At 41.8% G+C, this 72,089-nt stretch overlaps 1 protein-coding gene across 1 annotated transcript; it reads left to right on the forward strand.

The window, feature by feature from the left end:
• Nucleotides 1-14,645: 14,645 nt before the first annotated feature.
• On the forward strand, nt 14,646-43,635 carry TNFRSF11B (TNF receptor superfamily member 11b). The gene is made up of 5 exons (XM_047728610.1): nt 14,646-14,957; nt 34,346-34,715; nt 38,377-38,568; nt 40,411-40,635; nt 42,424-43,635. The coding sequence occupies exons 1-5, from the start codon at nt 14,928-14,930 to the stop codon at nt 42,810-42,812; spliced, it is 1,206 nt and encodes a 401-aa protein (XP_047584566.1). The 5' UTR covers nt 14,646-14,927; the 3' UTR covers nt 42,813-43,635.
• The last annotated feature ends 28,454 nt before the right edge of the window (nt 43,636-72,089 follow it).

The following is a 72,089-nucleotide window of genomic DNA, read 5'->3' on the forward strand; positions in this document are numbered from 1 at the left end:
AGTGAATAGGACATTAGAAAATGTCTAAAACCAAACTCCCCATTGAAATGGTGAGGTCTCCGAGCAAAAATAACCTTCTTCTGGCTTCGTAGGTCAAGAAACCATTAGAAAGAAATTATCTCAGCTGCCCGAGGACAGTCTCAAGTCCAGCCACTGAGGCGCCAAGACCAACACCACTTTGACGCAGACGGGTATTTAGCCAGAAAAGGTTGAGCTCCAGTGTCGGATTCTCTCTGCTTCTCCAGCCTGGAAGTGAGTGAAGGGAGTGGAAGACAGGAGGAGAGGAATGTGGGCTGGAGAATCAACAAAATGCAACAGGTCTTATAGTCTAGTCAGCAGGCAGAGTCCTTTAAAGCTATTAACCAGCTTTTGTACCATGCAGAGAGCCAGCCCTCGTATCAGATGAGCCACTTGTAGTCTTCCATCCTGGCACCTGTGCACAGGCCTCAAAAAAATAGGAAAGAAAGAATTCTATTATTAGTTGAGAATCACCTTTAGTCTACAGAAGTTTACTGTCAAATGATGAAATTGCGTTAAACAGAAACAGCTAGCAAAAGAATGTAATGTAGGGGTGCCTGGGTAGTTCAGTCGGTTAAGCATCTGCCTTTGGCTCAAGGTCATGGTTTCAGGGTCCTGGGATCAAGCTCGCAGACTGGGGAGCAGGCTCTCTGCTCAGTGGGGAGTCTGCTTCTCCTTCTCCCTCTTTGCCCACCACCACCACTCTCTCTCTCTAATAAACATATAAAATCTTAAAAAAGTAATGTAATGTATATCAATATGAAATCATTACATTGTATACCTGAAACAAATATAGTATCACATGTCAATTACTCTTCAGCAAAAAGTATTAAAATATGATGGGGTATGCCAGTTTTGAAGTAATCTGGAGTTCAAGCTCTTTTTTTTTTTTAATTTTTTTTTCAGCATAACAGTATTCATTATTTTTGCACCACACCCAGTGCTCCATGCAATCCGTGCCCTCTCCAATACCCACCACCTGGTTCCCCCAACCTCCCACCCCCCACCGATTCAAAACCCTCAGATTGTTTTTCATAGTCCATAGTCTCTCATGGTTCACCTCCCCTTCCAATTTCCCTCAACTGCCTTCTCCTCTCTAACTCCCCTTGTCCTCCATGCTATTTGTTATGCTCCACAAATCAGTGAAACCATATGATAATTGACTCTCTCTGCTTGACTTACTTCACTCAGCATAATCTCTTCCAGTCTTGTCCATGTTGCTACAAAAGTTGGGTATTCATCCTTTCTGATGGAGGCATAATACTCCATAGTGTCTATGGACCACATCTTCCTTATCCATTCGTCCGTTGAAGGGCATCTTGTTTCTTTCCACAGTTTGGCGACCGTGGCCATTGCTGCTCTTTTTTAAAATATTTTTATTTATTTGTTTATTTGAGAGCAAGAGGGTATGAGCAAGACAGCACAAGCAGGGGGAGCCACCGAGGGAGAAAGAGAAGCAGACTTTCCACTGAGCAGGAAGTCCAACGTGGAGCTCAACCTCAGGACCCTGAGATCATGACTTGAGCCGAGGGCAGCCGCTTAACCAACTGAGCCGCCCAGGCACCCCCAGAATTCAAGCTCTTGATTTAATTTTTAGCCAATTTCTTGTTAACTGCACCACCCTGGACTGGTCACCAGTCCTCTCAGTGCTACTTTCCTCATCATAAAAACAGTGTCCTAGTTTAGCCAATCTACCTGTCAATATTGACAAAATGACTAATACTATTATAATTAATAATTTAAATATTAATGATTAATCATTATTGACTAGATGATCTACTGATATTTTGTTGACTTAGAAACACTGTATACATGTTGGATTTGGTCTTATGGCTTAAATGATAAAATGCTGGGTATATTTCAAGGTACAGTGACAGTATTGATATCCTTTATGAATAAGAACACCATCCCTATTTTAACTTTTGGCACAGTTTGAAACAAAAGCAGATTCTGTTTCCAAAGGAGTAACTTTGCTGAGTGGTCCATGGGTCCTCATCGTCCCTTCACCTTCTGCCTAATCTTTATCTGGGTGCGGACAGGACAATCTCCGGATTGTCTGCATTATTTTCAATGTGTGCAGCATGGCTAGGCAGATATGAGGCAAATAATGGCTCCCTTACATATTGCACTGGCTTGTGTTAATTATTAAATGAAATAAAGGGTGTAAAGTACTTTGAAAAAAATAAAGTGGCTTACAAACGGGGTCTTCAGCGATATCTCAAAAAGCCTGAGCCTCCACTGCTCATAAAGCAAGAGTAGCACCGGGCATTCAAAATCACCCACATTTCTCCTTGAGCCCCTCCTTCCCTGCAGCATCAGCGCTCATGACAAGGTCTTCTCCCAGCTGTGCTGCTCCCCTTCCCCCTGCTAGGACCAGGCACCCTGAAGGGCTGGTCGTCCACCACCAACACGCAACAGCCCTGCCTGTCCCTGGGTCTTCAATAGCCTGGTGTTTCCTGCCTGGAATCCACTTCCTTCTCCTATCTGCCTCCAAAAGTCCTGCTAATCTTTCAAAGCCCCTCTCTTTCAGGAAGCCCTTCCAGGTGTTCTGGCAACACACATCCCCAATCCCATTTCAAATGCATCTTTCGTATCCCCTAACCCCTAAAGACTCATCCCATGTTTATATCGCTATGCCTTCTGACCTCCTGCACCACCTCCTTCTTGTAACTTTTTTTAAAAAGCACATGTAGGCACGTTCTGATTAAGAGACCAAGTTATCCACTCCCGGAAGACAAGGAAGACACAGGGACATCTGCCCCTAGTCGGGTTTCACGGTGCCCCGTGCATGGCTGAACACACCATAGGCACCTCTGGACACGGGTTTCAGAGGTTGCCGCAAGACTGTCTATTTTGGGAGCACCTGGGTGGCTCAGTGGGTTATGCCTCTGCCTTCGGCTCAGGTCTTGATCTCAAGGTCCTGGAATTGAGCTCCTCATTGGTCTCTCTGCTCAGCAGGGAGCCTGCTTCCCCATCCCCCTCTCTCTGCCTGCCTCTCTGCCTGCTTGTGATCTCTGTCTGTCAAATAAATAAATAAAATCTCTCTAAAAAAAAAAAAAGACTGTCTATTTTGAATATCTATGCTTTTAAACAGGGAACACCAATAGTCTTTGGAACTATAAAATCTCTTCATTCAACGGCCTCCACAGCCATGATACCCAGCCTAAGTGCAGTCATTCTAAAGCAATCCATACACGGATTTGATTGTAGGAAAAGTGCTGACGTTTGTGGAGAGCTCCCTGCTTGCCAGGCATTGTTCTAAATGCCTTGCACATATTTGTCCACTTAATAGTCAGAACCATTCTAAGAAGTAAATAATATTAGCCTCCCCGTCGTATAGGTGGAGAAACCGAGATGCAGAGAAATGTAAGTAAGCACATTGAGCAAGGCGGCAGGTTTTCAAATACAAGAAGTCCGGCTTCAGAGTCAGAGCAGTCCTCGGTTGTTTTGCTTTTCATCTAAAAGGGCCCCAGATGATTTGACCACATTTGTTACTAAAAACTGCCTTCATCCTACGCTAGCTGAACCTTATCTTACATGTTTTGTTTTGTTTTTTTAAAGGTGACCAAAACCCCCTCTTCCACACTTCTCACTGGGCCTGCCCCTTGGGACTTCTGCTTTTGTGCTCTTTTCTTCTCCCCTACATGACCAACCATGAAAGGAACAGCAGAGGTTCCTTCAAATGTAAACTGTGGTAAGTACCAGGCTGTTTGGGAATCAAGGAGCTACTGAGTCAGTCACTGTTTGCAGCTCCCTCTAACAAATATCTCTTTGAGATGCTAGGATGAGTCAGCTACACATCCCGCACCTGCCAAACACAATCAACTGCCCCGTGATCTGCGCTGTTCTGAGTGGACACGATTTCCAAAGGAGAGCCCATTTATAGTCTTCGGTCAGTAAAATTCTGTCCTAGGGAGGAGAAAACAACCATCATTTATTTAACATTGAAAGTTCAGGATCGGTATCTTAGACAAGAGCCCAGCAAACATAAATGCTGAAATTCGAAAAGTGTTAATACAACAGTATTGTGAGTAACCAAGGTACCAACATCTCTTTAAAACTGGGCAGCAAAGAGTTTCATCATATTCCAAATCAATCTCCCTCCTGGAGTCAGAGACCAGGAAGCTTCTAAAATTCAATGCAAAATTTATGTGAACCAATATATGGTTCTTCGGGCCAGAAAGCCCACAGCTTTCATGAACTTGAAAGCCCCCAGATGAGACTTGCTTATGACAAGAGAGCATCCCTGGATGGCACTGGCCGGAGTCAGAGCCACTAAGACATCATTCCTAGGTCTGGCTTTTGGTCCCACTGTGCAAAGTCCTCCCAGTTGGTCTGGTTTCGAAGTGTAAGGGTGCCTTGGGCTCTACTGGAATTCCTCCCGACAGGAGCAATATGCCTCTTGAGAGAAGAGATCAGAGCACAGAAAATGGCCTTCCTACTGGGACTCAGAAGGTGACCTTAACTGTTCTCTGTTCCACTACTCCCACCTGCCTAATTCCCACTGATGGCCATGTGGCACCTACAGAAATAGGAACCATCAAAGGCCATTTCACGTACCTGAGGGCAAATGGTAGTGACAGGATTTGGGCTGCTTTTCATTCACACATTGTTTATATTCCTCCAGAGCCAAAACCTACCCTTTCTCTCCTGTGTTCTGAGCTACTCCCTGCACAGGACTCTTCCCTCTGTCTACTCCCTTGTTCTGGGTTCTTGTTATTACGTCTGTAACTTATTTTAAACTATAGCTGCCCCGTATGGTGTTATACACGTTAGTCAGGTTAACCTAGTCTCTACAGGTAGACAGTTGACCTAACCAGGATTCCCACTTTCCAGGAGATAAGCTAGCATTTCACGAGAAGGTCCATATTGCAGGAATTCAGCCCTATCCGTCTCCTGGCACCGCCAGACTTTGTTACTTAGCATGATGGTGGTATAATTCGCTCTTATTTGGTGAAATTATGGGTATTCAAGGCACTGGTTGGCTAAAGAATACATTCTTAGCGGGAGCAATATATTCCACGGGGGGGTACAATTTGTCACAGGGGGTGAGGTGGAAAAAGTCTGAGGTATTGCAAGGTTTTTATGTTTCTCAGAAGCACAACACTCCCTGAAAAAATTATGCCTCAGTATCTAATTTCTGTCTCTAAATTGAATTAAATTAACTTAAAGTTTTCTCCTTTGAGGGCAATAATGAAAAAATAAGTGGGGAAATCCTGGGCTAAAGTATTTTAATGCCCTCTCTACCCTTGTAGGACTACAGAATACAGCCAGTTCTTTGTCCTTTCTTTTCAGAATTGGTGAGTACAATGATAGCTTATGTTGAGATCCTTTCCTTCTATACCTAATGTGTTGAGAGTTTTTTTTTAATCATGAAAAGAGGCTGAATTTTGTCAAATGCTGTTTCTGCATCTATAAAAGGATCATATGGTTTTTATTCTCCTCTCTGTTAATGTGGCTTATTGATTTGCATAAGTTGAGACATTCTGGTGTTCCAGCGATGAATCCCACTTGATCATGGTGTAGGATCATTTTAATATGCTGTTGAATTCAATTTGCTAATATTTTGTTGAGGATTTTCACATCAATTTTTATTAGGAATATTGGTCTATTCTTTTCTTTTCTTTTACCGTCCTTTTTGGCTTTAGTATCAGGGTAATGCTAGCCTCCCTAATGAGTTTGGAAGTGTTCCTTCCTCTTCAATTTTTTGGAAGTCCTTGACAAGGTTTGGTATTGATTCTTCTTTTAATGTTTGGTATAATTCACCCGCGAAGCCACTTGGTCCTGGGCTTGTATTTGTTGGGAGATTTTTTTTTTTTTATCACTGATTTGATCTCCTTATCAGCAATTGATCTATTTAGACTTTCAATTTCTTCCTGATTCAGTCTCAGCTGATTGTATGTTTCTAAGAATTTTTCCATTTCTTCTAGGTTGTCCAGTTTTTTGGCCTGTAGACTCTTAGGATCCTTTGTTTTCTTTCATGCCAGTTATCATACTCGATGGTTCGACTTTTCTTTAGGAGCAGGAACAAGGTAGAGATGCTCGGTCTCACCACTTCTGTTCAACATAGTAACAGAAGTTCTAACTGCAACAATTAAGAAAAAAGAAAAAATGGGAAGGAAGAAGTAAAATGAGCTGTTTATAGCTGATATGATCTTATATACAGAAAACCCTACAGAATCCACCAAAAATCTGTTAGAACTAACAAATTCAGTAAAAGTGCAGGGAGCAAAATAAATATGCAAAAATCAATTGTATTTCTATCACAAGAAACCATCTGAAAGAGAAATTATGATAGCAATCTCCTTTTCAATAGTATTCAAAATGAGAAGATATTTAGGAGTAAAATACTTTCAGGATCTGTGCCTTAGGTTTGATCCTTGAAATGTACTATATTCTTGGGACTGCCTCCTTCCACTGAATATTGTTACAAATGCTTCAGGTCAACCTATAACACAAACTGTGGTTAGAAGACTAAAAATTGGATGAGATCTGAGACTGCCTCAAAGTATAAATTCATATTGTGTGACCATTGGGTGTCTTCTTACTAATAAATATATCTGTACATATAGCAGATTTTGATTTAAGAAGAGAAGCTAATCTTCATCTACTTTTAACTATTGGCTATTACCAACATTTACCAAATACCTAATTAATTCTGTAGGACCGAATTTACTTCCAGCTTTAGAAAATCCTCAACTTTATTATAAGCAGCAGAACTGGTAGTTAAGGTCTGGAATTAGACTCTCTGGACTCAAATCCATTCATTAGCTACTGATCTTGTGAAAGTTACTTAACTTCTCAGAGCCTCAGTCCTCAATGGGAAGAATAGTTCTATATCATGGGCGTTAATAAATATAATACACTTAGCACCACATCTTCAAAATTGTAGGCATTCAAAAATGTTGTCATTATTATTATTCATTAGTTATATTACCATTACTCTGGGGAACAATTAAGCCTCCAGTATCTACAAAAATATTTAGAAACCTAAAAAAATGTAAAAGTTCATGTATGTACTCTTAGCACAAATGCTTCTTTTTTACCTATTTGCTCATTTTGTCATTTAGCTCTCTTGTATCCTTCTGACATGTTAGTCATACTCCAATCACGGGATTCAAGGAAAGATCCTTTATTAGTAATCTTGGAAATTTACATAGTACTTTCAGAGTTTTAGTACTTTCAGTACTTTCAGACTGAGCTCTTTCACATACATTATCTGATTCTCCTGGTACCCTTAGGAAGTAGGTACAACTTCATTAGGTAACTAGAATATTCATTTTACAGATAATGAAACCAGAGGCTCAGAGAAACTAAGGGACTTGACCAAAGCCACTTGGATATAAATAAGGACCTAAGGAGTTGTGTTTTCTCCTCGAAATGCTGAGAGCAACAGGCACTCTGTTATGGTCTGTTGAGATTTTATTCCTTTTTCCCAACTTCCCCACCCAGAGATATCAGGAACTTGCACAAGCTTGGACAGACATTTCAACGAGGGAACTGTGATGTGTGTTGTATGGCAGAAAGGGCTTGACATAGGTTTTCCTCTGCTCGGTGGGCAGGGGATACTATTTAATGTAATTGAGCTCTTTTATTAAAAGCCTTATCAAAAAATGTACATCTCAGGACCTAAGGGTTTGATGGTGATTATCCTGGTGACAACTACCTTTCTACTTTCTGTGGTCCTCCTTCCGTTCTAGCTGCATGACCACCAACAAACCACAGTCCTTTTGCATGTATATGAAATCACTTCACCCACATCTTTTATTTTTTTTGAAAGATATTTATTTATTTAAGAGAGAGAGAGCACAAGAAAGAAAGAGCATGAGTGGGATGAGGGGCAAAAGGAGAAGCAGACTCCTCGATGAGCAGGGGACCCTATACAGGGCTCAATCCTGGGACTCCGGAATCATGACCTGAGCAGAAGGCAGACGCTTAACCAACTGAGACACCCAGGCGCCCCTCACTTCACCCACATCTTACAGTAGGTCAGTGGCTTCCCTGCCCTTCAACTAAAGTGCTTGTCTTTACTCTGACCCTCTTGACACTGCGTGGTTTGGTCCTGTCCACCCCTCTGGCTGCCAGTGGTTTTTTTTGTTTTTGTTTTTGTTTTTTTTTTTAAAGATTTATTTATTTGACAGAGAGAGAAATCACAAGTAGGCAGAAGTAGGCAGAGAGGCAGGCAGAGAGGGAGAAGCAGGCTCCCTGCTGGGCAGAGAGCCCGATGTGGGGCTCGATCTCAGGACCCTGGGATCATGACCTGAGCGGAAGGCAGAGGCTTAACCCACTGAACCACCCAGGCGCCCTGCCAGTGGTTTAAATCTCCCTCTGATTGCCGTAACTTTGGCCCACCGACATCTCTCATCACTTACTCTCATTTGGAAGACTTTGACCCCACCACCTGGAACAGGCCTCATCATTCCATTGTCAGATCAGAAGTTGCTCCTTCAGAGAGCTCTTTCCTAAGCTCACCTAAAGGGGGATGCTTCTCAGCTACACACCACTATACTAACTAGTAGGGACTTCAACTCTCTTAACCAGTCTCTGCAGTTGACTTACCTGGTGTCTGAAGAGTTTATTTCCAGGTTTACTTCATTATTCTCTTGCCTTAACCTGACCAGAAGCTTCAAATGTGTAGGAACTACCTCGGTCTGTATCAGGGGTACCATGTCTCGCAGCCACTAGTTACTAAGTAAATATTTGTTGAATAAATGAATGATACGTTACTTTACTTATATTGAAATAAGTTTCTTTGCCGGTTTTGTTAATGGTGCTCCTTCAGCTGAATGTTAAATAACCATATTTCCCTCTTTAGATTGTCTTCACCTCGAGAGGCTCCACTGGGCTAAGCCTTTCAGAGGCAAACTCCTGTTTCAGGAAGCAATTCTCTCTTGCGGACTAGTTTCTCCGAAGACTATCTCATCAAAAGCTTTGTTTCTAAAGGTTTGTTTTAGTTAGAGGAGGGGAGTTTCCCAGATAGAAGCACCTAACTGACTATCAAGAGAATAATTCTGAGGGTTCTTATCTATCATATTTGTAGGAGCCAGGTGCAGACAAGTAATGGGGGGGGGGGTTGGAGGGGGGTAGAGGGAGAATCCTTGCATTGATACTAGAGGTGATCGAATTTCCTGATGGATGTTTGAAGAAGAATTCTGGGTGTGTATGCAGCTTTCCCTAACACTTTTCGGATATAAACATTTATTTGTTCAGAAGCCTCTGGGTGAGTGGTGGTTTGTACATCCCTTTTGAATTCAGGAACCAGATTTCTCGGGAATGAGTGGGCACTAGATGGATATCTGAGCTTCAGGAAACCCTCTTGAAGTGACAAGAGCGATTGGCAGACAAGGTCAAAGTGTTTATAAGCAGGGGGTTATGTCCCCTCCTCAGGCTGCTGAGAACAACAGACACACACTGTTATGGTCTGTTGAGAATTTTGTTTCTTTTTTCCCAACTTCCCCACCCAGAGGAATCAGGAATTTGTCACAAACTTTGACAAAGAGGAAATTGTAATGTGGGTTGCATGTGTAGAAAGGCTTGACATATGGTGCTCTTCCACTAACAGCCTTTATCAAAGAATGCACAAGATTTCCTCGCAGCGAGGAGTTTCCCAACCTCATATGGTCAGAGAAATCAGAATCCGTAAGTGGGCGATGCGTTCTAGAAAGTGATGCAAGCATAAATCAGAATGCCAGAACCATGGAGGTGATTTCATTAGATGTTAGAGAGGGAAAGGAAGTCAAAAAAAGGAGGAAAAAGAAACTGAAGGGAGAGAAAAGGACTGACCTTACAGTTTTATATCAGTCCCATTTATGGAGTATGTGGCAAAAGCCCGACTTCCCTGGGAATTTAAGCATGGGATCAGGAGTCTAGAAAGACAAGGGCAGATCTAAGTTTCGAGAGATCAGATCGAATAGCATCCCCCCTTCAGCTCCTCCCCAACAATTCATAGATTGAAGCCCTAATCACCAACGTGCCTAAATTTGGAGAAAGGGCTTCTAGGAGGCAATTAAGAATAAAAGAGGTCATTAGGGCGGAACCCTAGTGCAGTATGATGCCTGGCCTTTTAAGAAGAGGAAGATAGATCTCTCTCTCTCCAAAGAGGCGGAAAGAAAAGGTTATATGAGCACACAGGGAGAGGGTGGCCATGTAGGAGCTAGGAAGCCAGGACTCACCAGAAGCTGGCACCCTGATCTTGGACTTTCAGCCTCCAGAACTGTAAGAAAATAATGTCTGTTGTTTACGCCACCCAGTCTATGGTGTCCTGATGCAGCAGACTGAGCGACTAAGACATATTTCTCCCCTCCACTTCCTGATATGCTGATAGCAGCTGCGGAGCGCTGAATTGTAAATGACACAGTTCTCCTTCTACATCTCATTTTGAAAGACCAGGCTTCCCTCTTATATGTGCAGGGCTCCTTCCAGTGCCATGGACGGGATACAGGGAATAATATTACTGGTTTTACTAATCCTCCCACCCCTGCCAAAAGTGGTATGATTAAGAAGTGGTATAGTGGGGCACCTGGGTGGCTCAGTGGGTTAAAGCCTCTGCCTTCGGCTCGGGTCATGGTCCCAGGGTCCTGGGATCGAGCCCCACGTTGGGCTCTCTGCTCAGCAGGGAGCCTGCTTCCTCCTCTCTGCCTGCCTCTCTGCCTACTTGTGATCTCTGTCTGTAAAATGAATAAATACAATCTTTAAAAAAAAAAAGAAGTGGCATAGTGACGTCTTTGGGGGACAATTTGGCAGCCCCTCTCAAAAGCAGCTTTTGTCAAGGGGCGGGGACGTCTGAAGTGAGATGGAGATTGACCCTTCATTTTATATGTGTCCATACTATTGAATTTTTGCAATATGCAAGGGATTAAAAAGTTGAAACCTAGTTAAACCAATACAAATACTTTTGCATTTACGCTGCATTTTTTAGTTTCAGAGGGCTTTTCGGAGCACGTCTGTGTTTGGATCTATAACCCTAAGAAGTTGGCAGAGTGAAGTTCAAGGAATTCCTTCTGTTCCAACACTGTCAAACAGACCCTTACGTCACCGATGACCTACTCAGAAAGTGCTTCCGCTCTCCCACCTTGCCTTTCAGTACGGTCTTGTTGTAAAGCAAGGACAGCCCACTCCTGCCCATAGTCTATAACACCTTAAAAGTCAAATATTTGTTGTCTGTAATATTAATATTGTCAAAATCATATTTCTTAGAGAAGAAATTGGCAACCATGAATAAAAGAAAAGAAAATCAATAAGCTAGCTGCATTGTATTTCTCCTTCTGTTCTTTCTCCTGCGAAATCAGAAAAGGTTTCCTTTCGATAACAATGAAATAATAAGGAATACGATCTTGTTCTTCAAGTTAATAACCTTTCATTTACATAATCTCAGAGCTAGTATTTCCAGTTGTCAGGTGAGGGGACTTCAGGGCAAGATAATCTAAACTCTTGATCGGTCATTTCAGAGTCCCCGGGCCTGCCTGGTCTCCCAAATGACCTAAATCAATTCCTGTCCCGAGTTTCAGGCATTTCCATTACCATGATGATGAAAGCGGCCTTCTGAACCAGGGGCTTTGCTGCCGTGCTGAAGAGGGGAAGTGCTTTCTTGGTGGGAGCTCCCACCATTCAGGTCCTGTTTTTCTCAGCCTTAGGAGGGGCCGACCTGGAGGCAGGGACGATCAGAAACTCAGGGAGTGAAAACGTGTTCAACGCAGGGCCCACGTCGAAAGGGTTCCAGCAAGAGAAGATGAGACTCATCTGATGGGGTGTCTCTGAGAAAGTCAGTATCACACTTATCTGGTGACCAGGAACAGAAAGTTAAAGGTACAGAACACTCCATTTAATGTCACCAGTGGGCTCCGCCAACGAGACCTATAACAGGAAGATGAATGTATTCTGTGAAGTTGGTGTTCGGACGTCTCCCTTTGGGTTCAGTCCCAGATCCCCAGGTCCATTCCAATTCAAGCTTCAGAGGGTGCTGGGGCCGCTGCCCATCGTGGTGGGTCACATGGGGGGACACAGGGGCATCAGCCAGGTTGCCCCAGGAAAATAACAAATGAAGTGACCAGTAACTCACAGTGTTTATCCGTTTCCCATCTGTCCAGTGGTTAATAAATGACTCATACTCAGGCCCTGAAATACACAGTCAATAGACTGTCGATTTTTGTGATACTAGATAAATGGTGCCCCAGCTTTTGTCAAGATTACAGGTAATTACAACCCCCCTCCAACACATACACACACCAACCACCACTACCACTACTGTTATTATTATTTATAGTAACTCCCCATAGCTATAGAGAGCCTGACACTGAGCTAAAAGCTTCAAGAAATACTAGAGAAAGAGACCGGATTTCTGCCCTTGGGCGTTTATAATCTTGACTCACCTTGTGTTTATATAAACATCCCTATGAGAACCTGAGATAAGAATAATAATAATAGGGGCGCCTGGGTGGCTCAGTGGGTTGAGCCTATGCCTTGGGCTCAGGTCTTGATTTCAGGGTCCTGAGATTGAGCCCCACATGGGGCTCTCTGCTCGGCGGGGAGCCTGTTTCCCCTCTCTCTCTCTGCCTGCCTCTCTGCCTGCTTGTGATCTCTGTCTGTCAAATAAATAAATAAATAAAATCTTAAAAAAATTTTTTTTTCAGAAGAATAATAATAGCTAGCAGGTAAGGAGCACTTTCTCTGTGCTAGACACTATTTTGAGTGTTTTAGATGTTTTATTCAATTTAATCCTCATTAACAACCTTTATAATCTGCTGAGGAAGGTGTGACTTTTATCCTCATTATACAGATAAAGAAACAAAAGAGAAACATAAATGAGTCAGAGGAAACTTGCCTGAGGTCACAGAACTGGGATGTAGTAGACGCCGGCTTCAAAGCTGGGTGTCTGGCTGCAAAGACCAGTATCAAGGTAGTTCTAGAACAATCATAGTCAATATTCCCTAGTCAATTTAGTCAATAATTCCTAGAAGCCAGGCATTTTGCTAAGTGATCGTCCATGTGCTACTTTATGTAATGCTCACCACTAGTGATGAACTTCATTTATGTCCTCCTCGTGAAATGCTTTCATTTGTTCCCTCTTACATTTCTGTAATATCAGCATCATTTTTCTCTTCCCCTTGAGGGAACTGAGGTGTAGAGAGACATGGAATTTCCCCCGGGGTGAACAGGGCAGGACTCAGTGCCTGTTTTCTCCAAGCTCTGGCTCCTGCATATTGGCAATCTATGACGTTTCAAGAAAACTGCCTTCAAATAATATCCTAGACACACATCCCCCTAATAAAAACCATACTACTGTCATTCATAGAGTGCCTTACTACTAACATTTGAATTGACTCGTGTCCCATGGTAAGTCTGTGTTAGTAGCTCAGGCTGTAGATGTTAAAACTGAAATTCGGAAGTGGGAGGGCAGGTCTGGAGTCGCACCACTGGGTCCCCACTCGCTGGCCTTCATTCATTCGCAGTTCACTTAAGAGACCATCATGCTGTTAAGCTCCAGCCCCTGGGTGCGTGGGGGGGGGGGGGCAACGCTGAACAAGATGCTCTGTGTTTTGTGATTCACAGAGCAGAGGAGTTGACACTCTTCTCCTCCGAATATGTTCTACTCCTCCTCTGGATCCCCTGTGAGCTCCTGGTGGAAGCATGTCCATTTGAAGGGGCGGATCTCTGATCCCCGTGGATCTCTGATCCCTGTGGGCAATACCTGTGGTGGGGGGGGCGGGGGGGAGCGATCTCTTCTGCTTCCATTCTTGAACTCTGGCCACAACTGAACCCTGGGCCCTGATGGGGAAATGAGTGAGGTTTTCAGCATCTGGTGAAAACCCGAGAACTGATGGGTGATGGCAGGACCTCCCAGGACAGGACGAACCCTTCAGAAGTGACCGGGTCCAGCTTTCAGAAGAGCAGCTTGTGGGAGTGAAGACCCTTTGATGCAAGCCCCAAACTCCTGTCAACTGCTCAGAGGCAGAGGAACGACCTTGAAGAGGTAATTCCGGAAGTTCAGGGTGGAAGGCCCTCCCGTCCCCAGGGCCCTTTGATGATGAGGGTGTGGATGAGGAAAATAAGGGCCAAGACAGCCCCGCAGCCTGCACGCTTTTTTCCTGCCCCAGGCAGGAAGTTTTTCCCGGGCTGCTTCTCTCTGGCTCTCACCACCCCAGACAAGGAGAAGCGAGCGGGGGAAAGCCCTGGCTCTAGAACCAGACAGAAGTGAGAGAAGTTCCTTGGGCACCGGCTCTGTAACCTTGGAGATTCGGGATGGCGCCCAGCGGGGCGCTGCGACCGTGCGGTGCAGAAAGGCGCGGCCTTGTTACTGGAGCTCTCAGAAGCCGCCGCCAAGGGGTCAGCCGAGAGGGGGTATTAAGGGTGTGGGACGCACGCCCGGCTGCGCCCCGATCTTGGCTGCAGCGGCCGCGCAGGGCGGAGGAGGCCGGGACCGCAGCTCCCCAGCGTGCGCCCGGCCCCCCCCACCGCCGGTGGCGGCTGCCAGGAGGCCGCCCGCTGGCGGGAAGCGGCCAGGAAACCTCAGGACCGCGCAGAGACAGTAGCCTCCTTGTTCCGCAGCCCGGTGGCTTCTTCTTTTTTTCCTTCTTTCTTTTTTTTTTTTTTTTCTCCCCAGGGAGGGCCAGACATCCCCGCCCCACCCCCAGCCCCCACCTCTCCCGTTCTTTGCACCCCGGCTGTGAAAGCGTTAACCCCCGGGCTCTGCGCACCCCTCCCCCACCCCCCAGCCGCTCCCGCCCAAGTTCCTAAAAAAGAAAGGTGTAAAGTTTGGTCCAGATAGAGAATGAATGATCAAAGCCAAGCCGATACTTCCTGTCGCCCGGACGCTATATATAACGAGATGAGTGCACGGGCTGCGGAGACGCCGCGCAGCGCTCGCCCAGCCGCCGCCGCCGCCCAGCGCCTGAGGTTTCCCGGGGACCGCAATGAACCAGCTGCTGTGCTGCGCGCTCGTGGTAAGTGCCCGGCGGGACGCGGGCGCCTGGGAGCCTGCCCGCCGCGGCCCCGCGGGGCCCGAGCTCCGCGCGCTCCCTGGCCCGGGACAGAGCTGGGGGCAGCTTGGAACGGGAGACCTCCTTCCGGAGCCCATCGCGCCGCTCGTGGCGTGTCTCTTTGCGCTGGAAAGTTCCTGCTGGGTTTATGGAAAGGCGAGAGGAGCTCTAAACCCTCTTCGTTTGAATGATTTGTATCCATTTTATTTACTTTCCTCTTTGCAGATGATCTGACGCCCTCCAGGAGTTCATACCATCTTTGCTTAGTTGGATATTACTATGATTATTTAGAGTGGCCTCTTAGAAGCAGAGTTAAGTTGGGAGTTGTCAGTCCTCTTAGAACTATTATAACTAGAATAAAATTTGGTTGCGGTGAACATGAGAGGATACATCATTAAGCTCTTTCCCCACTTAAGCAAATGTTACGGGAAATTTTGCCTAACTGGCACCTGAGAAAAAGATCATACACACACAAGCGCACACACACACAGGTACACGGGTTTCATAACTGCACAATTTAGGATCCTAATGCAATTTTATTATTAAAATGGTTTCTTTCCAGTTCTCAACTTCAATATAATATGGAAGATATTGATGGACTAATGTTAGTTATATTCTAAAATAATTTCAATAATTGAAGTTCGACACTGAAGAGGGCTGCAAGTTATTTTTAATGTGCTGTTTAGAAAGAAAGGAGTCTTTGTAACTTAGGTTACCTCTTTTTTAGTTTAGATTTTGACCAATCAAGTTAATAAGATTTGTTTGTAGATTATTCTATGGCTAGTGACTTATTTCCTTTATGTCACCAGAGTATACAATACATTAAGATGGGAATCAGACATTCGTGAGACATTAAGCCCCATATGTGTTTCGAATACGTTGGAGTAAATGCTTGAGTTTCAACATCCAACCCACAAATAGTGAGTAGTAGGCTAGGAAATCTTCCAGGTAGTTCCCAGGATACACAAGCATAAATAAGTAAATAAATAGCAAAGTCACTAAAGAAAATGTAGGTTGGACAGGAGTGCACAAGTAGGTATAATAATCGTATCTACCTCTACCTAATGTAAGATAAAATATATAAAATAGTTCCACCAATATGGTTACCATGGAGAACTTTTTGAAAAGTAAACCTTTATTAAAACATAACACACACACAGAGTTGCCCAACTCGTAAGTGCCTAATTTAAGTTTCTCAAAGTAAACACTTGTGAGCTAGCAGCCAGATAAAGAAATATGACATTACCAGCACCCAGAATCTCCCTGGGCTCATCCTTCTCACTAATATGTCTATAACCAGAGTAATCAATATTCTGACTTCTAACATCAAAGATGAGCTTTGTTTGTTTTGGACTTTATATAAATGGATTTTTATCACTTTTCTATGTCTGGCTGCTTTCACTTAAGCTCCATTTATGAGATCATTTTTTTTAACCGTTGGATGTACAATTGTTCATTCATTTTCATTGTATGATATTCCATTGTATGGATGTACCACGATTAATTTAATCATTCTAGCGTTTAGTTAGTTTACACCCTTCTGCTATGAAAATGGGGACATTTTATTCTTCCTTGCCTTTGTATTCTGTTAAAGATTTAATTGATAATAAACATATTATCAATGACTTTTAAGCTTCAGAATTTCCACTAAATAATGTATGTATTTAATAATAAGTGCTCCTAAGCAATAAGTAAATGTATGTTTTGATATATAGTCTATCTAGGGAGCTTGATATGTGTAGAGATAAAACTAATTGTAGATGATGCACCAGTATCAAAAGAGAAGACTTTCTATGTGTTTTGAACCTAGGAAATACTTTCAACAGGAAAGATTTTCCTTTTCCTTTCTGTAGTTGCTCGGATTGATTTTATTTAAGAAATGACTGGAGATGGATACTTTGTACTTAGACACAAGGAGTCCAGATGCCCTTTTGTAAGCACCCTCGGTGCAGTTGTAAGGAGTAGAAGCATCATGGGAAATTGTCCTCCTTAACGGGCATGCCCCTAGGCATGAGTGACCAAGTGGAAAACAAGATGGACACCACTCCTGCCCCCGTGAGCCTCACAGCCTAATGGAGAAGGCAGATAATGGACAATTAACTCTGTCTAATGAGAGTAACAAAAGGGCAGGAGCTGGGTGATTTGGGCATATAAAAGATTCTGCCCTCGTGGTCCTTACAAAGGAAGCCACAGAGCAGTGGTTATTAGTGGGACCAAAATTCAAATCCACCAGCACCATCTCCTTGACCAATGACCTTGGCCAAGTTACATCTTTCTTGAGTTTTCATTTTCTCTTCTATAAAACAGAGATAACATTATGCACACCGGCCATATCACCACATACAATCCTGCTCCATATTAACAGCAGCTTCTAGCATTATGCGATCAGCTCACTGTAGGTAAATCTAGACCCAAGGGAATTTTGTAAAGGAAATGCTAATGCCCCTCAGAGGAGGGAGAGAAGGCTACACTACTTATTACCTTGAAGGAGGACTAGAATGTTTTCATTGTTGGGGATAAAATCCAGGTGTCCCGAACCTAAGGCACGGGAGAAAGTATAATGGTGTGGCAAAGTAGAATTCTAGATTTTTCTGAGAACACAGGATATACCAGGAGACAAGCCATGTGGGGGTGTGGCCAACAAGACTAAGGCCATAGTCACTGGCTCTTTGGAATGCTAACTAAAATGTCCAGGAGAGTCCTGCAGTGGCAGGTGAGGTCACTGTGTCCCCAGACACCTCCATTCATGGGTGCTCGGGGCCACCTGATACTCTGGGAACATCCTGCCTGGGCCTAGATTTTAACTGGTGGGTGAAACTTCCCATTGTGTTGTGCCCAAACCACCTGCTGGCCTTCTCAAAGCTGATCCGTGTCATAGTGACAAGACTTGGATGGAGTGTGGGAATAAAGGGATTGAGGGCAAGAAGGCGATTTTGACAGCTTGATCCCCCTGTCCATTATGATAATGCCTTTTCTGGTTTGTTCTGTTGTTTTGTTGTTTATTTCGGTTTCCTTCCTCTGGCTCAGTGACTGAGAGTTTTTGTCTCGCTTTTACTTGTTGGCTTCTTTACTTATTTTAAGAGAACGATCACTCTGGAGTTTGTAGGAGAATCTGACATATATTCAGTCCCAAACAGTCCTGATCCCTGCCCCTAGCAACCTTCAGCACAGTGCCCTAATTTGAATCTGATCTTTAATTTTACTTCTAGGCTTAAACCACAGTTGTCCAATTCCCCCTGGCTGGGGGAAAGAAAGCATCTGTGCTAGATGTTTTACCACTTAGTTCTAGAACGAGAGCTATGGCAGCGTCTGTCAGAGGGGCACTAAACACACACTTAATTCTTCTTGCCTTCCTTTCCACTAATGTGCCTGCTGGGTTTTGCCCCGAGGAACCCTCAGCCCTCCTACCGACATGTTCCCTACTCTGAAAGCTTTCGGTGAAAAGCATTATTCCTTTCAGCATCTCATTAACCAGTAGCATTTTCTTTAGCTGGAGTTTCTTCTTTGTAGCCCGCCCAAAAAAGAGGACTGGGAAATAGAGTGCAGAGAAAGAGTAATTTTATAAAAATTTATATTTGCATTATTCAAGGCTTTGACAAAGGATGCCTGGATGCCCCTTGTGTTGCTGCAATGGAGCCAAAATGTCAAAGTTACCAGTGTATTTGTAGGTCTTGCCCTGTAGGGCAGTAATTCTCAATCATATCCCTTCTTCCACGCACTCTGAAAATAAATCCTTTGTAACAACTCTCTTGCTCCCCTGAAACGAAATTTAGAGCACCTATATTTTACTTATGTACGTAATTTTTAAAGTCAATATACCAGCATAACTACACTATAAAGGACAAATAAAAGGAAAGTAGCTAAAAATAAAATACAACTTCGCTGGAGACATCATCAAGCCGTGAATATGTTAGCGTCTTTATGTGAAATTGCCGTGAACACACCGCTAGGAACAAAGGTCGGAGCCCATGCGATCTGCTGGGGTTCAAAACCATGATCAATGTTGGCTTTCATGTGGCGCTTTTCTGAAATGGTGAACAAACCCCTCCAGAGTTTTAAAACAAAGCAAAATACAACCTACTATCCAAGTCTATGTTGTAAAATTCCTAGAAAGTTCAATATATATAAAAATCACGCAAAAACCACTTTGTGTATATATAAAACGGAATCTGAATCTAGGCCAGGATAATGATAAATAGGGGTGTGTGTGTGTGTGTGTGTGTGTGTGTGTGTGTGGTGTGTGTGTGTGTGTGGTGTGTGTGTGTGAATAGAACATCTTGACGCGGGTGGGACATGAGATTCTTCTTGATGGCCCAGGATGTCTAGCAGTCACGGTGATAACAGAAATCCTCCACAGATTTTTCCAGAACTTGTAGGGGATAGCACCACCACTTTGTGGGAAACACAGTACAAGCTCTTTGCAAACACAGATTTCCATTTTCTTCACATTTGTGGCTCCCAGGTCTCCACGGTGCCTGACACTAAAGGTGTGTTTGCGAAGCCAGAGGAGCCATAGTGAGATCTGGTAGTGTGTTCCATCATCTACCAACAGTTTCCTTGCTGCTGGAGAGTTAACATTCTAATGTTGCCTTTGATCTTTTTCAAAATACAGATGTGATACCCTATCCACCTGACCAATATTTTAGATGCTCCTTTGCACATTTCTACAATGATGGTTCATATCCATACCTTCATGAAGACCCATTCTTAAGTGAGCAATAGAAATGAACTAGATTCATATAGTGACCCGTGGAGGGGCAGCCTAAGCTCAGTTGAACCCATTTCCTGACCTCCCCATCAGGTTGCTCTGGGCATCCAGTACACATGTTTGGTTTGATCAGTCTTATGTGTTTGTAAAATGTGCCATGGAGAAGTCAAGTAGACATTTGGATTCAAAATGGGGGAGTGTAGGAGAAGCCTGGGCTCAAGATAAAAAAAAAAGTCAGGTCATCAGGGTACAGTAGGTTTTTAAAGCCCTAGGGAAGGGTGATGGATTGCACAGAGCAAGAGAGGAGAGAGGCAAGCAACCCCAGGGCGCATTTGTGATAGTGAAAGTCCAGTAAACAAAATGCAAATATGAACAGTAATAGCAGGCGTGTTTAGAAAAGAAAACAAAAATCAAAATAAAACTGAGCAACCCACAAGAGCAGGAACTAGTGAATCCGAACTCCTAGCAACATCTGTAAACTATCTGTGTAAGAAGAAAGACGGAGGTATGGCCAACTTGAAATAGATACAAGGACAGCATTTTTATGTGACATGTAATTAGTTTTTGGAACTCACTGCCACAGAATATTTTGGGGTGACTAGCAAGAAAGTCTAAAAAAAGGATTCTTTTAGACAGTTGTGAGGGATAAGAATAGTGTTACAAGACATTAGGTATGAAGCTGTGTGCCCCCACACCCCCTCACAGTTACCTGGGCTTCTCTAAATTAAGGTCCTGAAGGCCAGAACCATCTGCAGACACACCACAATGGTTCCTCCGAACCAAGGCGACATAACTTCCCAGGTATGGCCTGGGTAGGTCATTTTCACCCCAATTTCTGGGAAACACCTGAATCAGCCAGACCATAATGGGTAGGCAATGCAGGAGGAAATGAAATATCTTTCCTAAAGCCTTGCTTTAAAAAAAAAAAAAAAAAAAAAAAAAGTAATGTGCTCCTAATGGCCTTGATTTATGACTTTCTTATTTGGATTTTTAAAAAATTTGCCTTTCTAAAATTATGTCTTAATACTGTGAAGACATTGTTTAATTTTATTGGAACAACTTCTCTAAAAATAAAAAGAATAGCCTTAGGATATTCACTTCAATTTAGTCTATCCCTTGGAAGCATTTTCTGTAAGAACTTCTTAAATAATCAACTATAAAATAGGAGAATGGGTGTCAAGGTGGATTTAGATTTAAAACAAGGCAGTAATTCATCTAAACCTCCTGACTGCCTTTGGTAAATTCAATTTTCTTCCCTGGCCTATGACTCAAAAACCTCAATTCCCATGTAATGTTGCTTTCATGTTCAAAGAAGTGATTTCTTTTATTTCTTTGAAAATACGGATATCAGGAACCTATTCTTTAAAAAGATGCCCCAACCATCAGTTTGCACTACCACCACCACCAACAATAACAAAAAAAATGTGATTTAGAGATTCAGTTGGACATAGTGACGGTGAGATCGCTGTGGTGGATGTAGGCAAGATTCTGTCTTAGTCTGAGGTCCGGTTGGTGACACCAGCACTGTGGGTCTTAACTTTACCCATGTCAAAAAATTGTTGAATCCTTATATTGGACACCTGAAACTAATTAATACACTGGGTGATAATAATGCTTGAATAAAAAAATCTTAATCATAAAAATAAATAAAATAGGGGTATTGGACCAGGTGATATGTGGGAGGTCTGCTTTAGTTTCGAGCTTTTGTCATTAAAAAATAATAGTAACAAATCGATGATATACGATTTAATACTCCAAACATGCAAAAATCAAAAGGACTTATTTATCTATGAAAAAAATTATCTTAAAGGACCATTTCTTAATTTAAAGATTTTTTTTTTTTAATTTAATTGACAGACAGATCACAAGTAGGCAGAGAGGCAGGCAGAGAGAGACAGGCTCCCTGCTGAGCAGAGAGCCTGAAGCGGGACTCGACCCCAGGACCCTGAGATCATGACCTGAGCCGAAGGCAGAAGCTTTAACCACTGAGCCACCCAGGTGCCCCTTAAAGGACCATTTCTTAACAATCTACTCTGTTGCACTTGTCAGTTTCTTCTGCCCACCGCCCCCCGGTTTCAGGTATAACAGATTCTGTTTCAGTCAGTGAGATCCCAGGGGAGGCAGCTTTTGAAATGTCTTCTACTTTTAAGTGGTAAGACTTATTTGTTTTAATATCACAGATTATTCTTTTAAACCATAAAACATTTTCTCATTTGGAAATAAGTCCTTCTTGTCCTTAGCTAGTATGCGTAGAAGTCATTAATGTGTGCATTTTCTATATTCCATTTAGTTAGAAGTCAGGTCCAAGACATTCCCTCAGAACTTAGGAAAGAGGTATAATTTTGGTTGCTAGCAATCTCCCTAAACTCATTGCAGAATTTTCTTTGCATTTATCTTCACAAGGAAGTACTTGACAGCTGCACGTGGCTTTTTGGAATAGATGTCAACCCTTAGGGCAGAATAAGCTTTGTAATGGGTTAAATATTTCCCTTGAGTACCATACCAGGCTGGTAGACAGAAATCTCTGCTCCCACACTTTGTTTTCTATCATTTCTTTTCTTTTTTCTTTTCTTTTCTTATTTCTTTTTCTTTCTTGCTTGCTTTTCTTTCTTTCTTTCTTTCTTTTTTTTTTTTTTACTATTTCATTTTTCAGTTGTCTCTACACCCAACATGGGGCTCAAACCCTCAACCCCAAGATCAAGAGTTTCATGTGCTTTTCTATTGAGCCAGTTGGGTGCCCTCTGTCCCTTCTTTTAATATTGAGTGAAAAGATAAGAAAATTGACTGGATTGTGCTCAAACAAAGGTCCATAAGAAAGTATGAGTGATGTTTATTGAGCAAGGATGCAGCTGCAAGTGCTACTTGTAGATCATTATCCATCCTCCCTTCCAGAAACATGGTAAGACCGTGCTTTCCAGTCTTTTGGTAAGGGGGGACTGTGGAGGGTGGGGAGAGGACGAATAGCTCTGGCCATTGACTTGTGAGTTAAAATGGTATGTCACTCCAAATTAGAGCACTTAACTGTGGGCATATGACCCCCTCCCCCAACTTTTTTTCCCCCTCTTTTCCTCCTCCACATCAAACCAGTCACGTTCTAGATATTAGTTGTGTTATCATCCTAGGTCCTGGACAAAGGACAATGTTAATTAGGCCCCGCTAGGAATATAGCATGAGTGAGAAATAAACCTTTGGTATTTTTATTTTTATTTTTTATTTTAATTTTTTTTTTTTAAGATTTATTATTTGACAGACAGAGAGCTCAAGTAGGCAGAGAGGCAGGCAGAGAGAGAGGAAGAAGCAGGCTCCCTGCTGAGCAGAGAGCCTGATGCGGGGCTTGATCCCAAGACCCTGGGATCATGACCTGAGCCGAAGGCAGAGGCTTTAACCCACTGAGCCACCCAGGCGCCCACCTTTGTTATTTTTAAATCACTGAGATTTGAAGTTGTTTATTAGCACAGCATAAAAGCCAGCCAGTCCCAACTCACTCAGTACCCAGACCCCAGGAATATTAGATCATTGAGAGGCAGGAGCATTTAATCACAGTGCTTGATCTATGATTTTAGATTACTAGTTGAAACTATTAGATTATCAGTTGAACTATTAGTTGAAACTCCCTCATCAAAGATACTGTTAGAAGTGTTCATGAGGAAGGACCTCTTCTTTCTTCTGTTGCTGGAAAATTCGAAATTCAGGGAACTAAAATTATGTAAAAGCTTAGCCGGGCTGCAAAATGGAAAGGTCAAAAGGTACTTAACTTACCAGACACCCTTTTATGTGAGAATAAGAAACAGAAACAGGGATCATGTTTTTTCTCGTCATTGCTTCCAACTGACCCTTCTTCATAGAGGGCCACCGCCATCTTTCATCAGGACAACATCTACGCATTGAAGCTGAGCCAAAGAAGGAAATCACAAAATAGGAAGAAACTAAGGATTCTTAGGATATGTATAGTATGTGGAAGACACACACAATATTTCACTTTATTTCCATAAAAAATGCTATGACGTGGAGATTAGTCTTATTTTATAGATGGAGAAACTGAGGTTCCGAGAGGAGAAGAAATTTTCCCTAGGGTAACTCAGCTGAGTTTTTTTGTCATAAAGGCACTTCCATCTAGTAGCTGAGGCCAGTGGGAAACAAAATATCCTTCAGCTGGAGCCCTGCTTCCGTGTGTGCCTTCAAACTGAGAGATCTCGTCTCAGCTGAGGTTAAGAGAACCCCAGATGGGGCTTGCGAGGGTCAAATCTTTGGGCAAAGTGAATCTAATGTGTTTTTTCATCCTTTTGCAGTTCCTCCTTTGGCTTCAGTGGGAGCATCATGTCTTTTTCTTTTGAAATTAAGTGCCTTGGCCTCCTTACTGGGCATGAGTTCAAAGCCCAGATGCCTTAGGAAACACAGAAGAGGCATACACACGTTTTAGTACCTGACTGGAAAGTGCAGTCCTAGGGAAGGAGTAATGAGTGAAAGCAGAGTAAGGCAGAAAAGGAAGGAGAGCACGTTCAAGAGGGTGCGTTACCCCGAAGCTACTGCTTCTGAAGTACCACTCAGTTTCAGGGAACCATCATCCGGAGGGCCTATGTGAACCACTGCATTTCAGGACAAGGGAGGGAGAAGAATTTACTCAGCAGGATAGATAGATGGTGGGATGGATGATAGATAGATGATAGATAAGGAAGGAAGGAATGAGGGTAGGGTAGGTAAGGAGGGTAGAAAACAGATAAGATGGGTACACAGATAAGATGGATAGGTAAAAGATAGATCTTATTGAACTTTATATTGTGTTCAGTTGGTTATTTATATGCCTCGCTCCTTCATAAGGCTGCAACTTTCCAGACACAAGCATATCTTGTTAAAGGCTTAGATTTGGATAGGATTAGATGGAATCCCAGCTCACATGTGTGCTAGCTCAGTGACCTTTGACCTATCACTGACCTTCTCTGAGACTATTTCTTCATCTATAAAATAGGGATCAGCCTCTCTCATCAGATGTTGGCGGAGGGGATGGATGATATTAGCATGTGAAGAAAGGGCTTAGAATAGAGCCTGGTAGATCATACTATAAGGCACTAAGCTATTATTCCCGTACCACCTGGAGCTTCTGGAATTTCCCATGTTGGAGGCACACGGTGAATCCCTCCATGTTTAAGTCACACTCTGTTTTGTTCCATTTCTATTTGTAGTTTCTGTTCCAATCACTACAGCTTCTCAGTCCTAACTTTTTCTCACCGGCTGCCCTTAACCATATGTTGATTGGACCTCAATCCAGATCATTAACAACCCAAAGAGATGAATGAAATGATGTGAGTAATTAGTACCTTTGAAGAAAAGCACTGTAGAAATAAAAAGGAATTTAAAATACTGATGTTCAAAATTATCAACATACTAAAATGTATTGCCAATTCTGAGCCCCAAACGCCAGGGACCGTAGCTGGAACACCTGGAAATAATGCTTATTTGGTGGATCTGAACGGACATAATTATAGAGAAAATTGCCACCAGCTCTGCTGTTGAGTTGAACTTTTCAGAATTAGTGGTCAATCTCAAATCTGGTGATTAGCAGAAATGCAAGAGAAGAACTATTAAGATATTAAGCCAGGGGCCCAAGCACGTGAGCTTTCTACGTAACTTTCTTGGAAAGTTTTTAAGTTCACGTGTATTGCTAGTTCGTTTTCCTCAGAGATTTTTTTCTTTCCATTTGTTAATCTGTCAAAGTTAGCTGTCGGTAAAACAACTCCAAAACACCAAAGACATCATCAGCGAATCTGTCCGGATAATTCTGGATGATTCCATATATAAACAAGGTACTGCTCACTAACTTAAAAGGCTTCAAACCGCCAAAGGAAACTTCTGACGGCAATGAAAAATTGCATTTCAAGTTGAAGTTTACCTGAGACAGTTCTTCAGCCCCCAGGGAAGCCAAATAGTGTAGAATGTGGCTCAGCGATTCATCTAATAAATCATAATTCCTTGGGTTTCTTTTCCCGTTTTCCTCGCATTAGCTGTTGACAGCAAATCAGTTCTGTATAGATGAACAGGTTTAATTCATTTGCTCCTGCTTCTGACGTAGAGACCTAATCCTCCACCAAACAACTGGCTATTGTGAAAATTATTAAGCAGTGGGAGAGCCTTAGGTGGGGAACTTGCTGCAGCAGATACACCTCTCAGATGAACGACCCGTTTTGTTTCTACATTCGCCTTGAAAATGGAAGCTGCGTGCAAATGGACAGTACCTCAAAATGCCACGTGAGATGAAAGATGCTTTGGAAATTTCTTTCCTTGAGGCAACTTGTCATCAGTATCATTTTACAGATGAGAAAATTTCAGATTTTGTGATTGTTCTTGCAAATTTACATGTTGAATATTTGTCTGTGGGCATATATCATCCCCAGGAATCCTAATTACACATAGTAGGCATTCAGTGTATCTGTTGAGTTGAATAAAATTAAATGTGATATATTGAATACTTGATATGCGTAAGGTACCATGTTACGCATATGAGGACGGAGACAAATACTTTTCCCTTTGGCCCCTCTAAGCAGCCTCATGACACTGCCTTGCAAACATTTGATATAGACCAAGAAGATGACACCAGTTGGGACGATACTGAAACTAATTACAAAAGAAATCAGAATAGGGAAATAGTCAATTTCTGGCGATCATAAGTGTGTTACTTCCTACTGAACAAGAAACATCAAAATGTCTTCAGAAATAAGTCTGGTTCAAAATACTTCCCATTTCCCACCTTCTATGTAATTAGTACATGTAATAATGCCTCCTATTTGTCTGGAAGTTTATTCTTTACCAAATGTATCTGTGTCCCTCCTTTTATTTGACAGAGAGAGATCAGAAGCAGGCAGAGCATCAAGCAGAGAGAGAGGGGGAAGCAGGCTCCCTGCTGAGCAGAGAGCCCGATGTGGGGCTCGATCCCACGACCCTGGGATCATGACCTGAGCCGAAGGCAGAGGCTTAACCCACTGAGCCACCCAGGCGCCCCTCTCCTTTTATTCATTTGAAATACAACAACTGTACAGGCATAGTTCAAATAACGATTATTCTCATTTTAGAGGTAAGATAGTGGCTCAAGGTTATGAAACCTGGTGGTCAGACTGAGTTTGGAACCCTGGTATTCATAGTCTAAATGCAAGTTTGAGCTAACAGTGCTCTTCTTAATTAACATTGAACTAATGGCGAAGCTATATACTCTAGAATTTATTAAATTATCCATTTAGCATTCTTTCCAAAACACTGTGATATTCCTACCTTTTTTACTTCCTCTTTTTTCATCCTATCTTGTGTATGTTCATAAGTGCTGGGGTTAAGTTTTGTGTTTTTCTGCTTCTATGCAGTCTCCCTGGGTAATGCCATCTGAGCTCTCTGCTTCTAGAACCATGTATGTGCTGCTAACCCTGAAACCTGTGTGTTTCGCTGCCTTTCTGTCCTAAATTCTCAATACATATATCCAGTCATTTCGTACACACCACTTGAGTCTCATAGACGGAAGATGTTCCAAGCTAAATTCATTTTCTTTCTCCATATCTGTCTTCTCCTCCTGGTGTCAATAATTAATGGCAATACTACATATCTAATAGTTCAAATTCATGGGCACGTTCTTCCATTGCTTTTTCTAGGACACACTCCCCATGCAATCAGCCAACATCTATCTATCTCTTCCTCTCCTCTGTCACCAGTACCTATCTTCAGTCCCTCATAATTTCTGACCTTTCTCTGCCAAGTCTTTTCTAGATCCTCTCTCTCCTCTCTTCTGCTTCCAATTGCTTCGCAGTGATTTATGAGATTTTTACATCAGGCTGGGGTTTTAGATCAATGTTCAACTCCATCATTTAGCACTATTTCTAGAGCATAGTAATGGTGTCAGGAAGTGTTTGCTGAATGAATCAATGAATTATTTAAGGAATGGAGGAGAAAAGGAATGGGTTACTACACTATAAGATTATAGAAAATCAAATACACTAAACTTCAGAGGAAAACAGTTGTTTAAAACATACGATTTAGGGGCGTCTGGGTGGCTCAGTTGGTTAAGCGTCTGCCTTTGACTCAGGTCATCATCTCAGGGTCCTAGGATCGAGCCCCGCATCATGCTCTCTGCTCAGCATGGAGCCTGCTTCCCCCTCTCCCTCTGCCTGCCTCTCTGCCTACTTGTGATCTCTCTCTCTCTGTGTCAAATAAATAAATAAAAGTTTTTAAAAATTTAAAATAAAAAAATAAAATAAAAAATAAAATTTATAGTTTATACTATAAGAGATCTTTAGGAAATTCACCATGATATGTATCCTGAGTGTCTTCCTTCTTGGCCAAGATGAACTGTAAAATGGCATGGTTTCTAAACTGACCAGAAGTTTACCTAACTCTGGATAGTCCTCAAATAGTTCTCTGTGGCAAAGATCATGACGAGAGATCACAAAAGGAACTCCCAAACCAAGTAGTTATTTCAAGCTGTGCATGGGCTCCTTTTAATGAATTTTCCATAAACGGAAACCCACTGGGTCACTCATGGTTCTGTATGCCAGAGAGCGAGCCTGGTAGTATGGAATTGGCTGCATTGTGTAATGCAAAAATAAACTTGTTAGAGAAAAGCGTTTTCTTTTGCCCTTTAGGACGAAGCTTACACCAGTAGAATGCTCTAGTCAAATCATCATCTGAGAAATTTCTGTCTCGGTGGCTTTGGACCAGTAAGTGCTAGTCTTCATAGAAAGAACAAAAGTCAATGTCAGTTCATTTGGACTTCAGGAAGGCTTTGGTTCAGGAAGGCTTTGGTTGATCTTTTGTGATCTCCTAACTCTATGCTCTTCAGTCTAAATGAAAAATAAGCACATCAAGTCTTACTTCTAGAATATGCATGAAGGTTGCAGCATAAGTGAGAGTATTTGGTAAATGTTAAAGAATGTGACTAAAAACAGTATTATATGGCACATGCTCTGGGTTTGAAGTCTGTTTCCACTAATGACTGGGACCTGGGACAGTTATTTACTCATTCTAAGACTCACTTTTATAGCTGGTAGAAACTTAATGATAATAATAATAAAACATTCTAATGTAGGCACAAACCAAATATTATAAAGGTTATTTTTAACTCTACTGCCTACCACAGAGTAGAGATTTGATGCACATATGTTAGAATGGAATACACAAACAGAATTCCATCTTCATATTGTCCTTTTTTGTTACTTGCCCATACCATGACTATACCACTCTACCTCTTAAATATTGAGAATTCTAATTTGAAATTTTATGTTTGGGACTAAGAGTTAAACGATTAACAAGAAAATCAGTTAAGGGGCACCTGGGTGGCTCAGTGGGTTAAACCTCTGCCTTCGGCTCAGGTCATGATCCCAGGGTCCTGGGATCAAGCCCCACATTAGGCTCTCTGCTCGGCAAGGAGCCTGCTTCCTCCTCTCTCTCTCTGCCTGCCTCTCTGCCTACTTGTCATCTCTGTCTGTCAAATAAATAAATAAATAAAATCTTTAAAAAAAAATAAAATCAGTCAAAACATTTAACAATAAAAACAATACACATGTATCATAAACTAAAACATTTAACTAAACTTTCATTCACCTCTATTTTGAGAGTTCGCCAAGGCTTTTCCTGGAATCTGTGTTTGCTACCTGAAGTCCTATGCTGTCTTTCTTACAAAACCCTGTTCTGTAATGTATGGCCCCTCCATTTCAATTTTGGCACTTAAAAACATTCATGAAACAAACTAATTATTCTAGATGTTTACCCGATTTTGTTTTTACAGTTGTATCAGAGACTCCAAATTCTATAGCACATTTTTTTATTTTTTTGCTTCTTTGTGGCTCATCTTTATCAAGTCATTCTCAAAGCATTTTCCTAAAAGAATAATAATTTTTCACACCCATGTTGATTAATTTACATAATATTTAACTGAATTACCTAAGGATTGTTACAACTGTAGCATATACAGGTACATATATACAAGTAGCATAAACAGATGCAGCAACAAACATACAATTTTTCATGAAGGACCAACTCTATGGTAAGCGGATAAAAGATGGCATGTCAGAGGAGGAGGGATAGCTGGGAATTCAGGTCACTGGGGCATCTGCTGGTTCTACAGAGGGAGTAGAAGGCATGGGTGAGTGTGAGAAGTGGAGATTGGAAAAGAGGGTTCTGCTCTCCACTCCAAAGTGGTTTCACAAATAAAACAGTGGAACAAGAAGTAGAAAGGGAGTTAAAGCAAGACATTTGTTTCCAAGCCTATTAGCTAATTGGATGCTGTCAAACCACAGAATAATTTTTTAAATAATTTATTTACTTATGTATTTGTCAGAGAGAGAGAGAGAGCATGAGCGGGGAGAGGAACAGAGGGAGAAGCAGACACTCTGCTGAGCAGGGAGCCCGATGTGGGTCTCCCATTTCCAGGACCCTGGGATCATGACCTGAGCTAAAGGCACCCAGGCACTCCAAACCACAGAATATTAGAATGGTAGCTAGAAAAAGCTTTAGAGAACTGATTCAACCCACTCACCACCATCCTCTACTAACATTTGATAGATGAGGAAAGATGGTTGGGTTGAAATAGAAAATTCTTTAACCACTGTCCACCATTAAAAATGGAAGGAAAAAGACAAAGCCATCATAGATGGTGCTTTAAGTGTCCTTTCAAGGAAAGGTACACGGGGGCTTCAGGAAAACGAGGGATGGGGAGCACTAGATGGGAGGACTCCCAGATGCCCTTAAGCACAAGCAGTCTACACCAAAGGATGGACACAGGGAATGGGAGGAGGAAGAGAGAAAAAATAAAGAGGAATGGGGCGCCTGGGTGGCTCAGTGGATTAAGCCTCTGCCTTCAGCTCAGGTCATGATCTCAGGATCCTGGGATCAAGCCCAGCATCAGGCTCTCTGCTCAGCGGGAGCCTGCTTCCTCCTCTGTCTGCCTGCCTCTCTGCCTACTTGTGATCTCTGTCTGCCAAATAAATAAATAAAATCTTTAAAAAAAAATAAAGAGGAAAAATCCCATTTAATTATTCTCTAAAAGCCAAACGTAAAACACCCCAAACAGAAGGGCCCCTTCTACAGAAAGCACTTCAGGCTTCCGCAGACACACCTGCACATGTGTCCCAGCTTTTGCTGATGTTCATCAAAGGTTATGCCTTTTACACAGAAATTCATTTTTGGACTCTCGTGGATTTTAAACACTATCAGCTGACAAGGGAGATGGAGCCGATGTTAAGATGATGCATCCTTCTGTGGCATCTTTTGCATTGCTTCTCCAGGAAATGCTGAAGAAAGTGAGAGACGGGACTGAGATGAACAGCTCTACTGATCTTGCCCATCCTCTGTCCAGTAACTAGTTCCAGAAATTCTGTGCGGGAATTGGGCTAACCAGAAACTGAGACCTCACTGTCCAGTTTTGGCCACACAGTCCTGTCTTTTTACCAAAATGGAAAATTTTCAAATAAAACACAGAGGCCCAATAGAAGTTGCTAAAAACAAGTTATTTTGCAGTTCCTCAAGGTTTTCTGATTTTTTAAAAATATATATGAAAATCCTATGCGGTGGCCTTGGAGAAATAACCTTCACTAATATAGTTGCTCTCTAATCCTTAAGTCAACCTTTTTTATTTCTCTGTGGATACCTTTCACCTCAACTTCCCTGTATTTTGAAGAAATGGCAATGAATTTCCAAAGCATGGTTTCTGGAAACCAACAGTGTCATGTCCAATTGCCTAGAAAAATATAAATTGCATCAGCTTTCTTGGTCAGATCTTCAATTTGTGTGGCTCCTTCCAGTGAGGAACACAAGCACCATCTGGGGGTGGGGGTGGGTGGTTCCCATCCCATGCTCACCGCTTCTTGTAAGGGAGGAAAGAGTCAGTTGAGGAGTAAATGGGCACAACTGAGCCATGTTAAAGCGGGAAAGTCAGGCTGGAGTCAGGCTGGAGGAAGTCTTAGGATTTCCAGTCCTACCAAGGTGGTGCTCACTCAGCAGTAGCACAGAGGACAAAGGCGTCCCTTTGCACCTCAGAGTCAAGGCTCTTGAAAGTGACATAACCTTTGAAAATGGTCTTTCAGGAAATAAAGGTGAACAGCAAGAGAAGAAAGCATTCCTCCTTGTTTCCATGTGTCTGCAAGTTGCATCGGGAAAACTTCATTCCCTAGCCTTGAAGATTTTAGAAATTTTTAAGCCAAATTCACACAAGGGGCTTTGAGGAAGGTAGCATAATCTTTTCCATCTTGCTCAGTTTCCTTCGAAACATTGATTGCTCCTTGTAATTACTTCTCCCCCCTCCCAAAGATTTTGTTTATTTGAGAGAGAATAAAGGGAGAAACAGAGGGAGAATAGAGGATATTCTCCCAATAGAGGGAGAAACAGACTCCCCACCAAGCAGGGAGCTTGATGCAGGACTTGATCCTAGGACTCCAGGATCATGACCTGAGCCAAAGGCAGTCGCTTAACCAACTGAGCCACCCAGGCTCCCATGTGATTATTTATTCACTTCTTTACCATCTACCCCTTGCCAGACTGTGAAGGCAACAACCATCTTTGTTCTGTGTCCCACTATACACCAAGTTCCTTCTACAATGCCTGGTACACAGTGGGTGCTCACCAAATGTCTGTTGAATGGATAGATTTCATACTTCTGAAAGATTCAGAGCAAACCAGCTTCCAGCCACTACTGGTTTATTTCTTCTTTCTCCAAATGTCGATGAACTTTGAGTCAATAGAAAGCCCCGGGGAAATTCAAGAACATATTTTCCCTAGAAACCCTCAGGTCATGAGGGTGTCTTGAGAAGACCCCCTGGGGCAGCCCTGATTTTGTGTTGTATTCTTTTTGTTGCTTAGGAGTCCTCCCATCCAAGTACTAACCAGGCCCGACCCTGCTTAGCTTCCGAGATCAGACGAGATCGGGCGCGTTCAGGGTGGTATGGCCGTAGACATTGCTTAGGAGTCCTTTACCTCACAGGACTCTTGGTTCCAAGATCCATGGTCTGAAGTGAGATATTTTGTTCTTTTCTTCTGGTTTATCAGCTCATATTAGGTCTGGTCAGCATTGACACTCTTGCTGTGTTCCAGTAAGAAGTGAATGCATTATTAATTAGATGAAAATGTTTATGAAAAGGGCCATTCTTTACCATTGTCACTCTGAATTCAAAAGGGAGTGCTGTTTCCCTAGCTCCACATGCTTTTGCAGGTCAAGGGGCTTCTGTGAGATTTCCTGTGTTCCATACAGAAGAGAAGTTTGGAAAAAATTATTGTGTTTGGTCTGCCACTCCCCACAGCCTGAAAATAGTCAATGTTGATCCCTGTACCATAAACAAACAATAAAAAACAAATAAACCACACCCTACACACAACACTGTTTCTTCTGAGCGCGTGATTTCTGTAATTAGTGTGAAGAATGAATTCCATGTTCCCTTGAAGATCTAGAATACGAGATGGAGCACCCATTTGGAGCTGCTCTCCCAAGAAGCACCCTCACCCACGAAATAGAAAATTCTATTCTAGAAAGTTCTATTCTAGAAGTATAGAAACTTCAGAAACCCTGCCTGTTCCCTGAGGTTTTTTTCAATCAATGTGAAAAGAGGTGGTTCTTTAATTTTCTTGGATCTGTAAGAGTCAAGACTCTTACATCATTTACCTATAAGAGTCAAGACTGGGCCATATGATGTTCTGGAGGAAATATTCGTCTTAAAATTCTAGGAATCTTTCCGTGAATTGCAGGCTCCATGAGGACAGCGCACATGTCTCACTCACCAGCATATTCCTGGTGCACTCCTGGTAGGCATTCAGTACCTAGCTGCTGCATGACTGAATGAATGAATGAATGGCCAGGATGATTGTTGATGTAATCATGATGCATCTTCACACATCATTCTTAGAATGGAAAAAGTGAAAGAGATATCATCTAGTCCTAAAGAGAGCTACTACGATGTCCCCATTGAAATGTTGTTAGTCTCCTCCCATGTTTCCAATCTCTTTGTCTTGCCTTTTTTTTTTTTTACAACACTTACCTTCTAAACATGTAATTTCTCTGTAATTTGTTATTTATTCTCTTACCCACCACTACACCAGGACAGGGTTTCTTGACTATTTTACTTACTGCTGCATTCTAATTGCCCAGCACAGATCTTGGCACATAAGTAGGGCTCAGTATTTGTGAAGTGGATAAACGAAAGACTAGTCATTGAGTATGGATTCATGCGTTGGAGTCACTGCAGGAGTTTTTTTGTTTTTGTTTTTGTTTTTTTTTTTTTAAATCCCAAATCCCAGCTCCACACCTGTGGAATCAGAATGGGTAGAGGTCTGCATTTCGATTAGGGAGTCTAGGAGATTCTGGTATAGCTTCTGGGAGAACCACTAATTCATCCAACTCATTAATCTAGACATAATCCTGAAATCCAGGGAGATAAAGTATCCTGTCATCCATGAGCCTGGGTTTACTTAATACGATGTGTGTTGCCACCCCCATCTTGGTCTTTGAGATTAAACTGCTAGATGCAAGAATTAGGGCTTCTGGACTTCCTTTCTGTGGTGCAGCCCTGTAGGCAGGAAGGTAATGGTGCTTCAGGTAGTAAAGGACTTTTTGAGTCGAACGACGCTTTTGCACAAAAGAGCCACCCTATCTCCATGCTAACGTGTTCCCCATTTCCGTCTCTCCTAGTTCCTGGACATCTCCATCAAATGGACCACCCAGGAAACCTTTCCTCCAAAGTACCTTCATTATGACCCAGAGACCTCTCGTCAGCTGATGTGTGACAAATGTCCTCCCGGCACCTCCCTAAAACAGCACTGCACGGCAAGGCGGAAGACCGTGTGCACCCCTTGTCCGAATCACTACTACACAGACCGCTGGCACACCAGCGACGAGTGTCTGTACTGCACCCCGGTGTGCAAGGAGCTCCAGTATGTCAAGCAGGAGTGCAATCGCACCCACAACCGGGTGTGCGAGTGTGAGGAAGGGCGCTACCTGGAGGTCGAGTTCTGCCTGAAGCACAGGAGCTGCCCCCCCGGGTTTGGAGTGCTGCACGCTGGTACGCATCGGCTTTCGACGTGTGGCAAAATTAATGCGATCGTACAGAGTCAGGTAGTACTGAGAGCTTAAGGGAATGGTTTTGTCCTGATGATATTCTAGGATAGCAAATTGCAGAGGTAATAGAACCTGCTAGGTGCATCCTATGTGGCTGGCTTGCTGCCCAGGGACCATTTCTAAGAGGAATACTTTGCCACTGGGGGCAATTTAGTAGCAAATCTCCAATGCAGCGAATGGCTCTCTAATGAGATGCGTGATGGAGTGCCCTTCTTTTTCAAAGGGACACACTCGGAGTCGCACTGTTTATAGTTGATACATACTTCTGGGCTTCCCTTCAGCACGGATAGCTTCAATCTGCAGTGCTTTTTGACAAACATCAGAAATGATAATTGATACCAAGAGAGTCATTAGGCTGATATTAATGAGGCTCTGGAGTGCTAACAATGAGGAGTTATAATTAATTATGTAAAAAATGAGAATGGTTAGGGGAAAGGCATTTCATTATTAAAAATGAAGCTGGTTCTTCCCTTGGCATGGGCGTCGAGTGTCTGCGAGGATAAAGACCCACAGCATCTCTAAAAGGAGCTCATTCTTTATCTTAGACAAAACAGATCGTCAAGCCAACAGTCAGTACTTGTCTACAAAGTACTTTCTCTTTTTGCATTTTGAACAGCTGAGGTTAAGGCCAGTGTGCATTGAATCTTTTAAAGCTGCAACGCACATTTTTTCCTACCACATTCACGAAGCTTCAGTGTAGTCTGTATCCTCCCGTGGCCTGGGAAAATTCAGAATATTCACTTCCTTTCCTTTTTTTTTCTTTTTTTCCACTTTTCTGGAGGAAGTAGTAACCAGTATAGATTCTGATTACTCAGTACGAAACAGTGTTTCTCACCCCCAGTGCTACTGACATTTGGGGCTGGATAGTTCTTGCTGTGGGCATCTGTCTTGTGCATTGTAGAATGTTTGGCAACAGCCCTGGTCTCTAGCCACGAGATGCCAAGAGCACTCCTCCCCGGGTCATGATGACCAAAAATATCTCCAGACATTGCCAGTTGTCCCCTGGACGCCAAAATCGCCCCTAGCGGAGAAGCACTGGTTTAGAGGACGCTAATTCTTTGTAATTATTTTAGCGTTCAGAAGTTGTGATACACAGAGCCTAAATTATTCGATGACAAATACTTTAGGTTTAAAGACATACCAAGGAAACACTCAAAAGTTGAAGTCTATTCTGTTTCCTAAGTTGTGAATCATTTAAGAATAATTACAGGAGGTGCAAATTGCATGAGTGTCCCTTAAAATGTCTCTGGCATGAGTATTTCAGAGAGAAATGGGTGACACTGATGCTTTGGGTTTCAAAATCTAAACCAAATTGTAGGGAGTCAAACTTACCCAACAAAACCAAATCCATTTAATTCAATTCAGTCATTGTATATGCAGAAAAATTAACTAGGTGGGGACTCTAGTTTGGAAACTAGAAAAATTTGGAAAATAATGGAAATGGGAAGGAATCTTCTCACATCAGCATGAGAATTTGTGTGGGGAATGAAGCCAGCAGGCAGCCAGAAGACAGACAAAGGGATACATTTTATTTTGTGGTATCACAGTGGGGCTTACTTACCTCTCCTTCCCTAAAAACCCACAGAACAGAGTTTCTCATGGAAAATAAGAAGTTTCCAGTCCAAAGAGAAGGAAGGACTATGTAGTGTTATTCCAAAAAGTGTTAAACATTCCTTGCTGCTGTTGTTTTGAAGTCAGTTTGTTTCCTTTCTATGTTTTACCTGCTCCATTCTGTGTGTCCTGTCATTCTGATGTCTTTTTGTACCGCTGGCATGGTGGCATTCTCAACAGGAGAGCAGAGCACCTCTTCTCATTATGGTATCTCCCACTTTGCCTGACAGGTTTATGTTTCCATGGATATTAATAAGGGCAAACTCATTCACTTAGATGGATAAATCTTCCCCCCCCCCCCCCACGGAAAGTTCTAACAATGCTGAAAGAGGGAAGTCCCATTCAGAAGGGTCATTGTGGAAAGCCTCCCGCCTATTTTCAGAAACTTTACCTTCCATTACTCTTGGATTCTGTTTGTTAAAGAACTTTGCAAGTTCCATTACCTGGAAGAATGTCTTATATCGTTGACCTTCTCGTGGGATGTATGGCAAGACCCAAGCCTTCAGCATGTATGTGAAGAATGATAAGATTCTTCATTGTGCCATTGGTTTTCTAGAACATGTGGTAGTTGGCAGAGGGAGACTTGGATCCAGATGGCCAAGTCCACTGATTCCCAGCGTGTTTGCAGTGCGAGAATACTATGGAGTCCTCGCCAAATACCTCCGCTTTTGATATTGTAGGACCTGGTGTGCAGCTGGATCCCACTGAAGGAGGGAGGTGTAGTAAGAAAAGTATTAAACAAAACAAGACAAAAAAATTAGACTTCTGTGTAAAGGCTTCTTTTATACGATGTCACTGCCATGCCGGAAATAACGTGGGAAAGATTCAGACCATGGTTTGCCCTTTCCTCTTTTTTTTTTCCTGCCAGTCCTTTGTCATTTTTACTGATCAATGCATCATCATCCATCCCTAGAAGAAGCGGGAGCTGAAACTAGAACCAAACCATTTTTGCTCTTTCTTTCTTTCTTCTGGTCTTGATACAATGAGATGGGAGGCTTGAATTTTTAATAAATGAAGTTTATTAACTTTCTGTAGCTTTCATTTGTCCCTTTTGTATTTGTTATCTCGCCTGAGCCAGAATTGGCTGGAAAAGCTACATTTGAATATTGAAGTCTGCATCTGTTCAAGTAGCTTACACTAGATGGAGGTATTTTCATATGCAAATACACTGTACTGTATAATCCAGCCACGCACAATAGAGTCAAGGGTTTGAGGGCATTTATCTTCAGTTGTTGACTGGTTCAAGTTTTTCTTACCAGCGAGTTCTCCAAACTTATCAGGTCTCTTTCCATCATGCAATAAAATACCCTTGCAATCACCCTTCCTTGAAATTTTAATGACCCTGCTCTTTTAAAACTCAATAGTTAAAGCAAACAGTAGATCATCTCCCATTTACTGGGTAGCTTAATGGCAGGCTTACGCTTTTGAATTGGTGACCAACTTTATGGCCACCTTCAAAAGTTTATTATAAGGTTGTAAATTTTTACTTCTCAAGGTTAGCATACTTACGAGTTGCTTCACAATTAGGATTCAGGAAAGACAGGACTTCGGGAGGCACCGAATGAAATTTAACAACCCAGCGTTCAGTGGGTACTGATTGCAAAGAATGACAGGACAGCAGACAGGCAGCCCTTATCTTCACGATTTTCCAGAAAAAAATGCATGAAGAATCTGGCTGACATTGAGGCCTCACCCATGCTACAGCAGAGGCTGAACAAATGAACACCCTTACTCTTTCCTTCCCTCTCATTTCGTGTTCTGTAGGTAATGGCAAAACACACTTGTGTGTGTGTTACCGGGAAGGGAGACTGCCTGGGGGGCTCCTAACTGTAGAAGTTTAGGTCTCTAATGAAGTGAAAAACGCCTGAAGTTCTGGGCAACGTAATAGTAGTAAAAACCAAGTGAAAAGTCTTTCCAAATCTGTCTTAAGAGGAACTGTCTGCTGTGAAAAGTGTTTGAGAAGAAGGTGCTAAATTGCTTGGTATTTTCTGTAGGAACCCCGGAGCGAAATACAGTTTGCAAAAGATGTCCAGATGGGTTCTTCTCGAATGAGACGTCATCTAAAGCACCCTGTAGAAAACACACAGACTGTGGTGCATTTGGTCTCCTTCTAATTCAGAAAGGAAATGCAACTCATGACAATGTATGTTCTGGAAACAGTGAACCGACTCAAAAATGTGGAATAGGTAATTATATTTTAAGATGTCAGCCTTTGTCCCCCCTCTGAATTGAATGCAAGACCCTCTGGCTACCTTCTTAATGAAACTCTTATTTTTCCATTCTTGAATGTCTGTCAGCTAAGATTGTTCTCGGCATCGCTAACGCCACAAGTCAACACCTCTCCGGAGGTCTCACCTTGTCGTGATCTTGCTCCCAAACTTGACTTTCTCCCTTTACACCTAAGTCAGATCTTACCCACTGGGAAAGAGGTGGTGTAAAGATGACGTCTAAGGCCACATTATCAGTCTGAATTATAGAGTTTTTGGTAAATTATGCATTTTTATTACTTTTTAAGATTAAAAACTGCCCCCCCCCCCAAAAAAGGGATAAAATCTGGCAACTAAGAAGCATCATGATATAAACTAGTAACAAACCAGACAAGGCAAAGCTGGCTTTGTTACTTATGGTGTCACTGCCTCGACTGCACGGAAGCGATTGATTTCTCTGGTTGTCCTAAACTCTGTGTTCAGGAAGTATCACCAGCTCCACACTCATTATGTGGATGCTTCCCACAGTGGTGTCGTTCATGCCACTAGACTAATCTCAGACTTTCCATCAAGGATGCATCTCACTGAAGATGACCTCCCTTATATCATTTAACTAGCTTGACTCCCCCCAACCATCTTTGCGTGTGACATAGAAGAATCTGAAACGTAGGAATGTGGGCTGAGTTTTTTAAGTTTCACACCCAGTTCCAACAAGTTTTCATCCTGTAATCAGAATCTTCATCAAGTCATTTAACCCTTCTGCTTTCCTATTCAAACAATGGAATGAGGGAAGGGGTGGTAAGAGGGGAGAGTTCTAACTTTAAACATTCTCGTTATTTAATTCATTCTTAGTTTTATTCTTATCATTCATTAACCACTCACTATGAGCCAGGCACCTCTCCTACAGGAACTTTAATCTTTACAAAAACACTGTGAAGTGACAGTCAGAATTCAAACCCAGGTCTGATGAATCTGAAGACAAACTCTTTTTTTTTTTTTTTAAGATTTATTTATTTATTTATTTATTTATTTATTTGACAGACAGAGATCACAAGTAGGCAGAGAGGCAGGGAGAGAGAGAGGAGGAAGCAGGCTCCCTGCTGAGCAGAGAGCCCGATGTGGGGCTCGATCCCAGGACCCTGAGATCATGACCTGAGCCGAAGGCAGAGGCTCTAACCCCCTGAGCCACCCAGGCGCCCTGAAGACAAACTTAATCCCTGAGATAAACAGACTCTACCCAGACACTCAGGCCATTGTACCTTTTTTCTTAACGGTCTATTTTTTGTGTTGACTATTTCCCACTTAACGTCTGCTTCTACGACTATATCCACCCTTGTTCTCAAAGGTAAACTCTGTGTTTACATGTGTGCAGAAAACAGTACACTACTCCAGATTACTTTTCACACTCCTCGAAATTATATTTGTTTTGTAATTATATTTGTTTTGACATTGGTCTTGAAGTAAGTTGTGGATGGTAGGCAACCCTTTAACAGGATGTTTAATATTTACATTAAAATATGTAAATGTGTACATCGAGTCATAGAATTTTTGTTGCAATTTGTTTATAGAAATATTTCTATTAGACATTCGTTAAATTCTCTCCCTTCAATGCCCTAAAAGAACTTTAGAGAGGACATAAGCGCAATTGGGTTGACAATCTGCCACTAAGACGAGCCAACAGAGAGTTGATTTTATCTGAACTTCACGTTCTAACACATTCAACTTGGGAAAACTCCCTCTTGGGTTGGTATTATTTATTTATTGGCCACTAGACCTCCCGGAATCCAGTTGCTAAGTAAATCTTGGTTTTCCCACCTTTAGATGTTACCCTGTGTGAGGAGGCATTCTTCAGGTTTGCCGTTCCTACAAAGTTCACCCCTAATTGGCTCAGCGTCCTGGTTGACAATTTGCCGGGCACCAGAGTAAATGCAGAGAGCGTGGAGAGGATAAAACAGCAACACAGCTCACAAGAACAGACTTTCCAGCTCCTGAAGTTATGGAAGCATCAAAACAAAGATCAAGATATGGTCAAGAAGATCTTCCAAGGTAGGGTAACCTGAAATAAACAAATCAAGAAATCAAAGACACCCATTTATCATAAACAAGAAGACTGTGCACCTGTTTAGTTGTGTGAACAATGTTTCCCTTTGGGAATTATTATTGAACTAAAACGTTTCCGCCAAGTGATGGTGTAGAAGCTATCCCTAGAGTGGCCTCAAGGTTTTTCTTCTCATCTCCTCCACACCCGACCGCTCTTTAAAGTACACTGAACACTCTGAAGCGAGAGACAGTCCATTTCAATTACGGGACTAGACCTCGGGAATTCCACCTCTAGATCCTGCTGTGGTTTCATTAACATCCTCTCTGGCCTACGTAGATGTTCCTTACACACTTTGGATCTTATCTTGCATTTCCACCAAGAAGCTCTGTTGTATTTATTTGTATTTATTTGGTGATTCTCTCCAGAGGCCTCCAAGTGTCTTACAGATGTCCTCTCATTAATCCTCACGACATAGCCTATTTTAAAATTACCATTTTAATAGCCTATAGTGTGAGGATTAATGAGATGAGGTCTGTAAAGTGTTTCTTAGAGAAAAGGGCTAGTTGAAACCAAGGTTTCTCATGTTTTAGAGTTTTATTTTAAAAAGTCTCCTTTAGAAACAGTGTGTGTGTGGGGGGGGGGGTGTATGTTATGATGGAAAGAATCCAAAGGGAAAAGGAAGTTTCTTCGAATGTGGACTGGATGGTAAGCTTTAGGATATACAGTGCAAAGAGTTCTGACTTCAGTTAGCACTGGGAGCACCTGCCAGAAAGGGCAGGAAGATTTCCGTAATGCGGACAGTATCCATGAGAAACCCATCTGCTCTTTACCTGTAGTTGGATAACTGAAGAATCCTACACTTCCCAAAAAGCCTCAAACATCTGAAACTGAAGCCTCTTATTTGAGGAGACTAAGATTTTCGACTTTCACTTGTGCAGAGTAAAGTTTTCTTATGTCCTTGGCAAACAAAATGTATTCTTTGAAAGTATAATTAGCCCTGAAGCAGGAAAAAAAAAAAGGGCGGGGGGAAGGTGGGATAGAGAAACAGAGACTGTTAGAATTGGAAGGGGCCAAACTCTCTATTTTATAAATAAGGACATTTCTGCTCAAAAAGATGAACTGACTTGCCTTAGGGCTCACAGACAGTAAATGACTTGTGTCATTAATGGAAGTGTTAGATACCCCCTCTTACATATATGTCCCAGCTCATTATTGAAATATTCTCTAGGCCATATGAATCCTACCATTGTTTGTCCCCATTCTGTTGGGTTTTTCAGATCTCCTCCTCCTCCTCCACAGTAATTCTCTGGCCCTATTTATTAAAGACCATTTGTCACACCTAATTCTTCAAATGGGTTGTATATCAGATATCCACTAATGAAAGTTCATATTACAAAATGGCTAAGTCGAATACTTTATTTCTATTTTTCTGAAATGTTATGGTTTTAATTTTTCCAATTTTTCTTAGAAAACTGAGAGTGATGTGTCTATAGTTTTCTACTGTTCATTTCCAAAATTAGGGCTTTTCACAAAGCTCTGTTGGATGCCTACAATACATAAAGCACTTTACCCTTTCTAACATGAAATAATATTCAATAATAGTTGAATAATATTCAACTCAGTTCTCACAAATACCTAGCCTCCCCCTTCCTATAAAAAGGAAGGAGAAGATTATCCTTAAAATAAATTTATGAAATTCTGGGAGAACCTCCTTCTGCCTCACAGTCATTTTGTGGTGGTGGCTTTAAAATATACATTATGTGACTGTCTCTTCGGGCTTTTGTGTGATGCAGATATCGACCTGTGTGAAAACAGCGTACAGCGGCACATTGGACACGCAAACCTCACCTTCGAGCAGCTCCGCAGTTTGATGGAAAGCTTGCCGGGGAAGAAAGTCACAGTAGAAGACATCGAGAAGACGTTGAAGGCATGCAAATCAAGCGAGCAGATTCTGAAGCTGCTCAGCCTGTGGAGAATAAAAAATGGCGACCAGGACACCCTGAAGGCCTTAATGCATGCACTGAAGCACTTGAAAACATACCACTTCCCCAAAGCTGTCACTCAGAGCCTGAAGAAGACCATCAGGTTCCTTCATAGCTTCACCATGTACAGATTATATCAGAAGCTGTTTTTAGAAATGATAGGGAACCAGGTCCAATCAGTCAAAATAAGCTGCTTATAACCGGAAATGGCCACTGGGCTATTTCCTCACAATGGACCAGATCCAATGAATGAGTAAACTGTTTCTCAGGCACTTGAGGGGGATGCAGTGATTTCTTTCTCATCACCAAGGACTAGATTTGGCCACAAGGCACAAAAAGAAACAATGGTGTGGAGAAAGAACGAACATCTCCCCTAAAATTTCGATAAACCCCAAATAGTTTATCCAACTGATAGATCTGGTCTCGTATCTACTGACTATATTTTCTCTTATTTCTACTCACAGTAATTCAACTGGAAATAAGAAACGAGATCCATTGTGCCTTATTAAATATGGGAATGTCTAACTTAAATAGCTTTGAGATTTCAGCTGTGCTAGAGGCTTTTATTAGAAAGCCATATTTTTTTTCTGTAAGAGTTACTAATATATCTGTAACACTATTACAGTACTTCTATTTATATTCATTCAGATATAAGGTTTGTACATATTATCATCCTAAAGGGAAATCGTGTACGACAAGTTTAGGAAGAAAAATATATATTCTGTTTATTATTATGACAAATGAGAGATAAAATATATTTTTTAACAGAAAGTTTATAGCATTTCTTAATAGGTACTGCCATTCTTCCTGTGTGGAGTGTTTTTGGGATATACTTTTACCTGTATAAGCTGTAATGTCATTTTATAGAAAACGCATTATTTAGTCAATTGTTTAATGTTGGAAAGTGTATGAAATATAAATTATCTGAATATTAGATGCTCTGAGAAGTTGAATGTACTTTATTTAAAAGATTTTATGTTTTTACTATCTAAACAACATCATTAAAGTTTTCAAGTTATTTTTCATTGGTTTTCCTCTTGCTTTTTTATTTGAAAGGGATGTTAATGGGTCTGAGCTTCCACAATTTTCCCTGTTCTTTTATCATTGGGGCTACCTGAGAAGTGTTAAAAATGCAGATTCCTGGACCAATTTATTGAGAAACTGAAGAGGAAGGCAGAAACTTGAATTCTTAATAAATTCCAAAGTAACTCTTACTACATTGAAATTGGAGAATTTCTGAAGTCAACCTTAGTATAGAGGTCTTACAAACCAGTTACAACTACATGGCTAACACCGAGAGACCAAACTAGAGGGGTTTTTTTGGTTGTTTTTTGGGGGGTTTTTTGGTTGCAAGTAATGGAAACTGACACTATTTAGTTTAAGAAACTAATTGGAAGGGTGGGGTATTGGGTTTAATGATGAAGCTCCCCCAAAATATCTTCACATCATAGCCTCTGAATGTTACCTTATTTAGAAAAAGGGCTTTTGTAGATGTAATTAAGGATATTGAGATGAGGAAATCATCCTGGTGGGCCCTAAATCCAACAGCACGTGTCTTTATAAGAGTCACACAAAGGGGAAAGACAGAGAAGATGTGTAGACAGAGGCAGAGATGGGAGTGATGAAGCCATAAGCCAAGGAACCCAAGGAAGACAACAAATTCTCCCCCTGAGCCTCTGCAAGGAGTACAGCACTGCTGACAACTTGATCTTTCCAGAGCTATGACAGAATTAGTATTTTTATTAGTGTTTATTCATGAAAGAATTAATGTTTTCAGCCACTCAGTGTGTGGTAGTTTGCCACAACAACTACAGAAAACTGATACAGGTTGTATCCAAGCCTCAGAAAGAACAGAATTAAAATAACTGTGGGCCCTTTGGGGACCAAAGTTCCTACACTTTCTCCTCGGTCTTTCATTCCTGTACCTTTCAGTTTCAAATTTACACTCTTGGGATAGAAACTCCGGTTGTCCTAGATTGGGATGGGTGTAAGGACATGGCCAGTGCGGGTCTGTCTTTTTCAGTTGCTGTTCCCAAAAGGGGGTTTTCATTGTGAACAGGGTCTATTCCCCCCACCCCCCCCATCATGGAGTAGGCAACAAAGGTAAGACTATGACGTAGAGTATAACATTGGTGCTGATCAATCCTACCTGTGAGAAAACACATCAGTTATGGACACGCTGACAGAAGGGCAGCTCTCGTTAAATACCACACAAACTCCTAATTCTGGGGAAATTAAAAGCTAAGGAGAAGTCAAGAGGCTCAAACCCAGAGAATCAGAATCCTAACCTGGCAACATGTGAAGTGGAAAAAAAAAAAAAAAAAAATTGTGGGAACTAAGGGCTAAGGGTATAGGGAGCAGAACAGGGGTTGACAAGAAGCCTTCTCCCCTTCAGAGGCTCCTGCCTTTCCACCAAAGTTCCTCTTTCCAGAAAACGAAATGGCCTCCTCGCACCAACTAGGCTGGAGAAGCATTTGAAATATCTGGAAGTTAATGGCATCGAGTGTAAATCACTGAGATGCCAATTTCACTGGCTTCCCTGGTCGCTACTTTGGGTTCACTCTGCCTCAACCTTCTCCGCCAAGGGAAATAGGCCACGTGACTTTACGTCCATTTCTCTTTTTTAAAAAACTTATCATTTTAAAGATTTTTTTTTTTTATTTGACAGAGAGAGATCACAAGTAGACAGAGAGGCAGGCAGAGAGAGAGAGAGAGAGAGAGGGAAGCAGGCTCCCTGCCGAGCAGAGAGCCCGATGTGGGACTCGATCCCAGGACCCCGAGATCATGACCTGAGCCGAAGGCAGCAGCTTAACCCACTGAGCCACTCAGGCGCCCAAAACTTATCATTTTAAAACAACTTTAGATTTACAGCATCATTAAAAAGACAGTGGGAAGTATCCCTGTTGAGCTCTTTTGTAAAATGTGACTCAATTTCAGTCTTTCTGATGTTTTTTCATGAATAGACTGACGTTAAGGATCTGGGGGAAGAGTATCATGTAAGTTATGGCCCTTCTCACACATCAGGGGCCAGTGATATCAGCATGACTACTGGTGACATTAACCTTTGTAACTGAGTTAATGTCTACATAAGATGTGAAATATTGAAGCCCAACCCCCACGGGCCTTCCTTACTTATGGTCCTCCTGTTGTTCCAACATGATTTCTTTAAAAGACTATCGTTTCTCCCTTTAATTGCTTTTGCAATTTTGCTAAGAATAAGTTGATTATATTTGTGTGGGTCTATTTCTGGATTCTTTCTTCTGTTCCATTTATCTGTAAATCTGCCCTTCCACCAATACCACACTGACTTAATCACATCCACTTTATAGTAAAGCTGAAAATTATTTCTGATGATTGCTCTGTCACATGGGAGTATATTGGCTTTTTCTTGCCTTTTTTGTATGTCTCATAATTTTTTTGTTAAAAGCCAAATGCGGGTGCCTGGGTGGCTCAGTGGGTTAAAGCCTCTGCCTTCTGCTCAGGTCATGATCCCAGGGTCCTGGGATCGAGCCCCGCCTCTGGCTCTCTGCTCAGCGGCGGGGAGGCGGGGGGGTCTGCTTCCTCCTCTCTCTCTGCCTGCCTCTCTGCCTACTAGTGATCTCTCTCTCTGTCAAATAAATAAATAAAATCTTTAAAAAAAAAAAAAGCCAAATGCATTGAGTAGGTCAGTAGAGACAGGTAAATAGTTTATATACCTGGGTATGGTCATGATTTTCCTTCTGCTAGAATTGTAATGGAAGGATTTGCATTAATCCAATTAGTTACTAATTCCACCAACTTCTTTGTCCCTTTCTTCCTTCCTTTCCCATCCTCCCTCCCTTCTTTCCTTCCTCCCTTCTTTCCTTCCTTCCTTTTCTTTGTTTTTTTTTTTTTAAGATTTATTTATTTATTTATTTGACAGAGAGAGATCACAAGTAGGCAAACAGCAGGCAGAGAGAGAGGAGGAAGCAAGCTCCCTGCTGAGCAGAGAGCCTGATACGGTGCTTGATCTCAGGACCCCGAGATCATGACCTGAGCCAAAAGCAGAGGCCTTAACCCACTGAGCCACCCAGGCGCCCCTCCTTTTCTTTCTTTCTCTCTCTCCCCTTTTCCCTTCCTTTCCCCTTCCCTCCCCTCCCCTCCTTTCCTCCCCTCTCCTCTTCTCTTCTCTCTTCTTTACTTTTCTTTTTGCAATAGTTATACTCAGCGCATCAGAGATTTCAAATTCCTATAGAAACCTTGTTTTACGGTGGTGGATGTGTATCAGAGCAATGCCTACTTGAGTTTTAGAGCTTCCTGTTGAGCTACTCCTCAAAGAGCTTCTGTCTACACATTCTTGTTCCTTTCCCATCCTTTGCCCAACAGCATTTTGCTGTTACTTGTCACTTGAAGTCTGCCAGTTGTGGGTTCAGCACTTAATCTTGACCCTTGCCCCAAGAACAGACTTTTCCCACCTTCCGTTCCCTTTCTTCAGCTGTAATGAGTGCTCACCAATGTTCTAAAGCCAGTGGGGTTTCCTTTTCCCCTGCTACATTAATGTTTTTATTCTTCTGGGTGAGGGGTCTTACCCCCACTACAGGACTACTGCCCCTCCCTCCAAGATCTTGTGGTTCTTTCTGGTCTATTCTGTGAGTACTCAATGGACTTCATGAAGAAAGAACCTGCAAAAGCATTGGAGGAGATCATCAAATGGACATGATCACTGGTTGACCTGAGAGCTTGACACAGACAATCAGAGGCTCCTCACCTAGTCTCCTGTCCTTGGAACGTAAGTTCTTCCCACCATTCCCACAGTGGGAGCCATTTCTAGGATGTAGCTCCAAGACAACAATGTGTTATTGGGAACTTATGAACTCAATACATGACAGTACCCCGCTACAGTCTCCTAAACTTTAAGAATCTGGCAGGCATCTCTGTCTACTTGTGATCTCTCTCTGTCAAATAAATAAATAAAATATTAAAAAAAAAAAAAGAATCTGGCAGGCAGGTGCAGAGATCTACTCATCTTGCAGCTGCCCAAGATAAGCCTTGTATATAATTCTCTTGCTTATTAAGATTGCTGCCTACCACCTAGAGTGGTCTGTGTCTTTCTTCAGTCTCCCCTTGCCCTCTGTATATGGGACTAATTTCAAATTTTATTTGAGAAGCTGCCAAGGTTGTGAAGCAACAGAAAGGGTGCAAAGTCCTCCAGTGTGTGCAGCACCCAGTTCCACACTATTCTACTGGCCCACCCACAGCCTTCACCAACTGCCAGCTACCTTGCCTGAGCTCTTATTTGTGTTCAGTTGCATCCACCCAAGTCAGCACATACCTGTAGGTCCTCTCTCACTAGAATCACGATCTCTTTTTAGATTTTGGGTCAGTTATTTGTTCTGTGTCAGGTCTCTAATGAGTGTTTGCTCATTTGTTTGTTTTAAATTAAGACTTTTTAAAGAGTTTTGGGTTCACAGAAGAATTGAGGGGAAGGTACAGAGACTTCCCACATACTTCCTGCCCTTGCACATGTGTAGCCTCCTTTACTCTCAACATCCCCCACCCCAGCTGTGCATTTGTTACATCTGCTGAACCTACACGAACACACCAATAGCACCCAAAGTCTATAGTCACATTAGGGTTCAATCTTGGTACTACACACCCAATCAGGTTTTTTTTTTTTTTTTTCTTTTATAAAGTCATGAAGGTGAACTTAGTTTGGTTTTGTCATAAGTTGGAGAACATCACCAATTCCAAACCTCTGCATTCTTCCCAGGAGGAAGTTAGAACCTGGTCAATTCTGTTGTTTCAAAACTTGATGTGAAAGACTGGATGGGAGTTAAAACTATCTTCATGATCCAGACCCACCGTGTCCTCTTGTTCATCCAGAATCTTGCACAAGGTGTGAAGTATTTTTAATGGATTCGTTTTATGGACTGAAGAATACAGACCAAGAAATAATTTTGAAATCCTTATGCTAGACCAGTCATATGAAATATTCCAAGAGGTTTTTACTTATTAACTATGATTATTCCATTCTACTATTTTGTTAGGCATCTTATTCAACAGACTACTTTCAGTATTTTATGCATATATTGGAAATCTAATTTGTTCCATTGAAAATAATACTTTTGAGTACCAAATTTTAGTACTAAATACAGTACATTTTATACCCAGTTCTAAACAAGACATATAGTGGCAAACTATCATTACTCCCAGGAGCATAGTCTTGGATTGTTCTAGTTTGCTATTTGTGAAACTACCCCTGTCAAACACAAAGGTGTTTATGCTCAGGTATAGAAATAGGTGTGAGAGAAAGGGAGAGCTCTGAGAACAGAAAACTCTATGCTCTTCTTTGCCAATGCAGGGACCAACAGCCCTAGGAGTAGCTCCTTTTCAAAACGCTTAACACCTTTGGAGATGCTTCCTAAACTGATGTCCAAACTCAGTCTTTGAGGGACATACTTTTATTATTCTCTTCTCTTGATCAAAGTTCAAAACAGTGGCTTCTATCCCTTTAATTAGTGTAATTATGACTGTTGATATTGGATATAACTATATGCTCTAATTCTTTGACTTTCTTGCTGTTATTTTCTAAATTTCTTTCTCCTCAAATCTAGGAAACTATAAAACAGGGATTTAACACTAATAATAACAAGCAGAAATTACCTCTGCAACTGAGTTTAAATATATCTGTCCTGAAGATGGCTAGAATCCATGTGGAGAGACAGGATGTACACATGGCCGAGTAATCGCTAATACCGGACAGTCTATACTTAGTACCAATCGAATTGCATAAACATGGTACATTCGTCAACTGTCATCTCTGAAGCCCAGGGCAGGCCAAGAAGCAATAACTTCGGCTAGGTCTTATAGGCACATCTAGGCCGGGAGAATGAGGTGGGATGTAGATATAAGGAATTGTATTAGAAAAGCCATGAAGGCAAAAATGTACATAACATGTTGAGGAAGCATTGCCTAGACTGATGTAGTTTATACAAAAATTTAGAGTACTATAAAATAAGCTTGATGAAGTTTATTAGTAACACCCTGTGAGTTGTGAAACTAATTGCTTTATCTACCTAGAACTCTTCAGTTTAGTCTGGTAATTACCTCCTTCTTTTAGGTGACTGCTCTCTCCCAACCCACCCCAACTCAACCACCTTGTTCCAATGGGGCTTGGCAATAACAGCCTCTCTTTCTATACACCCAGCTCTTCTTTTCGCTACCCCCAAGGCATTCAGTGAGAGATTTTCCTTAGGATGTGTGCATTTGGAATCACTTAAAGAAAATTTTTTTACATCCAATGAAAATCTACAAAAGTTTGAGCCTGGGGCACCTGGGTGGCTCAGTGGGTTAAGCCTCTGCCTTTGGCTTAGGTCATGGTCCCAGGGTCCTGGGATCGAGCCCTGCATCAGGGTCTCTGCTCAGCAGGGAGCCTGCTTCCCTTCCTCTCTCTGCCTGCCTCTCTGACTACTTGTGATCTCTGTCAAATAAATAAATAAAATCTTTTTTAAAAGTTTCAGCCTAAAGTTGTCAAAGGCCACAGAAAAAGGGAAGTATCAGAGAGAATAAGGAGGAAGAGACAAGCAAAGAATCCTAATAATGTTCAAGCCTCTGGTTCTAGCAACTTCTTTTCTTCCTGTCATTTGGTTTTGTGAACCACTGACTTCCCCTTCTCCTCCAAGCCAATTTCTGTAAACTGGAGTCCTAACTAAGAGAGAGTAAATAAGAGGTCTTTGGATGTCAGACAAAGGTGTTTGGATTTGAGGAGCTAACTGTGATGATTGTGAGGTTCTAGCCATCTGAGAATCTTTAATTTTATAATATTTACCTATGAACACAACAGGAACCATTGAAGTTTTAAGAAAGGTATTGATGTCTGCAAAGTAGAATTTCAAGATTATTCTGGCAGGAGTGTATAGAATGGATTAGAGCGGAAATAAGTTAGAGATTATTAAACGAGAAAAGTTGACTACTAGAATAGTTCAGCCATGAGGTAAATGGCTGAGGTAAATATGCAACTCAGTCTGCAGGTGGGCCCAGAGTGGAAAGGAAAGGTCACAGTAAAGAACCGTTAATCTTTCCAGGAGAGTCATCAGAGAAGGAGCACCATCACTGGGCATTTGGTTATGACTAATGGATTGAGACTCCTGTCTTTTTCCAAACATTTAATACAAAATAAGTCTCCCATTTCCTTGGGTTTTCTTGAGTCTTTTCCCAGGGAAATCCACCTCATCTTCTAAGACACAAAAGCTTAAGTCATATTTCCACAAAAATCCTTCTAACTAAAACAAAGACATCTTCCAAATTGACATTTCAATAGCAATTTTGGTTTTTCATGACTCACTGACTTCAGGCAAGAGGAGGTAAACAGGACAGATCATGCATAAAACCTGTGTCGTTCTCATGGATTCATAGGTTCCTGAGAGACAACATGAGGTCATCTGTTCATCTCTCCTGCCTTCTTGGTTCAGCCATTTCTAAACTAACCTGGAGAGTAATGACCTCGGATTCAAGTGGTTTTTAAACTATCTCATTGCTATAGCGATGCCCCCAACACACACACACACACACACACACACACACACACACACACACACACACGAGCATTCACACAAGCAAAGCACACATATGAACACACAACACGTACATGCACATGTATGCACACACGTGCATACTTGTGTACACACATACACACACACACACACACAGCCAACAGAACCCAATTTCAGGACTTAATAGCTCTCACTCTGTCATTGAGATTGGGCAAAAATGGTTTCTTTAATAGAAACTCCTACTTTCCTGGAATTTTTGAGCAGGTGGCCTTTGTAGATGGTTCCAACCTAGTGTTTACCAACCTAGTGTTTACCAAACTTACCTAATCACAAGTATCCCTTGGGATTGTTTGTTCAAACTGTACATTCCCTAGCATCCTCCCTAGGTCAGGACTTGGGTGCTAGAATTCTTATTGCACAACTTTGGGAAATATTATTATATCTAATCCTTGAGGACCAAATGAGGCTACATTAAATTGCACAGCTGCTATCAGAACTCAGAGCTTCTCAGTCCTATCAAGAGTCCTGTTTAACTTTGTGCTTCTCTTAACAAAGACGGGAAACCCCCAGCTTTCTCTCTTGTAGTGCGTTTAATCCCACTGTGCATGTATCAGTCATTGCATTTAGCACCTGACAGTTTAACTGTCTCCCTTGATGCTGATGTTATGCTAATAATATCAACAGCAATAATAATCATCATTATAATTTATTACATAGTTTCCTGTTAGATCTGGGTCCATTTAGGTTCTTAGAAAACAATGTTGTATGAAGGCAAAACCTAGGAAATCACCGATTCCTCTGATTTGCCATTGTTTGTACACTGACCCTGGTACTCAGAGTAAAGGCTGTTTATCGAGAACTTGCATGGAACAAAGCCCTACCCTTAAGACCATTACAGACATTATCTCATTAAATCCCGAACAACCCAGTTGTTCAAATCATCATCATTTTCCTGAAAGCCAGCAGCCTTTAGCTTCTTTCCCCTGACATCCACCATTCTTTTATCTGGGACCTCTATTATTATACAGTGCTTGGACTGGATGTAATATCTGCCTGATCTAGTCACAGCTGTCTCGAGTCTTATACTTCCTTCCAATTATCTATCCCAGTTGCATCTCTCGATTTAAGCTGGAGAAACCCAACATCACTCCTGGGAAAGAAAGACAGCAAGAGTCAAGAAGGCGGGGGATGGGGGGGGATAAACCCACAATTTTGAAAAACAGAAATCCTCTAGCCAGGAATCCAAGAGTAATGGTTTTGCATGGAAAACTCCATCTGTTTTTTGTGGGATCTGGATCACATTTTTCCCTCCAGCCACGAGAACATGCCACTCAAAAGGACCTGCCTTGGATGGTGACAAGATGTACTCTGCCATTAAGCACTCGTGGCAAGGAACGCATCCAGGATTTGCTTACTAAGAGGGGATGGCAAAAGAAGTAAGCTTTGCTAACGTTTCCAGAATAAATTTCTGTTTAAACCCAAACCATGGAGTTGAGACTGGGTATTAAAAAAAACTTAAAGCCAACAGACCGGCACTTGGGTGTAGCTGGCACAGTCTCTTTTCCGAATTATTTGAAAATATGCTCTGTTGACTAGGCCACATTTAAAGAATAGGGAATGTCATAACAAAGTTTCTAGAAAAAAATAAATGTGATGGAGTCTGAGAATAAAAGAAAAATAAGAGCAGATTCTACCTCAGAAATAAGGAGCCATCTTTCCCACGCAGGTTAATAAGCCTTCCCAAAAGGAAAAAAGGATTAGGGGTGAGACACACCTAATTTTAAATCCCATCTCTTCTCAATAGTGTGATTGCTTTGGGGCTCAGCCTTCCTGTCTGCACAATTGACAGAATAAAACCTCAGAAGCTTATCTGGTCATCCCACGTAAGTTTCTATCCCAGCACCTGGCATAATAAACAAGTGTTTGTTTTTTTTTAAACGTATTCTTCACAAGAGATGAATTCACATGATGGATGACACCCAACCATTTTGTGGCATCACCAGAGGGAAATGAAAAACAGCGTTCCTCTAGGAAAGTCTGCTGGTTATTTGGTGCAGAAATGTAACCACTTCACCACAAAATGGAAGAGAGGCAAGTCAGGAGGAGTCTATTGAGGGGACAAGGAGGCATCCACAGGCCTGGCTTTCATTCTGGGCGCCAGATATGCTGGGTCTCCCTGGGCAAGTGACTGAAGCTTGAATGTGCCCATAGTAATGGCGCCATTCAGAGCATAGACACCGGACACCTGCGGCTAAGATGGGTTTTAACACATGTGGCAGCAAGCTCTTCTGGCTTTGTAGTGACAGCAGATACAGGCATTGAACGGGTGTCTTCCCTTCCCCAGAGCAGACGTTGTGAATTTTTCAATTATAGTAAGACCCTCTTTAAGATGAAGCTCTCTAACAGCCAGTGACGGTTGAGAGGTTGAGTCAGCATATCCCCCCAAGGTCACATAGTTCACTGCGTGTTCACTGAAGCCACATCAATCACTTTGACAACTTCTTGATGAACGGGATAAGAGAAAATCTTGCTCAGAAAGAACCATTCCAATTGGAAATAATCCTAAAGGACAGCTGGAAATTACAGTCACTGAACACCTGTCATGTGCCAAGATCTTAGATTTTTATGTTCATTCTCTTAACAGCTGTACAAATTAGGTCTTAATATTTCCATTTTAAAGATAAAGGGCTATGGCCCAAAGAGAATGAGTTACATGCCCACCATTTCATTGCAAGTGAGTAACAGAAACTCCATTTTGTCTTTTAGACCCCAATATTTCATTCTATCCCTCGGGCGCAAAGCTATTGGAGAGGTCAGAATGGTCAATGAAGAATCACGGTGTGAGTACTTTAATGTTGTATTTAATGTTCTCAGCATTCACTTTTGGCCTTAGTATTGAGGGGAAACCACATATTTTGTTTCTACCACAGGTGGGTGAACAGAAATCCAATTCTGACACAGACTCCTAGGTTAAGGGTAAAGTCCTCTACAAGACTGCCTCCATTTCAGAGGTTAGCTACCAGACACAAATCTCAGGACTATTCAGGCCACGGAAGCTTCTGGAAGACTGGCTACAAAAAAGGGGTTCCCCATGTCCCCAGATTTGATGACTTGCTGGAATGACTCTCAGAACTCAGGAAAGCACCATATTTTGATTACATTTTTTAATAAGGGATACTCCTAGGGTTAAGATCTGGGAGGTTTCCAGATATGGAGCTTCTGGGCCCTTTCCCGGGTGAATCAGACGGATCATCCTCCCAGTACAGCAATGAGATGTTTACTAACCAGAAAGCTCCACTGTTTGGAGTTTTTATTGGGGTTTCATTACATGACCATGACTGATTAAACTCAATTTCCACCCATCCTCCATGCTACAGATGCCAACAAGATAGCTTAAAGTCGCAACTCTCTCATCACCTTGGTTGGTCTTTCTTTGACCAGCTCTGACACCAAAAGTATCCAGGGGCCTGCCTTGAGCCATTTTATTAGAATAAAAATGATATTCTTTATCACTTGGGATTGTCCAAGGATTAGCATCTCCCTCCCAAGAACAAAGGCCAATCAAATTCTTTATTAAACACCATTGCTCTATCCCATCCCACTCCCCAAATTTGTTCTGTTTTTCTTGCACCTTCAATTTTGTCAAGAGCACTGCCAACCACTCTTTCAGCCTGCCACAGCTGAAAACCTGGAGCTGTCTTTGACTCTGTCTTTCCTTTGCCCTTCTCAAGTAGCGTGATTTCCCTTGGGTTGATTTTCCTCTCCAGGTTTCCTGGATTCTTCCTCTCCTCTCAACTTCTACTACCATCATACCACCGCCATTCAGAATTCAAACTCTCAGGAGCCTAAGTTGTTGTGGAACTTCTTGACTCATCTGTCTGCCCTTACCTTCATTTACTTTAATCCTTCTTCACACAACTATCAGATCAATCTTCCTTAAACATCCAAGTAATTAGAGATGATTTGTTCCTCTAAGTAGCTTGAATGGGAATCTGTTTTCTCTGTGGTATAAGATCCCCTGTGACATTATGCTTCCTTGCCTTTTGCTCAAAGCAGAGATCAGAAAAACCACTATTGTCTTAAGGAAAAGTACACAGTATGGTAACTGGAATGAGCACTAATTCTAGAGTCAAAAGGTTTGGGCTTGAATCCCGGCTCAAGTGCAGGCTATGGATGTGAGGTGTACAGTACATAGAGAACTAGACATGGAAAACTGAATCTGTGGCTAAATGGGTATTTTTCACACTCACCACACGTTTCTCCAAACCCTTCCTTTTTAAGCACTATACTAATTTCTTATTGCTGCTGAAATAAATTACCAAAACAGGGGGTTAAACAATATGAGTTAATTTTCTTATAATTTTGGAGGTCAGAAGCCCAGAATGAGTTTCACTAGACTAAATGCAAAATACTGGCGAGGCTGTTTTCATCCTAGATGCTCTGTGGTAGCACTTGTTTCCTTATCTTTTCCAGCTGGAGGGCACCTGCATTCCTTAAGTCTGTTCTCCATCTTCAAAGCCAGCTAAATTGGGCCAAGTCTTTCTCACGCTACCATCTCTCTGGTTCTCCTTCCTCTGCCTGTTTCTTCCGCAGTTAAGGACCCAAGTGATTATACTGGGTCCACCTGAGTATTGCAGGCCAACTCCCCGTTTTTTGTTTTTTTTTTTCAAAGATTTTATTTATTTATTTCACAGAGAGAGATCACAAGTAGGCAGAGAGGCAGGCAGAGAGATACAGGAGGAAGCAGGTTCTCTGCTGAGCAGAGAGCCCGATGTGGGACTCGATCCCAGGACCCTGAGATCATGACCTGAGCCGAAGGCAGAGGCTTAACCCACTGAGCCACCCAGGTACCCCCAACTCCCCATTTTAACATCAGCTAATTAACAACCTTAACATATCCATACCCTTACTTCCCCTTTGTCATATGAAGTAACATATTCAGAGGTCCTTGAGATTAGGAAATGGGCATCTTTCGGAAGGGGAGGGCATTATTCCATCTCATGCCAAGTTCAGGTGAAGTATTACCTAGGAAGCTTATCTGAAGATTTCTCATTTGTATCTCTTTCTTTCCTCTAATTCAGTAGTTTTCAATTTTGTCACCTGTAACACTAAAAAATACTGATGTCTGTGTCCCATTCTTGAGACTGGTGGGTTTAATCGTTCCAAGGTGTGACCTGAGTGAAGGATGTTTTTACAAAGCTCTCCCAGTGCTTCTAATATGCAGCCAAGGTTGAGAACCAGTGCTCCAGCAAATGTCTGTGGTCTTATCTGTCAATGTAGAGAGGAGGTATCCCATGATAATTAAAAGGAAGACTGCAAAATGCCTGTATTCATACCTCTTGGCTCCACTTCTAATGAGTGGTCAAAACTTGAGCTCTGTAAGTCATCCTTTGGTGCCCTGTTTCTTCCTTATTCCTATACAAAGGCCCCCTAATTTTGTCGAGAAGGTTGAATGACATAATGTATATTAAAGTGTTTAGGGTAGCACATGCCTTATCTTGGAAACTCACCTAGAAGCTCTGTCTGGGCATAACCAACTGCTCTTTCTGTGGTTCTCAAAAAATAGTTGTTATTTGACGGACAGAAAACAAGCAAGTGTGTCCAAACCACATGATTGCAGGTCTTTGAGCCATAAATCTTCTCGAAGTTTATTTTTAGAATAGTTTTGTCATATCTTTACTCTCCAAATATCTTCAACCAGTGTAAGCTGAATGCACATTAGAACCTTTTCAAAGCTTTTTGAAGTATCAGGCCCAGGGTTCAGCTCCCCACTCCTCCCTGAGATCTTAACTCAACTGGAGCCCAGGCATCAGTATCTTTTAGCCCTTTGAGTGATTGTAATACAGAGCCAGGGATTCAAATCTTGGACCTAGACTGGAGATTTACAACTGTTGCACTCTGAATACATTTAACAAAGGTAATGACTTACCCCTGGAATGCCATGGTGGGTCTACTGATTGGGAAAGAGGGTAGTAAAAGGGAAGTAGGGAAGGGAAGGGAAGTGATTTAAAGAGAGAAAGAGGAAGGGAGGCAGTGAGGAAGAGAGGGAGAGACAGACACCAGAAGCAGAGAAAGCAAGGAAAAAGAAAGATGGTCAAGTACACCTAAAAGTTATCTCTTGATGACTTCTTGGTACTCAGGCTATGTGTTAACTGTGCTCTTCCACCCCAACGAGGCCTTAAGGAGAGACGAGTATCCATGAAAAGAATCTCATTGGAGTGGAGAGTCTATGTCCTTCCAGCAGTACATACTCAAAATGTGTTTCCGCAAACCCAAATCCAACAGTTGCACAGATTTGTTCTGTGGCCACTGGGTAGGTAGTACTGAAAGTTGTGTAAAAAAAGACTAAGCTGAAAGTTTGAGGCTATTCCTTAAACAACTCCAGAGAAGAAATTCCTTGCTCATCCTCGGTAGTACACAGGTCACTATGGGGACTGCAAGGAACGTGAGTCAGAGGAGATAATTACTCAGGAAAGTTGCCCAATCCCCTAACATCCGGTGGTGCCGAGAGACTCTTAGTCACCACAAGGTGACTCCCAGGCAGGTGGCCAGAGCACAAAGAAGGTTCCTATCTGCAAAAGGATCTATAGCAAAAACCATATCACAGCTTGAATGTATGTATCTGTTATAATGTAGAAAATTCTTCCCCACTTAGGGATCTTACCTGAGTCCCACCCCCACCGGGGTTGAGGGGGAAGAGAAAAAAAACCTTTGTGAGATACATGGGTTAAAATGATCCCCACACTGGAGATGAAGACTCAAGTCTTGGGCAGTGAGTGACTGAGAGAGATAACCCTATCTCCTTTCTGGATGCACCCTTCCTTAAGAAGAGCATAATTAGGGACTCCTGAGTGGCTCAGTTGGTTAAGCGGCTGCCTTTGGCTCAGGTCCTGATCCCAGCGTCCTGGGATCGAGTCCCATATTGGGCTCCTTGCTCAGCAGGAAGCCTGCTTCTCCCTCTGCCTCTGCCTGCCACTCTGTCTGCCTGTGCTCACTCTCTCTGACAGAAAAAAAAAAAAAGAAGAAGAAGAGCATAATTAATCATGACATAGATGATTACAAATAAACTATAAATATTTAAAAACAACCACCTGTCAAGGTGCTGAAAATCAGCACTGGTGGGGCACCAGTGAGGCTCCATCTTAGAAGGAAAGGGGAGACTGGGGAGGTGTTTTGATATGAAATAGTAGTACATTCCACCAGGAAATGGAAATTAAATATAAACAGTATATTTTACCAGCAAAAAGATTATATATAGGGGCGCCTGGGTGGCTCAGTGGGTTGAGCCTCTGCCTTCGGCTCAGGTCATGATCTCGGGGTTCTGGGATCAAGCCCCGCATCGGGCTCTCTGCTCGGCACTGAGCCTGCTTCCTCCTCTCTCTGCCTGCCTCTCTGCCTACTTGTGATCTCTCTCTCTCTGTCAAATAAATAAAATCTTTAAAAAAAAAAAAGGTTATATATAATGCACCACTACATAGATCTTTCTGGAGTGAACATGAAATCTAGTTTCCATATGCCACCGTGTTATAGGTCAGATATTTTCTTAATACTAGCTACTGATTATTAAATGTCTAAGTTGCCGAATAAGACCAGATTCTTGACATGCATTAACAATCCAGTTGGAACAACTGCCCTATATTATAGGTCATTAGTACAAGATTATTCTCCATTCGTGTACAAGGAGACTCAGGCCCACCAGGCCAGGGCACCACAGCTGGCGGATGGCAGGGCCATGATTCAGACCCAGGTCGCTCTGACTCCCAGCTCATGCTTTTTCCGCTGCTCTATGCCATCTCGTCTAAGCCCATAATTAAGCAAAATAATATACTCTTCACAAATGAAAAGATCTCATGTACAAAAGTGACGAGACGACTTTTGGTTGATGGGCTTCCAAATATGCAGCAGATCCTTTTTCTGGAAACCGCATTTGGCATAAGGGGGCCTCAAGTCCAGACAGTTTTCATGACGTAACTCAAGGTCTCTGTGAATGTTAGCCTTGAGTCTGAAATAACTCTGAGCCCTCCCATCCTGGCGTCTTCCCTACAACGCCCCCCTAATCCCCCCAGCCAAGCTCAGACTTCCCACGGGACTTGCAGGTGGGTGAGCTGACAATGCTGGTGTGGCTGGAAACAAGGTACAACGTGATCTCCTTCTTCATCCCAGTAACTATTTCCAATGCTCTCACTCTCTCTTGGAGCTTATTCTCGGCTCTGTAGGCCTTCATGTTTGTTTGTTTTGCTTTCAGGTTTAAAAAGAACTCTTAGCAGCAGTTCAAGACTTTTATAAAATTAATCCGCCGTCACTTAGAGCCATCCAGAGGGCTGCCAGAAAGGAATGACACCTCTGTGAGGTGGTGTCTGAGACCGGATTTTGAGTGTGATCTGGTTTTGCCTAAAACTCATTTTCCTGGTGTTTCTCTCTATCTGCATTCCCATCTACCTTGTCTTCATCAAAGAGAATCTCCCCCCAAGTCCTAAAGTGAGCCAACTGTACCCCCCACAGTTCTTATCGCACCCAGCAGGCTCACCTGTGAGTCCCAGTGATTCTGCAGCTCTGGTTCCTCAGCAGGTCGCTGTCTCCCACAGTCTTCCTTGAGACACTTTTCCTACCAGGGTTTAGTTTCTGTCAAAATGGAAGCAATAAAAAATAGTGAAAAGAGGCTTTGGAATGAAAGTCCAAAGAACTCAGTCTGGGTTTACTTCCCCCTTCCCTCACTCAACTGATGACGTAACCAGGGCCTAGTCACCTACCAGTTGGAAACTCCTTTTCTCATACATAAAGCAGAGATCACAGTAATAGGTGTCCTACTTGTCTCACAGACCTATAGTAAGGATCAGAAGAGAGAGGAGACAAAAAAGAACCCAGTAAAATGTGAGGGAAGCATTAATTTTATTCACTGCCACTCCTGTGACTGGAGACGATGTCACAGAGCTCCCTTTGACAGAGGGGAGGCAGGACTGGAAGTGAATTATCCTACATGTTGTCATGTGATGGAGTAAGGTACAGAGTGTCAAGAGGGCCTGGAGGAGGGATCCTGGCTGATGTCTGGAATAGGAGACGCAGCCAGGTTCCAGGAAGAATTCACAGAGGAAGTCAGATTTGAGGCAAGCCATGATGGCCAAGAGAACCAAGAAACAAAGAGCATGTCAGGGAAAAAGACCAGCATATATAAAAAGCTGCTCATGCTAACATAAATTTTGTCACCTAAGTGTCAGGGAAGGCACAATGGCTTTAAGTAGAAAGTAGAATAACAAGAAGCATGTTTAAGACAGATCATTTTAGAGGCAGTAGGGCAAGGAAAACAAGAGAAAAAATAGTTTTTTGTTGCTATTATTATTATTATTTGTTATTTTAAGAGATTAGCTCTGATGTGAGCCTGAATAGAGATTAAGTATGAGTTGAGTCAAGAGTTCAATTATCCTCTGCATGAAGGAAAGAGAATGAACCATGGAGGAAGACTGAGAAGGGGGAAGAGGCATTGGCTTTTGTTCCAGGGTAAGGTGACACTCCAGAATAGGATAAAGGCTCTCTTTCTAGGGAGTGGAGATTCCTACTGTCATTAACCTCAAGAAGGAGTTGGTGCAGAAAAACAAAGTGGAGCCCAGGATGACAAAACTCATTTCTGAGCCTGGACTCAAAGGAGTCTAGGTAAGTTCAAAGACATTCTTTTGCAGGACAAATGTCTTCTGACATAGAAATATATCTCTGGAGGCCTGCCAGGAGGCCCCCGATGGGGACCCCAGGAGAATACACTTGGGTCTCTTATGCCTAAGTGTCTCTACACCAAATAGCCATTGTATTTCCCCCTGATTTAACACTCTTCTCTTATCCCAGAGCCATCAGCCATGTTATGAAACTAATTGGTCTCAGCTGTGTCGAAAGAAGAGCGAAGCTTGCCCAGGCTGGAACCACCGTGATAGAAAAAAACAGTGAAGATAATGGTCAATGTTTGTTGAGACAGGAATAGAGTTAGGAGCTTAGGTGGATTACCTTATTATCTCAACAATCTCGAGATGAGAGCACTGCAGTTAACCTCATTTTACAGGTAACAAATCTAAGGTTTAGAGTGGTTACAGAACGTGCCCAAATCGCACAGCTGATATGCAGCATTCTGTCTCCAAAGATAATTCTGCTTGTTCCTACCCTGGACCATCTCCCAGCTTTGGTCCAAGAGAGCAACAGAGTGGAAACCAAGGAGGCTGGCAGAGTCATGGGGAGCCATCCGAGACAGAGCAGCCGTAGTGGGTCCATGGCTGAAAGATGTAAGAGGCAGCACCAATGCACACCACATTGGGACGGTCGGAGATGTGGCCTGGGGCTTCTCTGAGAGCCAGAAGAAAGGTCAAGGAAACTCAAAATGAAGACTAAAACCCTGCTCATAGTGATGAGTGGCACCGAGCTGCTGGACTTCAGCCTACCCAGTGTGGCCATGAGTATTGTTTTCACCAAGCAGAAAAGAGGAAAATATCAAGAAATTACAAAGGGGCCCATAATCAAATTTCAGGCTTGAAAATTCCTGAGAAAAACGCCTTTCTACATAGACCTAAACAAATGACACGCTGATAGCACGCTGTTTTTAGAGCCCTCTGACTTCATCTGCTGTTCTATTATCAACTCCACTGTTACTAATGGATTTTCTTTGGAACTCAATGCAAGCAGTGCAAGGAAGAAACTGGCCACAGCACCAGAAGCTTCTTTAAAGGCAAATAACACCACTCTCAACCCATGGGGCCTCCGAGACGTGTGGTTACCTTCCAAACCAGTCCCCAGGGAGCTGTCTGGAGTCTTAGCTCTTCACTTCCATAAACCCTGTAGAATGTTCCACAGTTCGCAGACCGCCCTACCACTGGAACTCTTCCAAATAAAGGAGTCGCATCTCAAGGTCCCTACCGCTCAAAATGCAGAAATCTAAATCAGCAGCAGCTGCAGCATCTGGAAGCTTGTTCGAAATGCAGGATCTCAGGCCCCACCAAAGACATAAGAAACCAGAATCCTTGTTTAACAAGATCCCCAGGCGATCTGCGTGCACGCTACGTTAAGAAGCACGGCATAAGATCGCCTGGGGTTTCTAAATACCAGGTACCACATGGGATGTGTATCTGTATTACTCGAGTATGGGTTTGTGCCGCTCAAATAATTAACGGAGCCTTTCATTATTGACATCCCAACATGTGTCCCTCTCTCTTGCTCCACTAAGCACTGTTGGTGATATCGAATTAAAAAAAAAAAAAAAAAGTCAAGATATGATCCCTGTTGAGAGCAAGCTTACAATTCTGTTGGAGAAAGAAAATACATATATGCTCAGATTGACCTTTCAGAAAAGGGAACATGACCCTGTCACTGCTCTGCATAAAATAACCAGGATTTGCCCATGCCAACGGGCTGAAGTCCATACCGCAGCAGAGCATAAGAAGCCTTTCGGAAACGTGGAGCACACCCTCCTCCCCAACCTCATCCATGGTCACTGCCTTTCCCCCAGTGCTTTGCCCCAGGCACACTGACCCTGAAGGTCCTAGAATGTGCAGAACTTGCTCCCATCTCCATGTTTTGCCCTTGCAGCATGACCTTGTCCCTTCCTGCCTTTCCCCCTTCCTAAGATGGCTCTGTAGGCTTACCACAGAAGGCTTTCCTTTGGCTTCAGATTTGGGGGGATTGCTGCCCTGCTCACACATTCCCATTGCAAGTTCTGATTTTTTGACTGCCTTCTAGGTACAAGGTCTGGATGAGAGAAATAAAAATGGTCTATGAAACAGCCATAAATCCGTGATGCAATCTATCACATCACCGTCTCCACTTCAAACACACCTAGAGCCTCGTCCCCAGGACAGAAGTGCCCTAATCCTTTTCCCTCAGACTTCCCTGCAGATCATCTGACCTCCTGGCTAAGCCCTGTGAGAGCTAGAGACTCCGTCCTAGACCTGGGATATCCTTTCACACCTCCTTCAATTGGGAGACTCCTGCTCATCCTTTATATGTCACTTCAAATGCACCATTACTTAGGAAGCTTCCCCCACTTCCCCGAAGTATGTTGGTCCTTCTCATTTTAGGTCTAATATCACTTTGCATCTGAGAACTTATCTGCTGGATTGGGTATCTTTGCTCGCCTCTCTCTCCCACCTGACTCAGTCTTTCTGGGACACAGACTTATCTTCTAAGGCATGAATAAGACTGGCTGTGTATTCTCAGTGTTCTGGAAATGTCTGGCACAAAACAGACCAGTGCTTTAACCCCTGCTAATTAATCATCAGAATCAACCACATGTCACTTAAAAATCCCTATGCCTTTGCTTCGTCCCAAAACATCCTGCTTCTATAAGTCTAAGATAGGGTTCAGTCATCTCTGCTTTTCAAATGCTCCCCAGATAATTCCGAAGTGCAACCAAGATTTAGAAACACTGCAGGAGGCCCTTTCTAAAGTTTGTTAGTGATGGAATTATCCATCCTCTGCTGCTGGGCCCGACCCACTGTTTTTCTAGATAAACCTAAGGTACCTTGATTGCACTGCCTTGATCCTTGGCGGCTAGATACACACCTTGTACCTCTACCTCCTGACATCACTGCAATAATAGTAAGCAGGGTAAGTACTTACATGCTCAGTTGTTGGGGGTGGTTCTCTATGTATAATAAGAGGCAGAGAAGAATATGGAGGGTGTGTAATTGCTGTAGGATAATGGCAGACATTTCAGGCACACCTCGTCTTCCCTGTCCGATGTTCCCGAGATATCATGCCCATACCTCTACAACATCATCCCCAACCTACCTGGTGTGAGCATATCTATGCTTAAACTAGACTGCCCCTGCTAGACTCCCTGAAGGAAGGGCTATTCTCTTGGGTGCTATCATCTCAACTCCTATCTCGGGACCTGCCACATACTAAGTGGCCAGTAAAGGTTTGATGATTCCTGACTCCATGCAGACTGAATATCTGAATTAATAATGAGTGAATGAGAGGATCTGGATAGATGGGAAGGAGGAGGAAGAGCATTCCTACAGGAGTGGGGATTCAGAATCAAGGAGTTCTTGGGCCTAGGGAGGAGAATGAGATTGGTACATGCGAAAGACAGCTAGGTAAGAGTTTCTAAGTGTAGCTTCACCTCTGGAGAAAGTTGGAGGCCTTTGTGGTTCCTTCCCATGGGACTGTAACAGTGGACTGCTGTACTATGCAGGAGAGAGCTGTCCTGGGAGTCAAGCAGAGTTATTCCTAACTCCCATAGAATTTCTATGTCGCTATCAATAGAGGGAAGAAAGAAAATGAAAGGGAATATTTACTTAGTATTTATTTTGTGCCCAGTGTTTTGCATATGCTGTCTCCCTGGACAGCAGTGACAGCTTCTTATGCTATTACTGTCACCTTTCCCCTGGTAGAAATGAAAATAAAAGAGTTTAAGTGACTCTGACTTGTTCTTTTCCCTGCATACTTTGCTGCTTTGCATTCACTTAAGCCATCTGGGCCTCCGTTTCTGTAACTTGAAAATGAATGGATTGTGTTAGATTACATCACAGGGCTTTTTGGTTCTAAAATCAATGGGTTTACCCTGGCCGTGGGGTTTCTCAACCTTGAGGCAACTTCCTTTGAAGCCTGCCTATTACTTAATATCACAGCATTCAATAATTGCTTACTAAATGCAAGAATTGGGTTGATGCACCTGTGAGGCTCTGGGAGATAAAGACAGTATAATATTTTGCTCCAGTTAAAAAAGGTTTGCTCACTGTCCCTGAACAAATCGGGCATATTCTTGTTTCTTCACTTTTGCCCGTAATTGCTCTCCACTTATAAAAATTCTACTCCTTTCCAAGTCTAAGTTGATCCCCCTCTTCCACGAAGGCTTCTCTGGCTGCCAGTGAACCAGGCAACATGGGAAGGAGGATGGGATTATCGCAGTTGATGGATCAATGGAGTCTGTTACATCTAAACCTTGGGCTGTTCCATAATCAGGGAATGGATGATGGGAGGCAACCTCAGGGTCCAAGACATTTCCTCAAGGGGATTTAAAGAAAGAAGAGTACAAAATTGCTCTTCCCTAGAATCTCTGGGCTTTAAAGGACCTCATTATCACCTTAGAAATAAAGTGACTATATCTAGCTAAAAAATCTCTATCACCTCTAGTTTCACGATTCTTCACACACTTTTCACAACCAACCTCTGCCATCACATACCATTAAATCTGCACGCACCCAACTCCCTCACAGTGAAGATGTCCCTCTGCTTGGGGTAGCAGTGGAAAATCACTGAACAGGACTGACTTTATGCGTTACATCTCTGCCTGAGGAATCCTGAAGAGGTTAGGTCACCTTCCATGCAAGCACAATCACCTGCCTGATGGAAACATTTCTTCTTTTGAATACACCTTTGTTCACCCTTAGTAAAACAAGCTGGAATTAGCATTACATAGCCACAACCAACAAAACAGAAGTGCTTACTCCTGAGTATACACACGTATTATGGTCTCCGACATGCAACCCAGATGACTAGGGGATATGTTAAATATCCTGGCTCACCGTGCTATATGAATCCTAGTGAATGACTGGTCCTGGGAGCTTCAAAATCAGACAATGATTTTTTTGTCCTTTGAAGGTTATCATTTAACATTTGCTCACTTTCGTGTCCCTGATACATGGCACAGGGACAAAACGAGTCATTCGGTAAATATTTGTTGACTCAATCCAACAATCAATGAATTCATCTTGATTTCTTTTATTTTTCTCTCCCCTAATATGACTCTGAAAATGTGTCATCAATATAATAAACATTAATTTAATACTGGAAAACCTGAGTCACATAATGGAAGAAATCTGTGTCCCCAGGGCTTTGCTAATGTTTCTGTAGTTATACTTGTAATTCATCTGTTTTTACATGCCTCTCTCCTCCACTGGACATGTGTTTTTTAAGGGAGGTGACTGTCTTACTCATCTCTGTATCATCAACATTTATTACAGTGCTCAGCTCATAATAAGTTTAGTAGTTGTTTATTAAATGAGTGAGTAAATAAATATATTTCTAAAATGATTGCTGTGCCTACATTGACTTCCTGGCCCCTCCTCGTCCCTCTCCTAGTTTTTTTTTTTTAGAATTCTCAGCTACTTCTCTGTTGTATTTAGACAGGCAGTTTGTGGGAAAATTGAAAGTAAATCTTTCTTACAAAAATGTAGAAACTCCTGATAGAAACAATTTTTAAATGTCTTCTAAATCACAAAATCATAATGCTGGAAGAAACATCACAAATCCTTCAAACATAAATAATATATTGAGAAACCTACCTAGCAATGAGGTGAAATTGGTATGTCTATTTGATAAAGAATATGTATGATATATTAAAAATGAATACTTAGAGAAAACGTGTGAACAATCAACACACAGGAGAAATTATAAAACGCAAGGGATAAGTATATAGAAAATCTTTTATACAGATACTGGTAGGGAGTATGGGGGGTGGTTCTAAGAGCTCTCGTGTTCTGTTCATAGGAATACAGAATGGGTCTGCTGCTCTGGCATTACTGACTTTCTATGCATGTAACCCAAGATCCTCAGTGAATACCCCAAAGGAATTCTCACATAACATCAGAGCAACTAAGAGAATTTGGCATGGAATCAGAGGCAATCTGAGCATCCATCAATTGGAACACGAATAGATAAAATATGATGCACACATCCCAGGGAATTTAGTAAGGCAGTACAGGCTACAAATCATATTTTCACATAGCAACAGTGCTTACTGAGACACGTGACAGAAGACCATTCATGTCAATGACTAATACATGCACGCAAAGCGAAAGGTGTTTTGCAATAACATATACAATCCAAAACAAAGCGATTCACTTTAAATACATGATGATGGTAACCTATAGTGGGAAGGGGTTTGGGATATGGACAAATAATGATAATGGTGATAACTAGGAATAAATAATTTTAAAATAATTTACATATTATTATATATAGTTTATACACACACATAATAAAAATAAAAATAAATAAAAATAAGGAGCCCATACGGCCCATATATGAAAATGTTCCATGAACTAAGCGATTAGGATTAACTCCAGCCCAGCACGGGAGATCCAAAAGAAAAAAATTAAATGAAAAGAAAAAAATGCTAAAACTTGTTAGAAACAGAATTAATGTAAATTAAAACCATAGGGTAACTTTCTCACTTATGAAATTAATAAGAGATGTATTTTACTTGGACCGATAGCCCCATTTTTGTCATTTACCCGGGATAAATACTGATGAGCACTGCTATTTAACTTTAATTCTGTATGTATAATCCAATAGAGTTAAGCAAAAGAAAAAATTAAAGGTATGAAAATTTAAAAAGTAATATTTATTATTTTACTCTATATTTGAGAAACCAAAGAGAATCAACCAAAAAAGGTTTTCAATTTTTTTTAGGGTTTGGATTTTTTTTTTTTTTTGGTAATTTTTTTATATTACAAAGAATAAGCAGATTTGCTAAGAAGACAGAGCACACATTTCAAATCTTCCAATTACTAGCTCTTCAGGTAGAATCAAAACTAGTTTGTAGGTATAAAGAAAAAGTCTCCAACCACAATGGGACAGAAACAAAAAGAAACTCACCATTAGTGTTTAAGATCTAGAGAAAGAAAATATTTAGGTGAACAGCCTTGAGCAATGGAAAGGGCCACCTGAATGAATACCTATGTCCCCCACCCTCCACCCCCGCCCCCAGGAGACCCACCTCAAAATATCCATAGGCCCCAACTAATCAATGGGCTACTTACAACTAGGCACAGTTCCCAGTAAAGGCAAGATTCCATATGTCACCACACCTCTTCACCTTCCCCCTTTAAAAACAGCCCCACCCACCTCCTCAGGGCAGACAGCTTTTCCATTGCTGTCCTACCCACTGCCCCCTTGGGGTGTATTCAATAAACTTTCATCTCCTTGGTTCTGCCTTGGATGAATTCTTTCCCTACCCACACCACAGGTGCTACTCAATTGTTACCCCACATTTGGGGGCCCCATCCAATCGAGAGACACCCCATTTAGGCACCACAGAAAACTGTAAGATTCTTCTGAGAGACAAAACGAAGGCTTGAGCAAATGACAAGCCACACCATGATCCTGGATGGAAAGAATTGATCTCAAGTCTTTCGAAATCACTTGTAAATGATTTTTAGTAAATTAGTAAATTAGTAAAATGTAATGTCATTTTACTAAACATACCAACAGGTTTTTTTGGGAAACAAAGAGCAAATTCCAAAGCCAATGCAAAAGAATAAGGATATTCAGGGCAATTCTAAGAAGGAAAAATATTGAGATGGGACAAGCTATAACAGATGTTAACATATTGTATAAAGACAAATAATTTGCAGAGTATATCATAGGTAGATGAATAGAAAGGTGAATAGAAACAGAAAACAATTCAAAAAATGGTCCCAGATGTACACAGGGATTAAGTATATGATAAAGGTGGCATTTCAAATCAGTAAGGAACAGAAGGATTATTCAATAAATGGTCCAAAATAACTAGATGGCCACTGAAAGAAAAGAATAGCTGGATCAGTAATTTAAAAATGAAACCATGAAAGTGCAAGAAAATTTTGACACACAATCTCTAAGTGGCAAAGGTCTTCCTAAACATGACATAAAAACCAGAAGTAATGAGGGGTGCCTGGGTGGCTCAGTGGGTTAAGCCTCTGCCTTCCGGCTCAGATCATGATCTCAGGGTCCTGGGATTGAACCCCACATCAAGCTCTCTGCTCAGCAGGGAACCTGCTTCACCCTCTCTCTGCCTGCCTTTCTGTGATCTCTCTCTCTCTCTCTGTGTCAAATAATAAATGAAATCTTAAAAAAAAAAAAAAAAAAAAACAGAAGTAATGAAAAAAAAATGTGAAAATTGGACCATAAAAATTCGGACATAGCAAAATCTACAGGAAACAAAGTCAGAATTCTCAAGGGCAAAACGAGGAAAAGATCTGCAATTTATATTATAGAAAACAAGGACCAATATCCCTGATATATAAAAAAATCCCATAAACATTTAAAAAAGATCAACAATCCAATAGAAAAACTAAAGGGGTATTTAGAGAAAAAATAATAGCCCTTACTCATATATAATTATGTTCAAACTTTTTAGAAGATGAATGCAAATAAAAATTATGGTGAGATACCCTTCCCCCCTTCCCCAACATTATTAGGAAATACTTAAACATTTGTTAAAACATAGGTTGTCAAGAAAATAGGGAAACAGACATTTTCCTACACTGCTGGTAAGAACGTAAATTGGTAGCACCTCTAGGAAGAAAAATTCATCAGTAGCTATCAAAATTACAATTGCAAATATTTTTGACACAGAAATACCACATCTACATATTCCTTCTGCAAATATACTTGCACAAGTATATTCCCTGCTACCTTATTTGTAAGAGCAAAGACTGTAAACTATCGTTTCCAGCCTTCCACTGAAAATGTTTTCTCTTCCTTTATTGCCTTGGGCATAGTAACAATGTTGAGTTTCAAATTAGTCTCTGAATTCCTGGGAACCCCTGTGGATCTGTGTTTATTTCCTTTTGTTTCTACTAATTTTTCTTCAGTTGGTCACGGCTCCTTAAAGTGCCTGTTATTTGGTGGGTTGGTTTGGGTGGCTGAGACTTTCTATTTGTAAAATTCTTTCTAAAAATAATGTGACGCCAATTGTGGTTACGTTCCACAGAGATGTACCTTTGTTTCCACCAAGCGTTATTAGCAATCTTGAATCATCTCAATCCGATTTCAGGAATTAAGAGGTGATAATCAATCCCTGTGAGGGTTTGCCGCTTGGGATTCATTCATCCTTTGGGTTTATCCCTTTGGAGTCCCAGCCCTAAGTTGAGGGGTCACCTTGGAGTGTCCATAACTCCTTAGGGTCCAATGAGGTTGTCACAAAGTCCTCAGCATCGTTCTCAGCCAGGTCTAAAACACCCTTCCTCAGAGGTTGGGCTCATAATCCTGGGTTTCCACTTCCCTCAGCTCCTAACCAAGTAATTCCTTCTCTCTGTTTAACCCTTTACTACCTTCAGGTAGATATATTTTTATACAGCTAGCTTTTCTGGTTGTCCTCATGGGAATTAACCCAAATTATCTTGTGTGATAACCATGAACAAAATTCCAAAAAAATCTACATGTTCATCCATCAATGAATTATGGTCCATTTATACAACAGAATAAACTATTATATATTTATGGTTAAATAACAAAAATATTAGATAAATGATGGTACACTTATATAATAGAACACTATTTTGCTACAAATTCACTATTTTTTAGGTGCTGACATATACCAATCTTCAAAATATATTGTTTAGTGAAAAAGCAAGGTACAGAAGAGTAGACATTGAATGCTATCATTTAGGCACAAACTATCTCTAGAAGTATTCAAAATAATTTAATACTTGGATTGTTTGGGGCTTAGAAAAGTGAATAGCCAAGGCATAGAAAAGAGAAGAAAATTCTTCAGTTTTTATCATTTTGTACATCTGAAATCTGAAACCAGTAATATATTATCCATTCGATATAAAAGCAGATAAAATAAACATTAAATGATAAAAAAAATGGGTAAAGCTATGTTCATGAACCTATTTGTAGCTGCAGTATTTATAGTAGCAAAAAATTAAAAGTGATCCAAATGTTCATCTGTAAGGAAATGGTTAAATATGGCCAGTGTCACTAATGGCATATTTTGTGATGATATGAAAAATAAGTATGGAAGTTATGTAGAAACATGGATACCTTACTTTTCTATCGCTGTGCAATAAATTAACACAAACTTAGCAACATAAAACATCATTTGTTTTCTTATTGTTGTGTAGAACAGAAGTCTCACGTGGTGAAACTAGGTTCTCTGCTCAAGGCTTCACAGGCTGAAATCGAATTGTCAGGTGAACTGATTTCTTGTCTGAGAATTCTGCCTCCCTCAATGGGAAAAATGCATATTATTAAAGAAAGAAAATAGCAATGACTCTTAAACATATGCAAAGATACTCAATCTTAGGAGTAAGAGAAATATAGTGAAGTACCCTTTTCATCTGTCAGACAGAAAAAGTTTTAAAAATTTGCTAACACAGGGACGCCTGGGTGGCTCAGTTGGTTAAGCGGCTGCCTTCGGCTCAGGTCATGATCCCAGCGTCCTGGGATCGAGTCCCACATCGGGCTCCTTGCTGGGCAGGGAGCCTGCTTCTCCCTCTGCCTCTGCCTGCCTCTCTGTCTGCCTGTGCTCGCTCGCTCTCACTCCCTCTGTTCCTGACAAATAAATAAATAAAATCTTTAAAAAAAAAAAAAAATTGCTAACACACTGGATTAGGAAAGGTGTATAGAGACAGATGCTTTCCACATCATTCTAACTTATATTAAAATACTGCATATAGCAATATACATAAACTATGATAACAACCAGGTAAAGGAGCTGTGTGTGTTTGTGTGTGAGTGTGTGTGTGAAAAAGTATAAAAGAGAGGGTATGAAAATGTTAATAGTCACGTAAAAGAACTTGGGTGACTTAATTTGTCGTTAATTTTGAGATTTCTAAGTCAGGTTACTATTTTCCTCTATCATCAAAATTATATTTACAGAGGAAGAACAGTAACTTCCAGCCTTTTTCTGTTTACCACTGCACACACACAAAAAGAGTAGATTTATTACAGTGTCCCAGATCATTGTTATTTGTTGGTATTGCTGAGATTAGGACATAGGTCCCTAACCCCAGGTCCTTTATATACCATGTTGTCCTGTCTCTTGCTGGAAAACTCCAGATGTAGGAGAGTATGACAGTTATGGAATGCTTATTAACCCCTGTGTGCTCACTACTTACTAGGTACATTTATGTGTAGTTAAAACTCACAATAATCCTATATGATAAATTTCATTTCATAGTCTCACTGGGTTTTTAATCCCAGCTCTGATCCAGAAAAACAGTGGGACTTGGCAAGGATTGCAAATTGGAGTGAGAGTAATTAAGAGTTGTGCATAAAATGAGC

The sequence above is a fragment of the Lutra lutra genome, chromosome 4 (genome assembly GCF_902655055.1).
Source record: "Lutra lutra chromosome 4, mLutLut1.2, whole genome shotgun sequence".
NCBI classification, from domain to species: Eukaryota; Metazoa; Chordata; class Mammalia; order Carnivora; family Mustelidae; genus Lutra; species Lutra lutra.

Excerpts from the sequence above, each read along its gene's own strand:
- TNFRSF11B (XM_047728610.1), top strand. The coding sequence starts at position 14,928 with ATGAACCAGCTGCTGTGCTGCGCGCTCGTG. Across the intron at positions 34,716-38,376 it reads GTTTGGAGTGCTGCACGCTG|GAACCCCGGAGCGAAATACA; the intron begins GTACGCATCGGC and ends TATTTTCTGTAG. Across the intron at positions 38,569-40,410 it reads GACTCAAAAATGTGGAATAG|ATGTTACCCTGTGTGAGGAG; the intron begins GTAATTATATTT and ends TCCCACCTTTAG.